Below are 72,089 nucleotides of genomic sequence, written 5' to 3' on the forward strand. Positions count from 1 at the left end.
GTGCTTCTGTCTAATAATACCAAAAATCCTTAAAATAACAGATACAGGAAACTGCTTGTGTACTTTGTATTTTCACATCCTTCTCTTTTTTTGTGGCGTCACATCCTGATACAATAAAGGTTCTGTATCTTTATGTATCTCACAGCGGCTATATCATGGCTGTAAGTGGCTGACCATCTGTGCTTTGTGTGAAGACAGATGAGATGTGATTGAGGAATGTGCAACACCGGAAAAGAGGAAAGCTTCAGGAAGGAAGTTAGGAACTCAAAACTTTAATAGTACTATGTAAAAACTTTTATTTCATGAAAAAAGAATGGTAAATACTTCTTTCCACATTTCTTGCAGTACTGTTGTTAATACATGTAACATAATAACTAACGTTTTCCGCTCTCCAGTACCGAATGTCTGAGCTTCGTTGGAGTAAAAAAAGGTTGTTATGCTCTCCCGTAGAAGCTTCTAGATAGTCACTCTGATGCATAAGACATAAAAATGGGTACAAAGAGCTATTTAATACACAAAGTTTAATATAATGCATTGCACCTGTAACTAGGCCTTCCTAATAGATGAGTGGGATATTGCTCCAAACACATACACTGGTAATACAAACTGAAAAATTTCCCCAATGACAGAAAGCAGAATTTATATACAGTTTAGATACCAAAGAGTTCAATTTCTGTGTACCACCAAGAACAATGTGACAGGAAATAAAATGCATGCAACCCCCCTTATCTTCTTTATCCCAGAGGTTTAACAGTGCTAAGGTGTAAGAAATGAATACAACTTAATAATCCACGTAATTAAAGTAGTACAAAAAAAAAGGTTGATCTAGAAGGTACCGTTTGTTAAATGAAGTTAACTGAAATGTTGTAATCACATGCATAGTGTCCTGAGACATCAGTAGACACCTCGTCGTATTCAAGTACCTCCAACCTAGACCTTGGGTAAATAAATTAGGTGCTATGAACTGCCCTGCAGTCTCCACGTGATTGTTGTAACAGTTCTTTGAACATCAAACATATTGAAATACAGTACAATTATGTATACTACAAAATAAGAGAAATGTTCAATTTGGACTGTTTCGATGTTAAAATTGAGAGGGCCCTTTAACAGGAACAATGAACTGTTATATAGACTGTACTTGGAATTGGAATTGGCTTTGGAAATGAATTTTAGCTGGTGCTGATATCTCCAATTTGCTTTCTATTCTTTAAAAACTTTCCCAGTTCCTTAAAAAAAAAAAACGTATTTGTTTATTTCAACTGCATGTTCATTTGCATTAAACATATTTTTTTGATGTTAAAAAAATAAATCAAAAAAGAGAACATATCTTAAGCCTCTGAGAACACAGCCAACATACTCTTTAAAACATTGCAATACGTACATCTCCTTTTTTACTTACAAGAGCCTTAAAATGTGGCTTCCTTATGGTGTTTCATGCCATTTGTATGTCACACACTAAACTAAAAGCAAATAAAAACAACTGTAACTGCTTTGAGTTACTTAATCACTTACTGGATCAGTCAGTATGAGAATTCAACCAATACAGTCTGTAGAATTCACTGAAGGCTTGATCATCTAACCAACTCTGTTAGACAGATCCTCAAAATCGTCTTTAATGTGTCATTGAAGTAAAAACAACTCTCTTCCCCATTGTGTTAAGGCATAAAGGTTAGTATGCTATGAAAATGAGTAAGCTTTAACCAAAAAAACATCTTATTGTAACAAAAAAAGACGAATATACCTGTACATGTGAACCACAATCTACTGTAATCTGGACATTAACATGTTATCCTGGGATACTCAGTAGTTGATCTTGAATGTTTTAAAATGGTAATGTTTTTGCTGTCCAGCAACAAACCTCTTACCTCTTCAGTGAACACCAGCTTCAATAAATACTATACGTTTTGGTCAAAGTAGAGATTTTGGAAGCAAGAGCACTGCGTAGCGGGTTTCCTATTGTTCTCATGGTTTATTGTCGGGGCAGGGCGGAGGGCGGGACGGAGGGGGCCCGGGGGGGGCACGAGCCGGAGGGGGTCCAGGAGGCGGCCGGTTGAGCGAGGTTCCCCGGGAGGGCAGGGTGCTCTCTGGAGGGGGCGTACTGGGTTTGATCAGGGGCCGGTAGTCTTGGGCTGGGGGTGGACTGTGTGAGCGAGGGGGGGCCCGGGCTGCTTCTTCTTTCACCCTGGTGAAGTTGATACACCGGCCCTGTGAGGAAGGGAGGACACAGAGGTCAGATGCGTGACATGACCAGTATGCTTGACTCAGTCAGGCAGGGCACGAAATGAATGTGACCAATGAAAACAAATTGGCATTTCTTTTAGCAATTGCGTCCAACAATATCAAACATGTTACAGTGACATTTTAATTTTGTTATGCCCAAATAAAACAGCTTCTGATTTTTGGTGTTTAAATGTAAAACTAATCCCAAACAGTTTAGTGTTTGTAACTGTACTAGGGTAATTTATGAATATTAGATATTGTTTATGCTTGAAGCTGGAAGCTGTGCAAGTACAGTGTGCGGCTGTGAGAGCTTTTTTTATGATACGAAACAACTGCACTGGAAATTCTTATCAGCAGTATGTCATCTATGGCACAAGACGGATGCTGTCTACATGTTATCCTCAAATCAGCCGACTCTAGCCTAGTCAGAAATGCCCAGGAGATTAACCCACGAGGCATTAACCCTTCAGACACCCAGACATATCGCCTGTCACCACAATTCAGTCTATTTCAACCATGGAGGAATTTAATCAATTTCCTATTTTTTTTTTAACAATATGAATTATTAAAATATATTTTTTTTTATTGAAGATAAAATAGAAGGGCTTCAAGTGCAACATAAGTGGAAGCTCCTATTACCTGCACTATTAATGAATGTATTTCATTCAGTGCTCCATTGTGTTATGAAATAATACTTTGTAAATAAGCAGCTTTACAAATTCTGTTTAGAAAAAAATACAATGCACTTCAGTGGGAATACGTCCAAAAACATCATCATAAAATCCCTATTTAATACACAGAGAGTTGGGATAATTTCCTCTCGTATAACGATTTATTACTGTGCTCAAGTATGGTGAGGTCATTAAATCAACACGATTTGGTATAAAACAGGGCACACAATAAAAAAGAACATTTCACAATTTCATTACATTTATATGCAAAAGGTTAGCATTCCAAACTTTCTTTTCAAAGCGGTCTGATACTTTGATGTGCTAATGGAATTATTTCCAGGACGCGGTGTTTACGTGAAATTCATTCAAACAACAAAGCAAGAAAATGCCAATGAAGGAGGAATACAACCGAACTAGGGAAACATTAACCAGATAGCGGTAACAAGTTATTACAGACTTTAAAACCAATTTGATTTACTACCGTCACAAATGTGTCTTCACTCGTTTCTTAATGTGTTGACTACAACAAAAAGCACAGCAGCACAAAATGTATATCTAGCCCATTCTTGGTATACAATCAAGTAAGAATCCCTAAATCCATTTGAATTACTTTCACTTCAGTTAAAACGAGAGGGGCCGTCAGTGTGTTGCCAGTTTCTGCCACGCTGTTTGATTACTTGTCAGACAAACAGATGGAGAGTTTAAAGGCCACGAGCCATATTGTGACAGGAAAGACTCCCTTCTTTGTTTGCTATGCTTATAGGTCTGGATCAAGGGTAAAAAAAAAAAAAAAAAGGAATGGCCTAATTCTGTAGATGCAATGAACAGCTTTCTCTCCCCTGAAGAGAATGTGCTCAAAAAGTACACTCCGGATGAAGGGATAAAGACATCTCCCAGTGTCAGCCATCATTTAAAATGTAAAACCGTTTCGTAGTATGGATCTGTGAGAGTCGACAACAAGACCCAGTAGCAAAACGAATTCGCTGTCTGAGGATACACAGCTCAGCTTCATGGTATGAGAAATTACATGCAGAGCTGTCAGGTTGGGTACATCTCTCTCCTTCGACAACATTCGCTTAACAAACATCACAGACTGCACAACTGCATCTGTCACCTTCCCACTAGTAACCGATTATTGAATTGGCCACACTCATATCGGTATGAGCGCTTGCTCTGAAATGGGCACCAATTCGAGGGCAGCAGGTTTAAATGGATGGTCGCGAACTCTGGCCCACTAAGGTGAGGTGCTTCTTAAATTCCTGCCCCCTCCCAAATGCAACAACCCAAACCAACTAATTAAGAATGACAGACATAATTACTGTAATGCACTACCACTGGCATAATGTTCCCCTGCAGTGTGGCATGCATTAAATCTTTAAAGCAAGGTGTCAGAGTTGGATCACTGAAGCCATTGCTAATGCTCTGACCCTCAGCAGCTGCCTCTTTCCCAGTTCCAAGTCAGAAGCCCAGCCCAGCGATGGGGATTAGTCGGGCTGCCTCTAAACTCATCGCTCGCTGTGCTCACATACTCAATCCCTCTCCGCCGGCCTTGGCAGAAGCTTGTTGCCTGTCCGAGACAATTGAGTATGGTTAAAGCACCATATGGAAAGAGTTTTTTTTTTTTTTTTTTTTCTTCTTCTATCTCCACCCACATCTGCACAGTATTCATGAGGCACCATTCTCACTCCTGCCATATGTTCACTCTTGTGCAGGGCTGTTGTTGTGCTGCTCGCCAAATTGTTCTTTTCGCAGCATACGACCGCTTAGACGGCCGGGTCTGCCCTCACCCTGACTCCGCCAAATCAATCACAACTCCCCTCGTCTCCCTCACAATGGGCCCTCACAATAAAATTCTGGCCTCTGGTTGTAAATGGCTCCATGTCACTTTAGGGGGGCTCTCTGTTTAATAAAGTATTAAATCAGACCACCAAGTATCTGCTTTCTGGTCCGTCCCACTAGCCAAACCTAAAAAAAGCCACATAGGAAATCAATGAAAACAATTGAAGAAACATTCCATTCACCCCGGCTTGTAAATTATGCAGGAAAAAAAAAATCCCCTTGGTAACTGTAATCTGTCTCTTGGAAACCAAGACCTCCATCCCATTATATTACTGGCATAAAACAAGGCAAAAAAACAAAAAACTGCAATAACAAAACCTCTTGAAAATGCATTTGGGTATTCATTGTTTTCTTTAACTTTTGTAGTCCTACTATAGACCCGATACAGATCCCCAGAAGTTAAAAGCATTGACCAGGACTTTTTCTACCTCCTTGTAAGAGTGACACACAAAAGACAGACAAAGACAAGCTTCAAATGGGCCTCTTACGTAGCGAACAATTATAGCAACAACTGGGTAATGAAACAACCCTGTCAGAGTGCCATCACAAGGTGTTTGATGTGGCCTCTTGGTTAGGAGTTTGACCCAAAGCATTTCTTCAGTATATATCACCTCACGCAGAACAAACAAATTGTAAATGCGGTCTATTTAACACAGCAACACTCAACACGGCATTTAAGGTTTTCAAAACTCACGTCAACAACCTTACCGAGAGAAGAAAACCATACATAAACCTATGGAAACTTTACTATCCATTTCATAAGAAAATATAAGTGGAAATACTTTACTGCCGTTCTTAAATTATTCCCACAAAACTATCCCTTATAGGACTGTACTTTGTTACTCCAAAGATGGAACTAAAATGTGATGGGTAGCTTTGAAAAAAGTGGCAGAAAGAGGAAAAAGACATGAGAACAACTGTGAACGGTCAAGACTAATCCTTCCCTAACCAGACCTGAGTGCATCCGATTTCAATTCCACATTCAGTCTCTCCATATCAAACGATACTGCAAAAAGTGGTCACACAAAAGGCTGGTAAAAAAAACTCTGAAAGGTTGGAAAGTACCTACAATAATGTGGAAGTGCTATGGAGAAGGTTAAGGCATATTATGCTTGTTTACAAACAGGAGATAAAAGAAAGCTACATCATCCTTCCTTTATTTACAGTTAAACAATACCCTCAGGAAGGTCACTGAGGTGAAGGTTTATTTCTGAACCTGAAAATGACCCTAAACACACAGCCAGACACATTTAAATCAGAAGAAAGAGAGAAAATAAGAAACAGCATATTTCACCGAAGCTGCTGAAATATTATTGTAACTAATCATGTCTTACAGGGTTCACTGGCACTCCCTTTTACCATATATCATATGTGTCAACACTAAACAAAGCACGTGTGGGGACGAGACCTGTGGAGGGATGTTTTCTAGCAGTACCAGTTGTGCATTTCCTCCCTGGTGAACCAGGCCTCGAGCAAAGGAAGGAGGCTTTATGGGCCGCATTCACATGTCACAATATGCCATCTGAGGATAGAGCTGGGACTTTGTCTGCCGTGTTGTTTCTCACACCACACAGAAATCCATTACATCGTGCTACAGGTGGGCAGTGAAAACAGCAATTTGTAGAGCAATTTAGAACATAAAAATGGGCAGCTGTTTTTATTTCCCACATACCTTGCAATTTGACGGAGGACTTCAAAGTGAATATATATTACTTTGTAACATTGCAAAAAAACTATTCTGTATTAAATATGTTAATTCTGGTCATCGTGTGTAATGGAAATTAAGTTCTCTTCTCTTTTTTTTTTTAATATAACGCTGGGCATTCAAGCCAAACATTAGTGAATGGTGCTATTCAGTGTCTCGCAGATGTGTTACCATGACTAACTCCTTGGTAATAAAATAATGCAGTCCAGCCGACTGGATTATCTGTACAATTGATGTGGTAGGCCATGGTGTTGCACAGAAAATGTGAGGACAGGCAGAAGCTTTACACCAAAATATATGGTCGCTGACTTTTCAGTGCATAATGCTTTGACTTATAAACCCATGATGACAATTAATTACTAACGCAGCATAACATTTTCATATTGAGGAAGCCGTTGGACAAGAAAGGTATAAAATGGAAGTTTACACTGTCATCTACTTACACCAAATGTTCTTGTGAAATAAAACACTACAAGAATATGAAACTAAATGTAAAGTAGTTCATTGGAAATGATCCATTGAATCATGTAACCATGAACATGTGTGGTTTATTAAAGTTTTCCAAGGTTGGTAATAAAAAAAAACATTAAAAAATCTATGTGAAGATAACCTTAATTGGCTAGAATTGTCAAAAGATGCCAAATATTTGGTCTTTTGCAACTTCCATGTTTAAATATATATATTTACTAAGCAATTAATTTAAATTGTTCATGCACATCCTTAAAGTGTATCTGGCAACATGTTCATTTACTTCTTTAAAAGGTTGGATGCTACTATTACACAAAGAATGCTTATAAAAGTTTATTTGATATCATTTTTATTTTGCTTTGGAAATGATGCATGATTTTAACTACGTGTTTAAACTAGAGATCTATAATCACAGCAGGCTGACTCTTCTACTGAGAGACCCAAAGCAACATTAGACAGTCCCCTAGTTTTTTCTGCAGATCTTTTTGCTATGGAAAAGCTTGGTAATAGTCTTTAAACAGACAACTCGCATTTTTAATTGAAAATACCAGTGCACCAATTCAAAGTAGTTTAATTACCGAATGAGTAAAAAGACCAGTTTTGATTTAGAGCTACTTTGTGGGCTACTTCATTTCAGTGCCAACACGCCTTCTGTTACTTCAACCTCTTCAGTCGCTCAGAACAGTTCTAGTTAAGTTTAAGTGTTTTTTCCCCCAAGAAGAAATCTTTTTCAGCTGTTATTGAATTCTATACAGCAAGGGTTTCCACGGCCATCATGTGTTTTAATAGGGATGGCTGTGTTCATTCATTCTATCTATTGAAACTTCACTAAGCGCTAAGTCCTTTTTCATGTACTTACTTGATCCCCAGGTTGAGGTCTCATGAGCGATACTTGATCATAGCCTCTCCGAAACAGCGCCCACAGTGCATCAAGTTTGCCCTGAAAAATATATAAAACGCACAAGCAAATGTAAAATATGTGAGGATTCATTTGAAATATAGCTGCAAAGGAAAAGTCCAACTGTCCCTTCCAATGTAGAAGAGAGATCCCATTATTACCTGGATGGGTGTGTACCACTTCCTCTGCTGGGTCTGCCTCCTGGGTTTCCTGGGTTTTGGTTCATAAGGTTCAAACTCTTGCTCGGGCATTTTTATGACAGCGTTCTTGGGTTTTTCTAGTTTTGCTCCCTCTTCTGTTGAGCCCTTGCCACCCCAGCGTACCTGTCAAAACCACAGAAACATCAAAACTGGCTTTAACCTGCCTTTGGATCTAGCTTTCTGTGGAAAAGATTAAAATGATACCAAAAATCCAGAAGCTGTTTCAAAGACATTCCTAAATGCTCGAGCTGCAGTCACTGAAAATAAAAGGCTCTCAAAGTTGTATATATGTTATGACCAGCAACAAATATCAAAAACACACAAGAAAACTGAGCATTGTGTTCTATTGTGACTTGATATTTCTCTAAACTTGTTCTCTATGAAACTAGAGCACTGTGAATATTTGATCTAAGGCCACTGTACTTTGGTTATCAGAACGTAAAGCTCACCTCCATTCTTTTTATGCCTCCAACTCCTCGACCTCCATAGTATGATGCATCAACAGTGGGCCACTTTTTTTTGGGCATCCCATCCTCATCATCTGACTCCTGAGCAGAGACAAAAAAGCATCTCAGCATTCACAAAAAAATCAGATCAAGGAGTAGCTCTGGGCTTTGAGTTCATTTTGTTAACGGGATGTTTACAGGGGTAGTCGTCAAGCTTTCAAACTTGTGACAAAATGGTCACAAATTGGTGAGTCCTTGTGATTTACAAAGGCTTAAAACTTAATTACGTGCTGGGAATTGTTGAAAAGGCAACATTTTGAAAGGAACATCAAAGTTTATATATGTGTGAGTAATTTGAGAGCGAACACAAATGTCTCTCCTTCTACAGCCAATCTTAAAGAGTGGCTATCGCGCTTCCTGAAGGATAACGATAAAAAGCAAACAAAACATAAAAATGCGAAGTACATGAAGAGGTGAATGCACTAATAAACGGCTGTGTTGTCTGTAACGGCTGTAATTGAAATTCAAATTGGAAGAGTCCTCGGCTACTCATTCAAGCCTTAGTCTGAGAAGATTTTGGCCTGAGTCTTTTATTTCAAAACCCAGATGTACTCTGGAAAAAGAATATAACAAAGATCTGTTTTATCAGACACTGTGGCTACTAGCCTTTACCCTCTGGGAATGAAGCGAACACAAGAAGTCTATTATAGCTACCAGCTCCTTTCAAAACCTGCTGCATTCAACAAACAGGCTATCTTGATATTCAGATCTCTCAGTGGAAGAATGTGTGCAGCAATGAATACGTAGTTCTCCCTGTCAGCTCTCTTTAGACAGCTTGTATATTGTTCTTGGATATTTGACGTTCTTCTTCTTAACGAAAATAGCCAAATTATACTACAACAACAAAGATCCACTGATTTAAACACACAATGACTATTGATTTTGCAGTATCAGTTTGTTACCAATATTTTGACCAAATGAGGGAAAAAATTATTGGATTTTAATTGGATTAGTTTTATGCTCTGGTAAAAAAAAGAACTCTAGGGGGATATGTTTGAAGATTGTTAAAGATTTTTTGTGTATTTATACTTTGATGCTGTAATTAAGACCAGATGAGATCAGAGAGGAGAAAGACTTACAGGCTCTGGCGGAGGGGGGGGAGGAGGCTCTTTGATCACCTAAAACATAAGTTAAAGAAAGAAGTTAAACAATACGTAGCTGTAGCTAGAAACTTGGATTCATTAAGCTACTGAAATACGTCAATTGTTTCGTTTTCCATAATAACAGACATGACCATTTATATACAACACATTTACATTGTATAAGCAATACACCAGCAGATGAACATATCTATGAATCAGTTCTGATTCTCTTGTCCTACACACCAGTTGGGGTTCTTCAAAACACAGCTTAGTAAAGCCGCAGAACGGTTCAAATGACAGACGCAAGTAGGCTATAGCTGGTGAAGATAATTTGCCCTTGATTTCTTGAGATTACCGCAGGCCGATCTCTTTGGGTGAACTGCAACTCTTCAGAGAAATTACCTCAGAGACATTGGGCCAGAGAGACAAAGCAAAAGCACACAACAGAGCAGCAACTTACCACCGTGCAACACAGAGGCCAGAACCACCACATGAGTAGAAGAGCCAGTAACAAGAACAGGACCAACAGAGTGATTAGAAGAATGGTTCCATCAAACTGCGGAACGGAAAAATAAAAACTCGGCATCAACACAGGAACACGAGAGACGCAACAGTGCGTTACAGTACGGAGGGAGGGAATACAATTTAAAAACAAAACTAAAAGGAAATGTGAAAAGTATGTAATTTATGAAGTGGAATTGGTTCGTGTATTTCGGTACAGCATTATTTATGACCACAGGTGAAGTCAGAAGTTAAAGAGATGAAGAGTGAAGGATCTGACGAGACCCCAATGGGTGACACCACAGAGAAGTCATGAAGGAACTTACTCTCGGAGAACAGAAACCCCCCTAAGGAAGCTGAGTGCAGAGAAACCCTAGAGAGGAGGAGGAGGAGGAGGAGTTGGAGGAGGAGGAGGAGGAGGAGGAGGAGAAGGTGGTACAAGAAAAGGAAAGTAGAAAAAAAGGGCAAGACATTTTTCAGACTGAAAGTATAAAAATGTTAAGAATATATGCTCTATTCAGCTGCTAAAGATTTTGTGGCATGGTCAATTGAAATGTATATAGTTTGTTGAACTGCTGAATAATGAAAATGCTGCATCAATATATACTATATATTTCAAAGACATACATCTTTAAAAATAACAAAACACAAAAGAGAGAAATGCATGTGTCTTACTTACACATTCGGTGGTAGTGATGTGAACTGAGCTGGTAATGAATGTTAGCCCGTGATTCATGCTGACTTGCAGATAGACAACTCTGAAACACACAATTTGTGATCCTCATTATTGCGGTTGTTGTTGCTGTTGTTGGCATGTTTCAAGACTGAGCCTGCAGCTCATTTAAGTGTACGGTTGCCATTCATGGACAAAATTGTCACATTAATTTTAAGCCATCAAACAGAACGCAAATTGTTTTTCTAGATTCGTGAGCAGGGCCATACCTGGCACAATGAACTCTAGTAATTTGCTCTGTGTGGTACCATAAAATACCTATGCAATGCTTATATGGAAAAAAATGCTTTTATGATAAGATCCTTAAACCACTATACCTTTATTTTTCTGACTAGAATTAGATTAAGACTTCCAGTGTAAACAAATGGAATGTAGAGAGGGTTATAAAAAGAATATTACTGGATCATTTAGTCTTATCTCGGTCACTGAAAACATAAAATGCTCATCGGGAATTTGATCAGTAGGTTAACTTCACTGGCACGCTGCAAGGCCAGCAAGCAGCTGCAGACACAAGTCTATTGCACGAAAAGAATTATGATCACGGGGAGTGATAGGAATATCTGAACAAGTGCTAAGTGCTTTGGCGCTTGAATCAGCAGATAAATTAATCCAACAGTGCTACTGGTGTTGCTGTAAGAGCACAGAAAGAGTCAGACGGGGCCACGGTTTACTGAGACGCTAGAATTAAAGTGTACATTATAAAAGACTTTTAAGGTATTGGAAAAATACAAATAATAAAGTACACCAATATTCAGTATCACTTGACCAGAGATGTTGTGTGATTGATGTTTGTTAGAACAAACAATCTACATCATTCAATAAAATAAAGCCAAATATTTTTGATATAAGTTGACCCAAGATGTTTTGAGAGTGGCGTGTCATACAGTAGACACGAGAGATGTGCTCTGGGCTCTCTTCTTTGAGTAATGCAGTGTGAAGAACAATCAGTCGTGGGTGACAGGGGAAATGGTGGGGGAAGGGTGGGGAGGCAGTGTTTTTTCTGTTCTACTACTTGAGCTCTATCACTCTGACACCATTTTCAGTTTGTGCATTGAGATGCATCCTGATAGTCCACTACTAGGTACATGCTTCCATTTAAAACCTATTTGTGTAAATCAAGTAGCCTCCAGTTGAAGTCATCTTTGCTCGTATAATATACATTGTGCAGAATACAGCAGGCGATCCTTAAATGTATAGCAAGGTTATTTTCATGCTGCTATTTTGAGGACTGAGTCAAACTATTATGATCAATTGTGGCACCCAGTATACTGCTTACAGCTGTTAAGAATTTGACTTTTTAAATGATTGCTTTTTAATTCTATTCATAACCCAGTGGGAAAAATATATAGTGAGGGCGGAAATAAATGAATAAGTTCATAAGCATGTTCATTGTCACCCTTTGATGGATGAGGCAGCCAAGACCCTCGCACGGACTATAACTCTTGTGCGAGTGGAGCAGGCATTGTGGCAGGCTGAATTACAACCCCCCGAGCACGGCAGAACATAGTTAAATAACTCCGACTTAAATCACCACTTTACATGTTGAAGATGTAAACAAATAGGAATCAAAGGCTTTATTTGCTCGATGCTTCTAAGAAAGGGGACAACAGTTTGTAATGGTATGCCAACATGCCACGGGTCATGGAGAGTGGCCTTCTGGGAAGCCCATTTCTGCTGGAGTATCCAGGCTCAGATGAGGCAGGAGAATACTTTCATCAGATAGGGAGAGGGATAGCTGTTGTCACACATCTGCTATAGGGGGCCTCTGAGAGCAATACGCACTGCAGTAAGACGCAACTGTTGAATGTACCCACTGAGAATCTTAAGTTAAAGCCTTCTTGTGTCTTCCCATGCTGAGATTTGTTTACTCCTTCTGGTCACGCTGTGCTCGAAGGGGCTGGGGTTCAGTAATAGTAAGAGGTATAGTGACAAAGCAATCTAATTTTCCATCAATCAGTCAATCACTGTGTTTTCTGAGAGCACATTCTGGAAGCTCTCAGTCATGTTGTGTTTGTATAATAGCACTCACGACAACTAACTTTTCCCAAGACAAAGCACCCAGCGCAGGAAACCGGGGATGTCATGTATTGTGCACCGCCTTAAGTCCGTCCAACACTGCTGTCCCTAAAACCTGCCCTTCCATTCGCTAAAGCCTGGTTGACTTTGGATATTATACATTTCAGAAGAAGCTGTCTGTCACTTTGAGAGATTTGAGAGAAGAGATTTTTGTACATAGTGCTACCCAAACACTTTCAAAACTAAGTGCCCATTTCTACTAAATCTACAGTCAATGTTTACACACAAACTATCAATTACTATTTTTTTATGGACACTAGAGCATTCCTCCCACTGCTACACTGTATACAGTCATGTTAGTAAGAATTATGCTTTTTTCTTCCACTTTGGGATGTTCAAATCCTGTAATATATAATAACACTCTGGAGATGATATGTCAGAAAATAATCCCAGTGAAACCGTCACCAGCACACTAGCTAAAGCCCGTATGCATAATTATACAATGAGGCTTCACATCGCTCTCTGTGGCTTTTCAATTCTCACTCATATGAAGAGGTTGTCTTCTGGTTCTTCGTGTTTGTCAGTTTGGACTACAAGCTCAATTTGTTTTACAATAGACTTTGAAAATGCTCTGTCCCTTTGGCCTTTACAGTTGATTTCTTTTTACTCATACCCTCACTGGTTTTGCAACTCGTTCACTCAGTTATAATAGGTTGTGCTTTGCCTAAGGCCCCATTACATCCCAAATGGTCCATAATTATTGCTATTACACTTCAATAGAGAATAAATGTTGGGACTTTTCCAGATAGTGTTACTAGGAGAGAACCTGGAGGACAGGGGGTAGCCATGTTTGAACAATATGAGAAACAAATGTCTTTCAAAGAGATGTAAGGTACGATAGTTGTATATGAGCCTCCGTAGTTATATTCATTTCATGCAAGTGATGGAATACAATGCCTTCTGATCAGTAAAAAGAGCTGGTGTCTTTTTATTTTTTAATTTAACAAATGTTGGTTTGGGTATTTTAAATTTATCAAAATCAGCATAATACTAAATTTGATTAGATTTATCATTGGACACAAATGAGAACAACCATATATAGATAGTGTAGATAAACTACACATTGAACTTGCAGAAATGGTGATTTGGTCAATCAAGAGAAAGGAAGGCACATTGTGCTACAAAATCCTATGTAAGTTCTATAATAAGGACAAAATGCAAAAACTTCCTTAAGGCTTCTAAAGCCAACATAAGTTATAATTAATGTATAAGGCACTGTAAGAACTGAAGAGCCACTGGGTTTTGACTGTATTCAGAGCTGAAAGCAAAAAAACACCATTGACTGTCTTCAGGCGTCTGGTCATTCTCTCTTTCAAAATCGGAGCCTACGTCTGTCGGTCTCTTGCTTGAGGTGGGACTACAGCAGCATAGATCTACAGCCCGCAGCAGAGACAAGCACTCATGGATAAGTTCTCAAATAAGTCAATACAATATTGGCCTTCCTCCTAGAATGGCTAATTAAATTCTCATATTCTGCTTCCTTAAGTCACAGCCAATTGTCTTAGCTTGTTAGAACAAGGATTTGTGATTGATAAAAAGATTGTTACATGACATTGGCAAAAGTGTATGAAGGATTTCCACCAAAGTGCATCCTGTCTTAATACTACATTAACACACTTTTAGATTATAAACATTAATAATAAAAAACAATGAAATTGAACATTTTTTACTTTTAGAAAAGGCAACTGAGATTTAACACCACAATAAAGCAGGAGGTATATACAATACTCAAAGCATAGCTTCATGTCTTTACTAAAACTGGCTTTCAGACAACACATACAATTAGAAGCTGCAGAAACAAACCACCGGGCCACTGCACAAACATACAGCATCGTACAATTATAACATCTTCATTCACAAATGGTGTTTTGTGGTATTTATCTACTACACCATTTCTAACCATGACAGAATGTACCAATTGTATTGGATGAATTAGATGTTTTACTGCCACAGAGAACAAAAGCTGTGAGAATAATGCAAGGATCCCAGATTTTTGGTAAAGTAGATTTCTTTGAAAATTAAAAGGGACTTACTTTCCAACTTCATCTATTACTGGTGCCGGACACAGTAAGTATGTGTCTTTAATATCTGCTGGTTTCTCATCTAGAAAAGAAGAAAAAATATGGAATTTCTCATATATATATTCTTTAAAATGTTTGTCTCCCAGAAGAAAATGCATGGATACTTGCTGTTTTTTAGGTATAAAATAAGTACATATTAATTGTAATTACAGTACTTGCATAAGAAAAAAAAATACTATATTTGTCTTTATATGATATTTAATACATTTACTGTGCAGACTCCACAATTTTTTGAAAGATCATATTAAACAGCTTTAATGATGTATAATTCTTAAAAGTTATCCACATACTTAAGTCTTCAAAAATGAAATGTAATTTGCATATATGCTATTTTTGTTCTGTTCAATATGATCAAGAAACAAATAAATAAAAATTCCAACAATAAAACAGTGTAGATCATACACAGATTAACAAATGACTTACTTATGGTAACAGTGTCGTTGATTTTAAAACTGCACAAGACGTGGTCAATATTCCGGGCGTGTGAAAACCCATTCCCTTTCACCACTACTTGAAAAGACTCTGGAATTACATAAAACACAATCTCATTTTAAAACTTCTTCAAACAACAGACATAATTCTAAAACCTCAAAAAATCAAGCCTCAATATCTCAATGTTTTAGTTTTTTTCCATTTGAAAATTAGATTCATATTAGTGATTTAAAACCAGACTTTTGAAAAGCAATCTAAGGTATTGGAATTCATTAACTGTAAATAACTTTAGCAAATAAATGTGTCACATCATTCCAAATATACAATTTATATTATAATAATAAAACTTCACGTATGCAATGATATATGCTTGTCTGCATGTTATTCTCAGATATTAACAGTCATTGCACAGGTTTAAAAATGCCAAGCACTGTGAAATCACCAAGTGTATAGCCAGGGGGATTTTAGCATCTTATTCTATTTGCTCCATCCTTAACCTTTCACGAACACTCAATTCATTACCAGTAAAAATAGAAATGAAAAAGCAAAATATGGTTCACTGATGCTTATAATAAAAGTGATGCTGTTCACAAATATCTTATACTCCTGTAGCCAAAGGAGGTTTTCTTACTGCAGAACTGGGATCTCTGACCTTTCTCTTCCCAAAGGCAGAGTGCTGCGTAGTGCAGGCCGATAAACAGCATATGTTACAGATGTTAGAAAAAGAAAAAAAAAGACGACAACTTAAAAACCTGTCTAAAAACTGAAGTCTTGCATGGAAAACACTGAGATTGAAGGTGTGCTCACTGCTGAATCCCAAAGTTTTCTTCTGGTACATGGGTAGAGTTTTTCAGAGCATGTTTCAAGACTAGTCACGGTTGTACTATAATAAATAAGGGTGAACAGTCTAACATATAAATATTTTTAATGACAGCGTGAAGTTCACTGGATAAAAACGCTGCACGCGCACTATGCCATCAGGAGATTTCTTCAGTTTGCAAAGGTCACAGAAATAATGTTTCTCACTTCACACAAAAAATCTGTTCTCAGTATCTGTACGAATAAATACATACAATCACACATTTTATAAAACAAAACATCAAGATGTATTTTATTACTGCATTGTACAATTTCATGTATATGTATAAAATAAAAATATAATGTATATATAAATTAAATGATATAATATATTTTAAAAAATTACAAAAATATATATAAAATAAATTAGTTCTATTCCTACATTTTCCTCATAACCGACAATATAATTTTAAATTTGCATGTAATTTAAATGTATATATAATGTTGTATATTTAGATCAATTTAATTGTATTTTTATTTGGAATGTAGCTCAGCTTTGACAGGGGCTCAATATTCAATATATAATATGCCTGTCTATCAGAAAGAAACCTAGACATGTTTAGAGAGCGGCCGTTGGAATGGCAGTGGCTCAAAGCATTCCCGTCTCCGTGCCCCGACACCGCACACCCCGACACACGGAGACTCCTCCCCAAGCCAGCACACAGCCCAGCCCCCAATTAACCTGTCACTCGCACAGACACTAATCCACCTTCATCATTACACGTTCCGTAAACCTAAATGGTTCACTTGTCCATAGGCCTGCTCTCTCTCTCCCGCTCTTGTAAACGCTGCAGCGCATTACATTAATGTGACGGCCGTGTGTTGAAATGGCTAATTCTGTTTAATTTTGGGCCCTGGCTGTGACCGCGTCCTTTTCTTCCTTAGTTACTGTCAGATTATACATTGTCGATTTTGACAAGATAGCGCGGGGAAAAAGGTCAGCTCTGAGATAACCGGGCAGCGCTGGCAGCGAGATGGTGGGATGAAGCTGGTGCGCGCTGGCTGTGCTGTCGGCTTCGCTTCTCTGGCTCTGATGAGGAGCTGACTGTTTGCATCCACACCTGGGAGTTGACGTGGCCGGTAGGATGCCACATCCAGCAAAACCTTTCAATCACATCTGTGTACCGTGAGCGTAATCAAAGCAATGATGCTGTCAAGTTATATAGCAGCCACCTTCAACTCCAAACTGATGGCCTGTTTACAGGCTGCATGTCCTGGTCACTTTACATCAGCATGATTGTAGAGATAGAAGCACGCCCGGCCACATCACACGGAGACGGGCGCTTTTAAAGGGAAGCAGGCGAGACTCTACCAGATCCTCTCATCACATTCCGTCAAAAAATCTCATCCCTACAATGAGTGAATTTTACCATGAATTTTGAGCAGATCAAATTAAAAAATTGAAGAATTAATGGTCATCTAAAAATGCAGAAAAACAAACAGTTCATTTATTATTGCCTACAATATATGTTCCCAGATAAAATAATTTTGTGTAAAATTTTTGTTTTCTATCATGATAAATTATGTCATACATTTAACACTGATACATTCTCTTCTAACTTCAGATACATACATTTGTATTATTTATGAATGTTAAATAAAAATATCCTATTTAGAGTGGCTTAAAAAATAAAACTACCTCAAGAAAAGATTATTATCCAGCTTCATACTAATATTACCAAAATAATTAGTTTAGATCTCTGCACTTTAGACATAAGCCATTTGTCCACTTGCAATACATTATTTAGGAAGTTAAATGCATAATTTATTATTTAAGTGTACCAATCCTTTGATAAATATGGACGCTGATCCTCTCTCTCTCTAAATATATAAGTTTACACACATACATGTATGGATAAACACATACACACAATCCCCCAAATTAAACAATCGTTCTGTATTCTGTATCGAATGGGGTTTTTCATTCTCAGTTTGGTTAAGTGTGAAATCTCTTTGTTTTTTAATTGGCTGCTCTGCAGTCAAGTGCTGCTACAGTGAGCTTCTCTCATACGCTCATGGCAGACGAATGTGGCTTGACATGACCTTATTAGCGTGCGCTACACGAGTGCACTCAGTGCCTGGGCTCGACAGCGAGCGAGCACAATGCGCTCTCGTTTTCCATACACGATCGATTTTAATTTCAGTTTAAATGCAGGGAGAGCATTCTTCTTCTCACAACACGTCCTGAAATGAACTTGCCCAAACTCAATCAGAGCTGGACCACACCTTTGTCATGCACGGTTCACAGCGCCGCTTACAAGCTACAACACAGCTCTGTCTGGGGTCTTACCTCCAGCACACACACTGGACGGCTCAGCTGCTAAGATTTCAATGCAGGATTTCCTCAGGATCTGAAACAGACAGGGAAAGCAGTTTTTTATAACATGGAGAGCAAACTGAACACAATTCATGTATTTACTTACTCACTTAAAGCATAAAACAAGTTTATTTATTTACCGAATCAATCATCCCCCTCAGAGCCTGGAATCCTCCTATCACTGGAAATACGTGATCTATAGTGTCAGCGATAGTGGCCAGCTTAAAAAAGACAAAATCATGGACTGGATTATTGAGTTACAAGCTAAATAAAAAGCTCCTGTTTTAAACATGGCTACGAAATTCACAGTTAAATACACTAATCGAAAAACACATGATTAAATGTTATTACAAAATGATGACTACAATTGTGCATACTCAAAGTTCAAAATGTCGGAAAGCAGCTTTTTTTGTGAGAAATATGTAATGGATAAATCTCAATCAAGTCCAAACAGGAAAATAATCACATATAAAAGATCTAAAGCAGCAAGCCTTTTTAACAAGAGGAGTTATGTATAAATATCCCCAGGCGAGGGATAACCAAGAATGTTTACCATTCATTATTTGAACATGTCTTTATGTAATGTTTTCCCACTGTTGATCTGTCTGAAAGAAATATTGTGAAAGTGGTATCATGGTATTTCTTATTTACTTATTTTGAGTCAATGGGTTTCATTTACCTGTGTCTCGTTGAAGTCCTTCACTCCTACACAGTAAACGATCGCACCAAAAGATCGAGCCCTTTCAGACTATTGGGTCAAAAAACAAATAAAATGTTTATGCAGCATTTATAACATGTTCAGCACAAGCCCAACTGGGTTGCCAATACACTTAACAAATTTGTCCCTGTTTTTGAATGTACCTCTTGCTGTGCTTCATAGAATTGTTGTTCATTGAGTTCTCCGTCCGTCAATGCAATGATGACACTCGCCGTCCCTTTAAAACAGAAACCAAACACTTCGACTCAATACTCCCTGAAAAGACAATACTCTCCAAGATACAGGAAATAATTAAAATGGACTCTTACCATAGTTTTCATGATATATTTGTTCATTTGCCTGCAATTGTAAAATGAGGTAAATGTTATTGCGACATGTTATTGAAACCAAACTCATATGAGAATAACAGAAATATATTAAAAAGTGAAAGCTATACCCTTTCCAATCCTAAATGCATGCATGTGTCTCCTCCAGGTATCTCCCTTCTGAGAGCATTAAGGCCTGTCCTTATTTCATCCCTTAAAAAAAAAGAAGAATGTCAATTTTATTTAGCAGCATCAAACTGAACATCAAATAACTTAATAACCTGATTACTTCCAGTGTCCTCATTTTACACTCAATAAACACAAATAAGTGGATGGCATTTCAAGATTTTTAATTTGAGGAAATTAATGTGATAGAATAGAAAGTATAAAAACTTGAATTCAAATGATAATATTGGAGCACATACGTCATGGAAGAAAAATCATACATTTGAATATTGATTCTCCGAGTCTGTAAATCTTAGATGTACTAAGATCGATTTCCTTTTTAATACACAGATGTTTCAAATATTTATGAACTACATTCGCCTTTGACGTAAGAAAGCAAAATCAGATTTTTAAAACTGGTAAAGATTCTCCGTCACAAATCAGTATTAATAGGACAAGTTCACCTGTTTTCAGTCAGCTTCATGATTGTTGTACCACGAGTGGAGAACACAATGAAGGACATTCTTAGCATCGGGCTGTAAGACAGTGCAGATCAATTATTTATGAAATTCAGTTTAAAAAGTCATATATTTCAATCAATCATTCAATCCATTTTAATTTAGTATAGTGCCCTTCGCAGGGTAGCCACAGAGTGCTTTACAGCTTGAACATAAACAAACAAATAAACAAAACAAAGACATACAGAACTATTAAAAAAAAATAATAATAATTAATTAAACCATTAGAGAAAAACAAAACCTCATATAGGATGGCAGAATGTTAGGAGTAAATAAATATATGGGGGTCCACAGCTTAAGGCCTAGGCCTAATGGCTGCCTCCCCTCCAGGAAGTATAATTATATGATGATCCGAAGACCAGACCTTTTAGACTAATTGACCTCTTGCAGGGGAAATTGATTTTCATAGAACACGTCAGATTTAAAATGTCATATTAGTGTATCCATTTATTTTCCTTTTTACTGCCTTGAATTAAAAAAATAAGGAACATACATTTCTAGAATATATTAAAAATAAGTTTGTTCCATATGGGGAGATACAATCTACCATGGCCAAGCAACACAATTTCAGAGTCTAATCACATGTTTATAAACCTTACCTTATGAATTTCTCTGCCAGATGTTCAACAAAGGAGTAGATCTCTATCCAGTGATTTTTTACACTTCCAGATCTGACAAAAAAACAAGAACAAAAATCTTTTCAATGTCAGTTTATAACTCAAGTTAACTGTTTTGTTTTCCATTACATTTCAGTATAATCTCGTAAGAATGTACAAATTACAGTTACATTTTTTTCCTGCTAAGTACAATTGAAACAAAATCAAATAAGGGATATAGACCTATAATTTCATAATTGTTGTTGTTTGTGCCTTTTGAATTGAATCCTGGAATTGCTTTAATTCACTTGGCTCAGTCAATTTTAGACCCACTAGGGCTCAAAACAAGGGCAAATAGCATCTACATCAGACAAATTTCTTTCTCCACTGTAAAACTTCCTACTTCATTAGAAAAGGGAAGATTAAACGGTAACTGCTGGAAATAAATGGCTACTAAGATTCTTACACCCAAAACATGGATCTATAAAGGGAAGAAATCAGAAAATCTGACAGTCTAATGCAGGGATTCCCAAATCAGTCATAGAGTACCTCCTGCCCTGCTGGTTTTGGTCCCAACTGAGCTCGTAAATACTTAATTGAACCATATACTGCATTGTTACTTCAATGAAGGATTCAATTAAGCAATTAAGAGCTCAGTTGGAACAAAAAACAGCAGGGCATGGGGATAATACAGGACCGATTTGGGACTTCCTGGCCTAATTTAATAACTGGCTAATATAAAATATAGAGAAATGAAGACAGGGACTGCACTGCACACATTCCCAAGCATGCCATCTCAAGAAGCCTTGGAGCATATCAGCCAACAAAGGAGACAAAAGGGAAATAATCTGAGTTATCTATTATTGTGGGAAATCTTTAAACTCCTGAGTAATTTAAGTGGATGGAGATCACAGGAGATTTCCTATGTGGTCCCCTGGGGTTCTCATCCCTTGAGGTTAGACTTATCTAACTTGGACACTTATCCTTTAACACTGATGGGTCACTTGTAGGATTTGTTTGAAGAACAACTGAAACAATATATTGCAAACAATGAACAGCATTATACAATGTAAGTGGTCCAAACTTTGAAAAGTATCATGACTAACTGACCCCCCAGACTGATGAACGTTTTGTTTGCAAACCATGAATTATGCCCAGAGAGGTTTTGCTTACCAAACCATTATAGCCTAGATTGTTTTAAATCCTTCTTTTAGTAGGTCCAATTTATATGTATCCAGTGGATTTGAGGAGAATTCGAGTCTTATTAGATTCATTTGCCAACGTCACTCCCCATTTTTATTACTTTTCCAAGCGAGAATGATAGCATATTTTGCAACAAACCCATACTGACAACTATTCTGAATGGGTTTCATATAAAAAGACCAAATCAAATGGTATTTTACTGCATTATGGCCTGTGTTTTATACACACTTTAAACTTATTTAGTGTCATCATCTGTTTTCCTGCTTTTGGTGTAAAAATTTGTGTTTGAAGGCGTTTTGTAATGGCTGCCTAGCTTGCAGTTTCTTCACCTGTCTAAACAGAATACAGAGAGGATGTGGGAAATCTTTTAGTGTGACTCCAGATGAAAGCAACATTAAGCCAGTTAGGGCATTCTTGTGGCCTTCTGTATTTGATCTAATTTTCATAGCCTGTGTTTAAGTTAAATTTCCCTGGGTTCAGTTTTCCCTTTAAAAAAAAAAAAAAAAAAAAAAGGTCTTACATCTGAGAACACGATGACCTTCGCTCAAGCATACAGCACAAATAACATGCACTATAAAAAAGTGATTGTGATTCTGATATTACATTACCACACCATTTAAGTAATATCTGATATCCTACTCACTGTAAGACTGCTTCTGCTTAAACAGTAAGCAAGGGAAACTAATCCGGTTGAAGACCATTATGGTCAGAACAGTAGGATGTATTGCCGAAATCTAAAATCATTAGTAAGTACAACTAAATATAGCTATCAAACTATGAATGAACTCAAAGCTTCTCTAGTCATTCTTTATGGTCTGTAAGGACATATGCTTCTATCTTTTGTCCTTAGTGCTTAACACCTACAGAAAAATATTAAAGTCATGTTAATTCTTCATTCTGAAGTCTTAACAACAGTATGTTCTTTAATTCTGTAAAAGACAAAGATGCTTTAAAATAATTAATATGTCTCTGAGCCATAAAATAGCTTGATATTTGTGGCTGAGCCAGGGTCATTCAATGGTATTTTTCACGCCCATAAAAATCTGTTTGCAGCTCTGCACTATTTAATCCATAAAGCAGCCAAAAGCTTACTGACGCTTACATTTTGAGAAAACTCCTCAGGCTTTTATTAAACTTTATATATTAAAGGGTAAAGTGTGCTAGTAACACAGTTATCCAGAGAATGAATATTTAAAGAGACATCCTTCAGTAAATGTATGTTTTGTAAATGAACATAAATTAACATTTTAATTATGTACCATACCATTAGTTTTGCTTTAGTTTTATTATTAATTTGTATTCTTGTAAAAATTGAAGTGAATTCAAGTTCAACTACTTCTGCTTTATAAGGTTCAATGTAATATTATAAAATGGGGAAGAAATACTCCTCTCAAACATGTTCATAAGATGTCTTTGGTCAGACAACACGTCTAGTAACAGCAGCTGCTCAAATTCTGCTTACAAACCAGCCAGGCCATGACTTACTTTTTGGAATTTATGCGACTTTTATGTGGGGATTTTTTGAAGAATGCAACATCCTGGAGACCATAATGTATACTGTAATGCTGGCACATATTTGTTTAAACTTCTTGAGCACTAGGCAACCATTAATCAAAACAAAACTGCTTTATTAAAACCTTTGTGCTTCCAGAAAAACAGAACATGCAAAAAAAGGGTATGATACATTGAAAATACAGTTACACATGGCTATACATATTAAACAGATTATCAGTATTTGTGATTTTCAACATAATCCAAACTGTTAATAAACACATACTCCAAATACTGTGCCAAGTACTCCCTGTCATGCTATTGGAAACCTGTGCCAAAGAAGGCTGTTGAATTATTCCAATCAGTCTCAAACTGTGCCTTTCTGATTAGCATTAATGCACACTGGGGGCTAAACTGAGACCACTAATCTACTTTCACTTTGGTCTTGCTCTCGGCTTGGACCCAGGTCTCCAGATTTTTTTAGAGAATCACCACTTTACTTAATCCCACCCGCTAATAATCAATTCCAAAAAATGTCACTTAAAGGGCAGGTTTCCATTAATCAGAGATTTCTTGTTTATATTAATTGGAAAAGTGCCATTAAGAATTGGTTTTGAAATTTGCAATTTGGTGGACGGGTCAATGTTTTGATTTAATCTGGGCCGCAGTCTTTTCGGACGGTTTCAACATGTTTATCACATTTTAAACAATTGAAAAGATTAGTAAAATCCTCCCACACACAGGAAGTACGCAATGTAATGTGTGCGTTTATTTCATTTGAGAAAGGTAAACAAAGCCGTAATAATGGAATGGTTGCATGGCAGAAAAAGCTCCTAAGACATTGAATGTTTTAACGCCAATAAAAAAATGTATTACATTACAGACCAAAGGCCAATATTGGAACTACTGCTCAGCAGCAAGAACATAAACCAGAGCATTTTCTCAATAGTTTGCAGGTTTGGCATGTTTGATTTATTTATAGTTTGTAGCCGTAATGTATGCTATCCAAACGTTCCCGACCTTAAAAATGTGACAAAATGCCCATCTGAAGCCAATGTAAATATCAAATTTATAGAGTGTATATAGCTAAAAAGTCATAAAGGATGATACATTTGCAAGAATTAAATAATTTCTCATTTAAAATTCAGTGAAAAGTTAAGGTAACTAAAAATAAATAGAAAACAGGAAGTTAAACTATCTGGAGACTGAAGGGTCATTGGAATAGCAGTATTCTGCACATACAGCAGAACCTCTTATTGCCTGAACACGCTTATACATTTAACAGACTGGTCCTGAATCATTTAGATGGAGAATAATTCTGGTCTCAAGACAGACTAATGAAGGGTAGACATATGGGTGAGGCCACCTAAAACTGCACCTTAGTTTTATTTCAGTTTACCTGTGCAAAATGTTCAATATTTCATTATTGTTTTAGTACATATTTAGCCCTGGTGGGATCTGAGTTCTTGGTGTACCAATTATAATGTTTTGGCTGACAGTTTTCCATGTTTAAGTATTTTACAACTGTACAGAAAAAGTAGTGGAGAATACTAAATTTACTAGAACTTTTGTGTCGGACATTTGGTTCCAGTAAAGCACTCCCAAGTCATTCTATGGCGATCCCAAATGAGTTAAAAAAAAGCCCTAGGTTTATTAGCCTCTGTAAAGCAGCAGGTGAAGATCTAGTTGCCTGATTCAGCTGTACAGTTTTTTCTCCAAATTCCTTAAGGAGTGGTTATGCATGGTGTGACTTATTGTTTAAAGGTGCAGTCCCCCATAAGAGTTTTTTTAATCGCTTCTCAAGTGTATGATGTGTACTATTGTAATGTTGTTTTGTGAAAACAGAAACCTAAAACAACACCTTTCAGAAAGATGTTGAGCAAGAGTTGTATTATCTTCTGAGCAACAAAATAATGAATTAAAAATAGCATGCTGCTGAAGGAATAGCCATAAGCTGTCTGCATTGTAGTATGGAAGAGTAAAATCATATCATTCTCTCATCTATTCCAGTATTAATACAGCTTTCTGCATGATAAAGAAGAATGCATCTGTATCACAAAGTGAAACATAGATGTGTTTTATTGGTGCCAGGCTGTATATGCCTTTAGGATGCTTCAGCCTTGAATGACGCAGACTAAAGTGAACAATTTTGATTAAGAAAAAACAACACTAACGTTAGGTTAAACAGGCTAGTTTCTTCCTTACGTGGTCCACTGAATTCCCATCAGCCATTGTGAGCCTAAAGCAGAAATTAACCTCTCTGTTAATTCAGAACAAAACCCCTTTAACAAACCCTGTCACATTGCATAGCGGTGGGTCTACTGAAGCTCCAATCTATTGCAATATAACTCAACACAGAAAGACTAATGTCTGTAATTCTAGGGGAAAGACAAATTAGACTGCGCTAAAATAACGGCAATACTTTGTATTTTCAAAAGGCACTTGTGGGTAAACACAAACATCATCTCCATGTGCATACATTTATCTTTGCAGACAGCAATCTGTTCTTATATGTCAGCGCATAAAGTCAAATTAATATTTGCTCTAGTGGATAGTTTGCTAAGAGGGATTCAGAAGAACCGTTTGATCACTGTTGAAGGCTGCTGAATAACTTCGTAACCTGGATCCTTCACTATCCATTTTCAGAGCTGTACGTTTAAAAAATGGCTACCTTACATCCTAAATGTGTCACATCTCAAAGGAGGTACTGGCTCCAGTCAGAATAGGAGAGAAACTGCCACAGCACCAGTTGCTAGAGGCTTGACAAAGCATCTTGAGTGTGATTCTCAGCAACTACAATCAAAAAATGATCAACTGCCACTCTTAAAAATAATCCCTTTAACTAACCTTCAATCAAACCTGACAGGACCTACCAATACCAATGTTCATGCTAGGGGGTGCAGTTTGAGGATTGATCTGATACTGCTACAAAACACTGATCTCAAGAGTACAAGACTGCATGGATTTCATCAAACCGCCGACAAATGGACACTATACCTTCTGGTCAAAATCTAGGCACGTGGTCTGCCCGGTCCGGACTGATTACCTCCGAGCCTCATACATTTACAGTCATCGTAATTGTACCAGGTACAGAAGAGAAATAGGTAACCTTATAAAGGAGATTCAACACATCAATGCTCCCTCTTGCCTACAGCACTGCATGTCTGAACTCACTACATTATTAAAATGTTAATTTTGTTCCCCAAAAGCTAGTAAAATATCTGAAATGTCAGAATATCTCTGCATTCCCCTCGAGGGAAGAAAAAGTAAAGGAGTGGTTTCTCTCTGCTGAGTGCCAGGAAAGATAAAGGCTCTGATTTTAGATTCACAGTGAAATCCATCCATCCATTTTCGAAACCGCTTATCCTGGTGAGGGTAGCGGGGCAGTGAAATACAGTTACTTGTAAATATTATTAAGGATGTTTAGCTCTGTTGAATGTCCTTTATCTCTCAGAACCCATTCTTTAAAATGGTACTTGCGTAAACAGACAATTATGTTAAGATCTAAATCACAGACACACACTCTGCAAGCTTTAATTTAGAAACAGACCAAAAATAATATAATTGCATTTCTTCAAGCAAATATCATTAGGGACTCATGACTTGGCAAAACGGCTCTTGTGAGTTTCACAAAAAGTTTTTAAATATGGGTGGAGTGGAGTCTGTCATGCACTTGGCTTCTCCTCATTGTGTCCCATTCCTCTCCAAAGGGAATACATTACAGTGTTATATAAAATAAATATTAAGCAGAATTATTATTTGTATAACTTGGTGGAAGTAGTTTGCAAAACCACTGGGTTCATTCCCCAGTTCTACCCATGGGAAGTGTAATAACCAATTTTTTGTCAAACACTCATACAAAGCCAAACACTTTGTTCTAAGATAAATGCTTCAGCTCATGTAGCATATATTGCCTGAACATGCGTTTGAACTGGCATACCTCAATCATACCTCAAGCATAACAAATGTGTTAGACCCAGAACTGGTTCTTTAACACAGGGGATTTGAACACTTTTTGACAGCTGGAGTGATGTCACTGTAACATCCTCATTATACAGTATGAGCCTGCTTACTTCCTATGTTTTTCCCAAAATACAGAAAATAGAGAATACAGAAAATCCCAAAAATAGTACCAGGAAGTGGTGAATCAATATTGGGGAGATTCCAAAGGATTCGAATTCAAATTCAAATCAAGTTTCCTCCAAAAATGTGAATTATTAACATAATCAAAAACAGGGCTAGGAGAAATTATATATATTATAGATAAACATTTATTTTGTTACATAATAATGCATTATAAATTAAAAAGTAAGGTTTATCTTTAATATATAGTAAAACAAATATTATCAAACAAACTATTTTTAAGGATCGTCACAGAGAAACCACTTGCTTAAAAGCTAAACTAGTGTTTAATCTTTAAATACAGAATTCACAGAAATTCTGTCATTCCCTAACAAAATACAGTCCAGCAGTTGAATAAACACACAAACATTTTCAACTTTCTATGTAGTCCAATCCAGATGGTCCCAGAATGCTTGTCTTGAATGCTCTATGCAGAGAGCGAAGGCCTTGACCAAATCAAAACATGAACATATTTACAAACCCACAGATCGTGTACCCTATTGTACCGTATTTGCTATGTAATAGAAACTGGCCTCGGATAATAAATTAAATCACGATGGGTGCAAGTTTGTAGTTTGTGATTCGTGGGAAAGTCAAAGTTGTGATTTGGTCTCGGCCTAGAATATAGTAACCAATCTGACTGCATGCATGTCCAGTTGAGTGGGGATTTTCCATTTAAACAGAAGATATTATTATGAATAAGGAAAATAAATCTAACCTATCATAAAATATATACACAGCAATTCAATAGAATTCATTGGAATTAGTGCATAGATTTTTTTGCTAAGATAAATACCTATGCAAAAGCTAGAGCAATAAGAGAGAGGTTTAAAAAAGGAAATTCACCTCAAGCTAAAACAAATAAAACCAGCTTGTTAAATAGTACAGGCCTCACAACTTAAGGAAGGTTACTAATGAGCATCCGGTTGTTCACAGCTTATAGATTCAGGAATTTTAAATCAAGCCGTTTCTAGAAACATCATTTACACATGACTTAGGTTCATGTTTTACCTTGAGTCCTGAAAATATATAGTGATTAACAAATGATGAGAGTGTCAAAAAAGAGGATTCTAGAAATCGGTAGATACTGAAAAAGCTGTTTGTGTGTGTTTTGTGTTTATGTTTTGTATGTAGCTGATTGAAATAAGTATTCTATTATATGGTACAAAACCAGTACTATAAATGCATTTGAATCAAATAAAGACTATATACCTAAATAATCTTACTGTGTGGTCAGTATTTATATACTACATGTTTAAAATATTTCCTTTCCTGTATGCTTATTATTATTATTATTATTATTATTATTATTATTATTATTATTGTTATTATTGTATTTTACACTCATAAACTGTTCTATTAGTTATGGGAACTATTGTGCCTACAGTGATAACAGTATTACTAGGAGGCCTGTGGATTATGTAACTCTTCTGCCACTTTGTGCTCAGCATACATATTTTTAACATTTCTGTATTAGCCACAAAACCACAATATGTATGTACATCACTAAGGCCTACATGGAACCTGAAATAAAAAAAAGAAGAGCTGTCCACATAATTATATTAAAGAACAGGCCATAAATCCAAATGTATATATCTTAATGTAAAATGTGATGCCATTGCATTTAAAGTTATTTTGTCTAGACTTTATGTAATTACCCTTTCAAGGTACTGACAACTGTGTGAAAGGAAGCGCTTCCCTCTCAAACGCTGTAACATGTATTCCCATCAAATCTCTAAGGGAAAAAAGACTGACCACAAAGGAACAAAGTTTAGATGTTTAAATTGCTTGGTCAGCTAACTATTCCCCCCCACCCCCCTTCAGCGCACAAGCGCACTACTCATGCACTAGTCATCCCAAAACAGCAATCAAGCTCGCAACAACAGAGAAACACCTCAGACGCCTATCCCGATTTCATATCTGCAGCTAAATCTGCAAATCTTTCAAAACATAAACCAAACGAATTTGTTTACGAAATAAAACTGCAGACGCTCCCTGTGAAAAAGTCATCCTAAACCCCCCAGACAAGTCCTTCCTCGGCGCTGAATCTGGGCAGCTCGCCTGTGAGCGCAACCATAGAGTCAGTCAGACAGCTGGAACAGCTGGAGCGGCGCTGCATCCGCGCTGTAACCCAATCCTGCGCCCTGCTCCGTGGGGGATGTGCTGTTTTCCTTTGCTCAAAAGCAGACTGCAAAAAACGTCACAGATCCCCCCAGAAACAATGAAGCACCCCCCTTCAAAATGTATTCACCAATAACAACTTTATGAATTGTATTTAGTGTGAATGCTGTCGAATGCCATTTTCTATATAATGATGTTCACATTAATTGTATGTCACTTTAAATATGTTAACTAATCAAGAAACTGTTACGTTATTGCAAGTGTCTTTGTTCTAAGTCTTGCATTTGTCCTATTAGCAGCCCAACTAAACTTTCTTCCCTTCAGTGTATAACAGAGAATAGATTCAAGGCTTTACTCGCGATGAAGTGAAAGCCCACATCCGTGCGCCCATCGCCGTCTCCAGACAACAGACCCGTTGCACGGCGATGTGCAGTGGAGAGGAAATAAAACGCTACAAATATGACAGTCACTTACTTATCAAGGACAAAGTACAAGTCGAAGGCACCCTGACAAGACCTCTCTTCTTCTTCCTGCTCTTCCTCGGGCTCCGCTCGCACCGGGGGAGACGTGCAAAGCAAAAAGCACAGCAACGCCAGGGCAAGAGACACGTTCATCAAAAAGCTCGCCATCTTTTTCCAGACAGTTAGATCCCCCCCCCACAAAAAGCACAGCAGATGAATTCAATGCGTTTCACATTATCTCCCAAGTCTTGAGAAGGTTTTCTCCCAGCTGGGTGCGCCGGGATTGTCACGGTGCTGCTCGGTGACGGTGCTTTCTTTGCATCTGCTAAACATACAGCCTGGCTTTCTCTACACTGCAGCCCTGAGCCAAGCGATGCAACACAGGACCATGCCAATACTGGCGAAGAGGAAACTACTTCCCTTTTCCGGGGGGAAAAACGAAAACGGTGAACTTCACAGTATAGCTAAGAATGAAGAAGACGCTTTTTTTGCAAATTAAAGTCTGGGAAAAGTCTCAGAATAGGAAAGTAGCAATTAAAGCTTTGTCCGAATACCGGTAGTTAATCCACATAAAGTATGCATGCCATTGCAAAGTATAAGTGAACAGCCCCCTTCTGAAGAACTGGAATAAATCCCTTTGTATGACTTATGAAAGTTGTGCATACAAAGCAAAACAACTTTACAGGAATACAAAACCGCAAGATCAACAAGCATGACGTCATTTTACTGAACGTCATTTTGTACAGAGGGTTGTTGAATTGCGCTCATGATGATGAATACTGGATTTGAACCCAGTGTAGCTACTATAGCTCCCAATTTAGCTATTTATTTATTTATTGAATGTTTAAACAGTTTAGCCTATTGCCCCCCTTTCACCAGTTATTATATCAAATAAACCTAATCTCAGAATCCATGTTTGAAATATTATAGACTTATGGGACCGACCAAGGATAGATACTCCTTAATTGGGCAAAACGACCTTTTTAACATGAGAAACAGTTATCGCAGTTGTTTCATGTTACTACTGTGCATGATGATCAAAGCAAAACAGCTGCATATGGCATATTTTTTTGCGCTCCAGGATAATGTACAATAAGATGTAATTTGGCAACCTGAACTTGTCCCATGCTGAAAGGCGTCTTGTACCACGGCGCCCACAAAAAGGGAAACAAAATCTACACATGCATTATAACTGTCTGATTTACGATTAGGGACATAAGGCCTTAGGCTACATTAAGACAAAAAAAAAATGACAAGGAAAATTAGAACCTAAATATATAGATTAAATAATTCTCTAATTAACTCTAATTAACTCTAGGAACAGACAAACAAACAGGTAGTCTATTCATTAATGCGATTTGAAATATGTGAGTAATTAATACTTCATAAACATGTTATTAATATATATTATTTATTTATTTATTTATTTTGCTTTGGCACAGACACCTTCCTAAGGTTTATTGATATGCTGGACTGTAATTGTACTTGAAAAACATCTTATTGTTGTCTATTTTGGAAAGAATACAAACAATTATACCTTTAGGCTAAATTTAATACGAAAAATATCAACAGCTGTATTTTGTATTTTTATAGCAATTGTTGCTTTCAGATATTGACATCTCACGCTGATGATGATGATGATAATTAATCATCATCATCATAATCCACGGTGTTATTTAACCACAGTATTGCATAGTTTTTTTTATTTTATTTTATTTCGGTCCTTCTCTCACACTGAATAACATTGATGTGGCACCACTCATGTTTTGGGTGCCATTCACACCTCTTTATCGCTCCATGTACTGCATATTTTAACCAATATATTTAATTGATATAATTAAAAGTTAAAGTAATTACATATTTAGAGGCTTCTGTATGTTATGTCCTTGGTTCAGTTGATCAATTGTATTGTCTTAACATTTACTCAGCCATGATTTCTTAAGCAGTAATAGAGAATCTTGAATGATTACAATTAGGAAAACAGATGAATATACCAACCAAAAGCTATCAAGAATGTGTTCAGTACCAAAGAAGATGATTTTAATGTTAATTTTCTTATTCGACGTTGGATCACCTTTTGGCTCCAGAGAACATCAAATTTACCATAATTATTATAATAGCATACCACTTAAATAGTACTATGAAGCAGATTATTATTATTATTATTATTATTATTATTATTATTATTATTATTATTATTATTATTAATAATAATAATAATAATAATAATAATAATAATAATAATAATAATAATAATAATAATAAATTGATGTTTTCCTTTGAATAGTGAACAATGGGTGTATCTGCAACAGGATTTTCAAATATTTTACCCAAGTAGTATCACAGTAAATATAGCATAAAGAACAAAAAAACATAATGTGCTTCATGTATGACAGAAGCTTCTTTAACAAGCTAATTTTCATAAAAGCAGAACAATGTGCTCAGTTGGCTCAGTAGAAATATGACATCTGAATTGATTGAAACGATCAACCATCACACATCAATTATATGCATTTCCTGAAAGATCATTTTTCAGGGAAACATTCAATATTAACAGATCAGCAACCTGTCAGGTACACTAGAAGAAAGCTTAATTTAATGGTATTTTATATGTTTTACAGAGGCTGTATTTAAATATATTGGCTTCCTTTAGTCATTTACACTGATATCCAGTTGACTCCCGAAGCAATGCTGACATGGCGCATCCTCTTCCATGAATAATTAAATCCAACTGGGTGGAAATACTAATTGACTTCTACTAAATACTACTACTTCTTCTACCACTACTACTACTACTGAAACATATACAGATGTTTCTACTTTTTCACATTGCTATTAGAAATATTACGGTAAGACCGGATGTATCGCTTACTTTCCTAAAAAATGAAGGGGGATTGTCCTGTGGAGATACAAGAAAACTAAAAGTAATATATTTATTTCTATTATTTCTGTGTGTATGTTTGTCTGTCTGTCTGTCTCTATGCCTTTTCTGTATTCTAGAACTTTGTATCAATTATAATGTATATGGGTATTTTATGTTTGTGTGAATTATTTTTGACTGTAAAGACGGGTAACAGTGTATAAGTGTTACCCAGTTCTGCAACAGTGGATTATAAGGCTATAAGGCTATGTACAGTTGCAAGAGCATGTACAGTTAGTGAAATAGTTTACTATGACATACATTTCTACATAAACGGTGTAGAATATAACCACGTATGTATGTACGCATGTATTTGATTGTTTATCTGTTTATTTGTGTATTTGAGTAACAGCTGGTTGGAATCGAAAGTAAAGTACAATTGAGCATTATTAAAAGACATGATCTTTTTGCCACTGGCCGAATACATTATTCATGTAAAAATGGCTCATCTGATAAACATTTAGTAGATTATTTCGCCTCAGATGTTTCAGTTAATTTTCGTTTGGAATAATTAAACAAATAACCACATGGCGACCTTCACCGTGCCTTAGTACATGCGACGTGATTAGTGACAGACTGATTGTTTTTCTCAAATTATTTTTATTTTGAAAGGTTTGAATACATACCTCATTGATAGCCCACTAATATACGTTTCGATGTCTTCAGATATTTTATTTTTGTATTTTTACACATAGAATATATTCCTTTATCTTCTTTATCCTTCCTAAACAGATGTCACTTGTTATTTTAACCAAACGAATAGCCTACATGTCATGCTTGTGTACAAAACCACAGCCCGTCATTTGTGCCAAAAGTTTGCAGTATAATAATAATAATAATACAAAAATAAAGTAAGTAAATAAATAAACACATTTATTATCTATTCTTCTTCTTCTTCTTCTTCTTCTTCTTCTTCTTCTTCTTCTTCTTCTTAATAATAATAATAATAATAATAATAATAATAATAATAATAATAACCAACTTTACAGCATTACATAGACATTACTTCAAACAGTAATAATTTATAGGCTAAGAAGACAGCACTACTAAGTACAAATCGTATACTTTCGTATATTGCCAGCTGATTTACAATAAAGCCTTGTGTAAAGTCAAACCTCAAAAAACACATGATTAGAGCCTACAGAATTGCGAAAGAGGACACTGGCTGAGAATTAACGGCACTGGGCTTTATTATCGTCTGGCACTGGAAAGGCACGGATTTAAAATGATGTATTCGAAGACTTAAATAAATACAACATGTTTATCTTCATTTTTATTTTTAATTACTGCAAATCTTTACAAATTCAGGCTTTATTGTGGCATATCAGACAGCCAGGACCAAATCAAAACTTTCGCCGCAATACATGACCCAACCCCTCCCCTCCTAGAATACATACATACATACATACATACATATATACATACATGTCAATGTAACTTACAATTTACTTATTGGTCAAACAAATATTTGTCTGGGTCCAATAGGCACCTAACTTCCTACCGTATTTCCTCAATCCAAATACAGAAGATACGTATTAAGACAAAAATAATCTAAGAAAAAAATCTAAATCTATATACACAGATTAGATTAACTTCAATTGCACTGTATCGCTCTCTTCTAGACCCATGATTTTTTTTTTAGTTCAACACTATACATGATGATCTTAATGATATCAGGATCTGTTCAGTGATCTTTGATTTGATCATTTTAATGGGTTCTTTAATTCAAAGTCTATTACTCTATTTACCATGCATACTAATGGTCTCCGACAGGCAGAGTAACATGCAGAATATTTGTCTGTACTGATGTACCATTTAAATTAATTACAACATGTCATTCAATTCAGTAGCCAGATCCCTCAGATCTAAAAGACATTAATGATACGGTCCTCTCTACTCTTGTCCATCTAAAGGAATAGGCGGTCAAGCGACGAGTAACCCATGTCTGGAACGACATCTTTCTAAAATAATGCTGAACCTAAAACTGCACTTGTTTTCATAGAGACAAGATTTCTGGTTTATCATTGATAAATTAAAATAATTGTATAATTGTATAAATGTGTATAATTGTATATTATTTATAACATTTATTTTAAATTAAATATATATATATATATATATAGTTAGTCTGCATTTATATATACACACACACATATTTCCTAATAGTCTTCCTCAATATGAGACCAGATCATCGTAATCAATGTTGTTAATTCAGTATGAAAAAAACAAGTAATAACAAAATAAAAATGCATTCAATGAAAAGTAATAGGCCTATAATTAAGCACCATCACAAAAACGTACAGATCTTAAGGCTCCCTTTAGAATACGAAACTGAAAAAAAATATAATATGCTATCATTTAACATAATCAAAAGCATGGTGTCAAAGCTTTCAATTAATCAATTATTCTCTTAAAAAAGGCAAGGCTTCCCTTCTTGTCTAATTAGGCCGGCTGTAAAGGCAGAAAAGCACCAATCAAAATGCCACCTGGGGGCTGAAGGCAACGGGAGAGCGCGTCTATGGGCCACAGCGCTGCAGTGCGCTGCCTCCACAGTGCAGAAGAGTGCGACTGAGAGGAGAGTGGCAGTCAGTGCAGACCTGCATCACCCTCACCCTCACCCTCTCCCTCACCCTCTCCCTCACCCTCACAGCACAGCACAGGGCATTGCAACTGCAAAGGGGAGCGCTGTCTTTATGTCTGGAGTACCACACATCCCACTGGTGAGTGTGCAACATGTTTGATATATTTTGACTTGGTTGATAGTCCTAAATAGATGTGTATCATACATTTTAGGTTTATTGTGAGCTTTTCTATTACACATCTCCGGGCGTCAATAAGGAAAGTTGAATGCACATTTCCTTTCATTTGGGTGTACGTTTACAAAGGCGTTTGCACATCTATGTTGATACATGTTTGTTGTTGCTGCTGTTTTTTTTGGCCTTATTAACAAACATTGGTTGTATTTTCTGCAATGGATGCTTTGCACCTGCTACATAACTGTGTGCCAAACGCTCGTTGTTTAACTGCCACGACTGTATTGACTGCATGCCTTGAAATGAAGGATGAGATTTAATGTAACTTACATAACTACAAAGTAAACGTGTGTGTATATATATTCGCATATAGAAATAGTCTAGTACACGAAAACACTTAGCTGTGTATAACAACTGATATTAAGTGTATATATATATATATAATCGTTGTAATAATCAAACAATTTGCTGTTCTTGATTACCCACTATAAAACGTTGATAAACGCTGTGTTTGAAAGACAGTTTGAATGCCAGATGGACAGACAATGGGAGAAATCAAACTGAAATCTCTAAAACAAAAGGATGTCAGCTGAAATCAAGAAACTGAATTGACTATAATGTATGTATGTATGTATGTATGTGTGTGTGTATATGTATATATATATATAATGCATGTAATTATTAAACAAATATTTAATGACAATTTGAAATGCACAATTGATTAAGGTATTAAGCTTAGGACAGTTTTTTAAAGTCTGAAACATCTTCAAGCTCAGTCTTACAGAAATCAATCAGATTGATCTATTAAGCGGTCTGCTTTAGGATTGTAAGATAAATAAATAGATAAATAAGCAGTAAATAGGATATTAAGAAAATAAACATGGAATAGTCTAACATTGGCTATATAATCACATATTATTAAAATAACTAAGAAACCGCTTCAGTAGCCATCTTTGGTTTATTTATTGTTGCTGTTAATAATAACAATATTAATAATAATTGTTCATTAACGTCTTCTACTTTCGAAGCCAGGGATTGAGATCCAGCAATGCAATTGTCGCGACGGAAATTGATTATTTTTCGATCCCTAAATATTCATCTTTAAAAATGTTTCCTAAATGTACAGGTATTTGTGAGCCTGCAGGTAGGCTGTATATTTTGTGAAAGGATGGCAGCAGGGTGGATGTTGTTGAGTTTCCACAGGTGTCCCAGCAGGCTAGGAAACGTAACCTAGCAACTGAAAGACGGGTTTGTGAGCAGCCCGCAGCGCCGTGATTACCCGTCTCGTCCCGTCCGCAGGGTCAGCATGCAGCTCAGCTTTTCGCCTCGGTCTCTTTGGGCAGCCGACAGCAAATGTGTACATCACAGCGCCTCGGACCTGCTCGCCAGCGTGCATGTGACCAGAGACATCCCCGGAGGAGCGTGCTTCGGACCCTGCGTCCTGCACAACACTTTCTACGACACCATCGCCTTCATTGCGTTGAAATCCTTGGACAGAAGAAGCAAGTCTTACGTTTTCCGGGTATGATGTTTTTGTTGTGGATGATTTTTGTATAGTTGTGTTGTACAGATTGTGTGATTGATTCTGTAGCCCTTTCCAGAGATGTCAAAATGAGAATCTTGGAAGTCACATTCGGTGTTATTAAATCCTAAATTATGGTCGGGTTCAAATATAATGCATACAGACGTCATAACTGAACACCTTAGGTAACGAATATACTGGTTACCTATTATATAAATTGATAAATTGATTTTTCTTTAAAATTAGAATTTAATTGTATATTTATTTACATAAAGGTCTGGGTAGCCTACATTATGATGATTACTGAAGTGCAAATGATAAAACTAAGATTTTGTTGGCTATATATATATATATATATATATATATATATATATATATATAAGTATTGTTTATTTTGGCGTTTATTAACTTACTGTTATTCTTGTATATGTCTAATCATCACCATCAGCCTATTTCAATGCAATGCTGGATGAAGGCCTCCCCAAGATGTTTTTGTTTTCTTCATTCTACAGTTTCTCTTTTCCATGTCACACCTGCAAAGTGTATGATTTCATCTTCCCATCTTCAATGCTGTCATCTTCTAGGTCTTTTTTCCTCTCTTGGGATCCATGCAATAGCTTTCTTTGTCCATCTTTGATCTGTTCATTGCCATTTTAACATTCACTCTTTCAGGTGTCGCATAGATTGGCTTGTTCTCGGATCCATTAATTTCTTCTTATTCCTAGCATACATCTTTCCTTCATGTGTGTGTGCGTGTGCATGTATGTATGTGTGTATATATATATAATATATTAGGTCTCTGCCACCACCTTTGGCCTAATTGCGCCTGTATCCACAGGTGGATGCTGAGGCAATGAAGAACTCTCCAAACGCGCTGTCCTGGCTCAGGCTGGTGCAAGCGGCCAGCAACCAGCAGGAACAGAATATGGAGGCATATTTAAAAAACGCTCAGCTGTATTTTCGGTGCACACGTCCCATAAGAAAAGACGAGGAACTACTTGTGTGGTACAACGAAGAACTGTCTCACCTCTTAGGATTTAGTGAGATCAAAACCCGGACTATGGCAGATGGTATGTCTTCTGTGGGTTACAATTATTGGTGTATTTACAAGGTTAGACTAGATTACACATTTTACAGCATTAAATAAGTAAAGGTAAAGCCTACAGTAAAAACACTCCAGGCCTAATGCCTTTGGTGGTTCAGCTGTTTTGAATTACTTTACTGCAGCTATTGGAACAAGAGGAACACTTAAACTTAAGTACTTAAAAAACATATAACTAATTTTTCCATTCCGATGTGTCCAAAATGTGTATATTGTGTCACTATCAATGTATTTGTACATCAAATTCTGTAACATATTTGGAGGCACACATTAAAAAATTTATAATTTCAAGGGGTTTTTGATAAATGCACATAGAAGAGCTATTGGCACAATCTACTCAATGTATGCCTATGTGTTAATCTAATCATATTTTTTTAGATAATTAATGCATTCTTTATTTCTTCAGGATTTAAGTGCATCAAATGTGACCAGGTCTTTAAGAATGAGCATCCCTATCTGGCCCATTGCCGGTTCCTCTGTGTGCAGGGGAAACATGACCTGCACGGCCGTGATTTCCAGCCACAAAAGGCAATTGAAATAAAGGGGATGCGGCGAGTCACCGACTTCCACAACATTGCCAGAGATCTGGAGCATAAAAAACCCACTGTAAACGAAGACGCCAACACTTCATCTCACCGAAAAAGAAAAAACGATGACGCGGAGTGTCCAAGAGCTAGGAAAACAGTGTTACTGGAGAAAACCAATATTTCCAATGACAACAACATCATTTTTATGAACAGAGACGGCCAAGGTGTTGTCCCAGAACTGGCAGCTTCAGTTGTGAAACTCGGGGACAAGTATCTGTTTAAGCGAGACATCTCGGAGAGAAAACATAGCGCATTTACCGAGGTGAGGAGGGCCAAGGAAAGACTGAAACACGAAAAGGCAAATGACACCTCTGACGACCGGGGTCTTAACCAGACTGGACACGGTCATTTAGAAACGGACTCGGTTATACATTCAACTGGAAGTGCTTTCTCCTTTGTTTTGCCCAAGGCCGGCAGGGAAGAACAAAAAAGTGCTTTCTGTAAACCCAGTAAAAGGACAGTAAATATTGCATCCACGCACCCATCCCATGCATTAAGTTCCACTGAGCGCTTGGGGGATGTGTTAGACACCATTACTAGGAACACTATTTCGGGATATCGCAGTCTGTTGGGATCCAAATTATTAACCGCCGATGTGGCAAACTCGCAGACTTTACAGACAATGCTGGGCAGGAACGGTTCTTTCCCATATGCCTCCGAGCCCTGGCCCAGGCACGTGGGAGGACAGTTACAAACCTCCTCGTCCCTTACTCTGCTTCCGCCGTCATTCACTTCCTTTGGAGTCGCGGTCCAGAACTGGTGCGCCAAGTGCAACCTGTCCTTCCGGATGACATCGGACCTGGTCTTCCACATGCGCTCCCACCATAAAAAGGAATTTGCCGCCGAATCGCAGGTTCAGAGGAGAAGAGAGGAAAAACTGACCTGCCCGATATGTCATGAGTACTTCAGAGAGCGCCATCACCTCTCCAGACACATGACATCTCATAATTAACCCAGAGACTCCTCTTGCAGAACTGTACGGAATAACTTTTAGTCACGTTTTGAACACTGTATAAGAATGCAACGTAAAAGGTACACAAAAGGAGACCCTTAAATCACCCAAGACACTCTTAAGAATGTGGGCTATTTCTAAGACATTATTTTATAATGTAAATATAATCCCTGCGTTGGACCAGGACACAACTTGAATACATGTATTAAAGTGATATCTCTCTATCTATAGAATTCTTAATTTGTGGTTTTGTTTTTGAACACACAAAATGTGAAATACATCAATGGCTTGTGTGTACTTCTTTTCATTGGCTGTACAAACCCGAAAGCAAGCCCCCGTTGTTAAAGATACATAAATAAATGCAACAAGAAATTTATTGCTCAGGCCTGCAACCCCTATCAGCTTGTTCCAAGACTGTCCAATAGATGGCTGTAGAGATACATGCAATGTTTTATTTATTGATTATTAAAAATTGAATTTAAATACAGCAAGGAAATTAAGGAAACCTTTTGAATTCAAGTCATAACATTAAGATTTATTAAATCTTTTAAATTAATTTTTGCCATTTTTATAAGTAAAATAATTATAAATAAAACCTGTATTTAATTATGTTCATTCAAATGCATTATACTTTCTTAACAGTCACCCTTATGGGCTCGTTTGTATTAATAGTCATTGCTATGGCATTTCAGTTGGATTATACAGTATCTAGAATTTCACCTGCTGTGAAACAGAAGGGAGTGTAAAGTTGAACAGTGTTTGGTTTGCTCACCCACTTGACCTGATGGTAAATTTTTGAAGATGTTACATTCCTCTTTTATGATGGGTTTGATAGATATGCATGTATTTTGCTGGTCTAACACCTTGATTGCTTAATAAGATAAGATAAGATTAGATAAAACTTTCAAGTAACACCCCAGGACTGTCCTCTCCCACACATTCTTTTCATATCCTAATTGGACTCCCTCTGCAGTTCAATTTCAATATATTACAGTGCCATCATTTATAGTATAAATACAAGATGCAATTTATCTTTTTCAAAAACGAAATATTTTCTAATTTACAAATGGCTTAACAATTTTATCATGAATGAAGATGAATGATTAAAGAACTGTCACTATCTCTCTAAAGTACTTTATTCTCTTAGTTTCAATGGAGCTAAGGGGACTGAATTCACAGCTATGTGGCCAACTTCACCCTCTAAACAGAATGAGGTGTCATTTTCTAGTAACATTACCAGACCTTTTTAAAAGGAATGTATTTATTTTGTTAGTAATGCCAACACCAACTAAACGCATGTTTTCACTGGAATGGGCTTTTTTGTGTGAAACAGAAATACATAAGCATATCATCTTGAAAGTGTGGTTTGAAATATCAGTGGTAGTCTCCTTTCCTAGCTGCTAGTCAGATCCTCTTATCACCAGATGCAGCTAATCAGCTAAAGTGCTAAGTCTAGATGGGGTGATTTTTGTGGGGTGATGGTACTCATACCAGGCTGATTACATCTCACTAATCCGTGAAAATGCACAGGCCAGCTTGACACTTGGACACGAATTGCAGGGGGCCAAATGCATATCCTGTAGAATTCCAGTCCATTCACTTGTGCAACTAAAGCTATCAGATATTTCTGAATATAGTAGATTGTGTATTTCAAGATCATTAGACACTGTATTCAATTAAAATACATCGGTCAATGCTGAGGGAGCACATCTTGGAGGGAAATGGAACAAGTACATCTTCCATACATCTAGACATGTATAGAAAAAGGCTATTAGGTATTTCGCCTTAAGATACATTTTGTGTGAAGTAAAGAATGCACTGCCATCTATTGGGTCAGAACAGAACTACAAAACATCAAAGTCAAGGGTCTTGTCAATAAAAAAACGGTTGGTGAGAACATTGCCCTTAGGAAATGAGTTAGAAGTTTCCTGGATGTGTTCAAAGTGACATATGGAATGTATCATAGTACTGAACATGGGAAAATATTGAAACGAAGGATTAAATAACAATATCCAGAAACCTTAGTTTTTAATTTATTTTTAGTCCCACTGAGATACGTCACATTTAAATAAGCCTTTATTTTCAGAATTTGGCAAATAACAAAGTCATGATCTTAGTAATCTAGATACACACAGACTTTTCTTGAGAAACCATTCTGTCCAGACAAAAATAAAATAATAAAAATGGAGTTGTTAAAAATACATATTAATATTATACATGCTATATTGTATTTAAAAGGGTAGTGAGCTGATAAGATGTGGAAGTAGACACTATCCACAATCTCTTTGCTGTATACACCACCAACATAGGCAGCCCTCCAATTACCAAACCTAAGGCGATGCACCATGACTTTAACCTAATCATTACTTTATTAATGGGGAGCTGTAATTATAGTCTGCTGCAAAGTGATGTTAAAAGGAGGTATTGCTTTGATTATATCAGTGCTGCTTCAAAGAACCGCTGTTTTTTAGGCAATTATTACACTTGTAAGGCACAATTTCCTTGTAATTACAGAGCAACATCAAACTGCAATGCATTTGGATTGGCAACAAAAACAATTCTAGTGCCCGAAGTTGTACAATAGAAAAATATCTGAGTGCAACAGTTTTGTGTGAATAAAAATAATTGAAAAACATATGTACTTACCTCCTAGTGTGGCCCATAAGAGTGGGACCGCTCAGACAGTGCAGGTCTGCCAGGTGCCCAGGAATCAGTAATTATATAATAGTAATCAGTAATAGTAAGTTGACCATATTCAGCATATAAAGTCAATGCAAACTCTGCTTCAAATTGCTTGCATTGCATATTTGACAAACTGTACAAAAAAACCTTACATTTCTCTTCAAAAAAAAGCATTTTTTCCCCATACAAATATATTGATGTGGTACATATCTCTATGAATGTATATTATTCACACAATTTTCAAATTAAATCAGCTAGGATGGTATGTGGAGTGAAGCAATGTGCAAGTCCAGATTTAAGGAGTGAAACAAGTGGGATTTGAGAAGTTAACACTTTTTACAATGTTCCTTAAAGGAAGGTTAGCTTTGATTGAAGTCTGGGTTTCAAAATCCCAACAGCAATATAGTTTTGTATTTATTAATGGTTAAAGTTATGTAATCACTATACATTAGTGGCAGTTCTGCAGCTTTGACAAATAACTTACAATCTTCGATAACAATCCATTAAGAAACATTTTAAAAAGTCATTAAGGGATCAGCGATAATATAAAACACAATTTGTTAATTGTATGTAGATATCAGTATCACAGTTCAGAATTACAAACAAATTATATCATTCTGAATATCATATTTTATTCCTGTATAAACTGCAGATGTAGTTGTTCAAAAATCTTTACTCTAAAAAGCATCCAAAGAAATAATGAAAATCCCAAATAAATTAATAAATATATTGTGTTTCATGGGCTGCTATGATAGAGTTTCAGATTGCTAGTGGGCCAGTCCTTATAGTTATACAGTAGTTATATAATAAATCCTCTCAGACCACATTCTGACAGAGCTGGCATCCCTAGTGGTTCATTCATTTATTTCTGTTTGAATTCTTAATTTGGGGAAAACAAACCTAGGCAGCAAGGACAAAGAGTGAGGTGCAAATGACATATCAAATCATATTAAACTAGGGTGAAATGAAATACAGATGGTAAACTATTCTACCTTAACAATGTGTAAACCACTTAAGACACTTTCATGTTTAAAGATTAATTTTATTTTGTTACAACACATCTGGAAATAATACAGCACAAAGTTGTCATCCTACAAATACTAGATGTCTGTGTTGGTCTTCCTACAAACACTGGAAAATATCCATGAATGTTTGTGCAAATGTTGTATGCATATATGATAGAAAAATATGTAGAATTAAACCACATAACAATCACAATAAATATTGGCTGTGATTATTCACACATGCAGCTGCAAGAGTATACACTGTCAGAGCCATTTGTTACATTTAAAATTATTCACTAATGAGTAATATGTGTTTATTAAACCCTGACACTATGCATAAAATGTGTGCTGCTGCACTTCATTTGTAGCAAATTGTGCACATTATTTAAATGTTACATTTGTCAATGCATCAAATTATGACATACTGATATTCAACTCTTAACAAAAGGCGTCTTCCAGGCTCTAATAGTCACAGACAGTCTGATACTGTAAATTGTAAATAGTTGTCTGAAATTTTTTGCACAAGCTTAATCTAAAAACACCAATACAATTACACTAAAGTCCAATCATGTTAAAAATATGTTTTAAGGTGGACTAAGAACTTACATGAATGTAATAAAAGATACAGTACATGCACCCCAGTTTCACTTTATATTGCACAAAAGGCTCACATACAATTGTAAAGGGTTTGGTTCTTCTTGATTTTCATATCCTGCTTCTATGACCTAATCTGTGGTATTGTGTAGATCCCACTCCCTAGGTGGCCTCACCACATATACAGTGATTCATCTTTTACCATGCAAGTGATTATTTAGTAACTCTTTGGCTTTGTCTAGAGCTTTGTCTGTGGCCACCTCTATATGAGGAATAACTCCAGCGCCCTCCCAGGAGGGGCCCAGGGAGTTGTCTGAGTGGACGACGGGCATGGTCAAGTACAGGTTGGTTTCGTCCACTTGGTATGTCTGTGGTGGGTGACAACCACCACTGGTAACTTGCCCAATAATCATAGCTCTTCCAAGCTTCTTCATGATGTAGACAAACTCCTCGGCTGCCCCCGCTGTCATGCCACTTGTCAGTATGATCAAACTCTTCTTGGAACCATATCTTTCCCCTAAAATAAAATAATTAAAGTCATTTATATTTTATTCCAAATCATATTATTTTTAGATCTGTATTTTAGGAATGTGTAGCTACTAAGACCACTGTCAATGTTTTTAAAAAAGATACAGTTTCCCTCCACTGATGTTTCAATAATTTATTCTTGGCTATTATTAAAATAATATTCCATTAAAAGTGTGGAGGAGCTCAGACTTTTATTTGAGTACAGCAGTATTCCAATAAAATGAATTCCTTCAGAAAATTATACTATCATAGATTCTACGTCTTTTAAAATATGAAATGATTTTTCTGTTTCCACAAATGTTTTCATGTCCTATGTCACGTCTGCGATATATATTGTGTTCTGTGGTGCAATTCTAAATATTTTTTTCCATCCATAAGACAAACATATGCCGTTAATGAGAAACATCAGTAAAATGTTTAAAGTCACTTATGCTCTGGTTTTCAGTGCCTAAGTGAGTGCCAGAGGATTTCTGGAATTACACTCCATCAGGCGGTGAGGGTTAGAGCAACACTGACAGAAAGTATTTTACTGACGTGTTTCAGTAGCTACATTAGTGATAGTTCCTGTAACTGATAAATAAAACTAATAAAACTCTAATAAATGCAAAATGTACTTCACTCTGTATTACATAGGGATCTACTGGAGTTTTGTCAAAGCATTTGGGTCTGTGGTTAAAAAAAGGCAAAATATTTTGTATATGTTTAAAACAATTGTAATTAAATAAAAAATGTGGCTTGTACAATGAATATCTAAAAGACTTCCATGCATTCAACTACACTATGAAAGAGCGATATTGTATTACTCATAATCTTAACAAATAAATTCCAATACCAGTTAATGCAGGCAAGGTCCTGATATCGCTTGTTGAATCAGAAGTTCTGTCATAGATTTTGTCCAGAAGAATATTTTGATTTTTGTCAAAGAAATAGGAGCAGATTCCTGCAATTGCTGAAGTGGGTCCTCCAATGTTATATCTGCAATGACATTTGAGAAGTTACATAGAGTGGGAAGGAAACTACTGACTGCAAACACAAATATGCAAATAAAGCCAAAACTTTCAAACCCTTTCTAGCAAATGCATTCCTCTCTGCTTATCTCTACTACTGATTCACCAAATATACAGCTCATGATTACATTTTTATGCCATACACAATGTGCAAATACATTTCAACATTACTAAATGTTTAAGGACATTGAGAAGAGATTATAGTAGATCTTAAGAATATTTTCTTTAACAAGAGTTGCATATTAAGAATATCTTAGTGTTTCAGAAGGATGGAGCAAAGCGTCTTACCTAAGATCAATAATCAGAGCATCTGTGTCCACTATTTTCTTCCACACATGTTCCACGAGTAACTCAGACACCTGAGAGATGAGATCAAACTCCCCAAACATGTCAAATCGAAGGTACCCAATGTTGTTCTCAAATACATCCGTATGGAAAGAGAATTTGATCAAATCTTCAAAAATCTCAGGCGATGGCAACTTAAAAATAAAAAAAGAAAGTGTTATATGAGGTATACACACCAATATACAAATTAAGCAGAGAGGTTTTTTTTGGATCATGGTTCATTCTGAGATCTAAACAGGCATATAAGAAACAAATAAGAAACATATATTTTAAAGAAATCCTTTATCTCATCAAAATAAAGTGAAATCCTACCTGTAGAGGTGCTGCTCCGGGGATTTTGCCTTTGGCGTGCTCTGGTATGTGAATAGCCTTTAAGTGTCTGTCCCCGGATAGTTCTTGCAAGTCAGCGGTGAGTTTTTCGGCGAGCTGAACCTCAGAATTCATCATGTTATAGTCACCCTTCTTATTGAGGGCGAGCAGTTTTGCTGCGACATCTGCACCAGTCTGGGGAAAGGCATAATTGTCAGCAACCAGCTTTCCGGCTGTCTGGACCATAGAGGAGATTTTGGATCTGAGATTAATGATATGGAGGGCGACATTCATTGCATCATTAGCTTGAACTGCAACATGTGGCTCAACACCAGAAACGCTCCAGACTTTTCCTGTCACTGCACTCAGGACAACTTGATTGGGAATTGAGACGTATAAATTGCTATTCCCAATCCGGTAGGTACCTATTGACAAAGTGCCTCCCACGGTTGGTTCTCCGATAACTGTGGCTCTATTGAGGTCTTTCAATGCTCTTGTAAAAGCTTCTCCAGCTGAACCTGTCATGTGGCTTGTGAGAATGAAAAGGCTTTTCTTGGAGCCATATCTTTGTCCCAAAACCAACGGCAGAGTCATTATCTCGGTCATGGTGGTGGTGGATCGGTCAAACACTGTGTAAAGGTGACGAAGAGGTTCTTCATCAAAAAAGTAGGTGCACAAAATTGGAACAGCTGTTGAATAGCCCCCAGAGTTGTACCTCATATCAATGATTAAAGTGTCAGTGTTAATTAGTTTGTTCCAGACTAGGTTGACAAGTTGAGGTCCAATAGCCCTAATTATATCTGCATCTGCCATCAAGTCAAATCTTAGGTAGCCTACATTTCCTGGCAGGACTTCAATTTTGAACAGAGCATCTATAATATACCCAAGTTCTTCATCAGTTGGGATTTTGGAATCCTGATCTTCCAATGTTTCAGGTTCAATATCACTGTAGAAGACGTGCAGGCGATGGTCACCTGATGTCTCCTGTAGGTCTGAAGTCAGCTGGGAGTCCAGGGACTCAAAGTCCACCACAGATCGATATATGCCTTGTGTCAATTTTGTATCCAGGACTTTTTTTACTTTTGTAGCAACTTCAGGGATGGCATAATGAGCTTCCAACAATTCCCCTGCCTGGACCACCAACTCCTGAACCTCTGGATGAAATGCTATGATTTCGTGTGCTTTTTCCATTGCTTCATCAGCCAATACTATCGCATCTGGGACAACGCCTCCACCTAGCCAGCATTCCCCATTATTATCAATAAAATTTATGACTGGAACAGTGATGACGATATCCGTGCCTTCTATTTGAAATGATCTGGAGTGAAGCAATGTGCCTGACGTAATTTCGCCGATGACTGTGGCTCGGTTCAGGGACTGCATCAGGTACGCAAACTCCTCTCCTGCAGTTGCGGTGTAGTGACTTGTCAGCACATATACGCCTCGCTTTGCCCCATATGGTTGCCCAATTAGTTGTGGCAGTGTGTAATAATCAGTAGTGGAGTTGGTGATTCTGTTGTAAATTGTGAAGAAATGAACTGCTGGAGTTGGGTCTTGAAAGTAAGACAAAAGAATGGGTACAGCAGCTGATGGGCCCCCTGTGTTGTATCGTATATCTATTATGAGGTTCTCTGTGTCTTTGATGGGGTCCCATACTTTTTTGACAATCTTTTCTCCCAGTTTTTGTAACATTGAAGCGTCACCAAACTCGTCAAACCTAAGGTACCCTGTATTCCCAGGCAGAATGGTGACTTTGAAAACAGTGTCCACTATAGCCTGAAGGAAATCTGGATTGTCTGGTAGTTTGTCCACAGCAGGAGAGCTGTCGATGGTGACAGGAGGTTCCGTCATGACTTTGATGATTAAACGGGGGTCTTCAGACACAGACTGGATCTCATGGTTTAGTTTGGTAGCTATGTCTTCTTCTGAAATGACAAAGGAGAAATCAATTAATGAAATGTGGTGAAGCAGAGCCGGAACCCTATCTGTAAAGGAGTAGTAGCTTTTAATGATGTCAGAGATAGACCGGACTGCTTTAGGAACGGCATTTCTCGCGGCCAGAATTGATCTGGCTTTCTCAAGAGCATCCTCCGAATTTACAGTTACACATGGAAATACGCCGTTTACTTCCCAGCTTTGTCCTGTAATGGGGTTAATAGACCTTGAAACGGGCACGGTGATATAAAAATCAGAATCTCCTATCTTCATCTTTTCGATATTCAGAGATCCACCAGCTGACCTTTCCCCTACAGTGATAGCTCTGTTCATGTGCTTTAAAGTGTAGGCTACGTCTTCTGCAACACCCTTGGTCTCCTTGCTTGTTAGAATGATGACGTCTTTGTCTTTGCCATACCTCTGTCCTAAAACAGAAGACAGTGTCCACATCTCCTTTGTTGTATTAGAAGGACGATCATACACGGTGTCAATGTGAATGAGTGGTTCAGCTTTGGTGAAGTAGGACACAATGAAAGGAATGCCAGATATATGTCCTGTTGAGCTGTAGCGCAGATCCAGAATTAATGAAGAAGTCTGTATAACATGGTTCCAGACACTGTCTACAAGAACTGGGCCCACTTTATCAATCATTTCCTTTCCGATAATATGGTCAATTCTTAAGTAGCCGATATTGTTCTCCAGGACTTCATACTTGACTGAATTCTTGATGATGTGTATCAGCTGCTCAGGTGGAAGAGGTGGAAAGACAATCGGTGTTGAAGGTGAAGCATTGGGCTCATAGGAAACAACAAGCCGTGGATCGCTGAGCGCCCCTTGTACACCAGCTGTCAACAGAGATGCAAGTGTTTTTGGATCGGATATCTGAAGAATTTCACCGCTGCTTATTGCTCGCTCTATTTCCTCTTGCATTCCAATTAGGTTCTCCGGAAAGCAGTAGTTGTTGAGGAGAACTTTAGCCATGTCCAGCACCAAGGTAGGTTGAAATGATGAGGTGTCAGCAAAAGCATTGCTGAAGAGTACAAGCGTGGCCACAAAAAAGAGAGTTCTTGCCCCTTTCATTTTGCCTTTGGTGTGTCCAACCAGTCTCGAACTTCAGCTCCCTTCAGGTTTGTTTTATTCTGCAAATGACTCCTCTGGTAAATGAGTCTGCACTTCCACAGCAGGGTTTCTGACAGTACCCAAGTAAGAGGCTTTTGATTTCAATAAACCTTTAATCGCATTATCTGGAGTATATCAGGAAGACAATAACAAATGAATAATAAAGGCACACTGCATACTATCCCCGTTATAGATATAAACTACAACTTGTGTTTTATACAGATTACAATTGTTTCTAGTTTGTATTATTACATTTATCTTGTGTATAAATGTCATCATGTTCATTGAATTATCAGGATTTAAAAATTCTTCAGTCACCAACGATGTTTCAAGACACAATGCGAGTGGTGCAAGTTTCACAAAATGTATATTTGTTTAAAATAGTTTCATTACATTTAACTAGGATGAAAACAACACAGATCGGCTACCATAGTTACAGCAGGTCCTGGACCAAAATATTTTTAGATGGAGAGAAAGGTGGGTGTTTAATGCATTGTGTGAATATTTACAGTGAAATATATATATATATATATATATATATTTCACTGTAAATATATTTGTGTATCTAATCCTGACATGTATGATTTAAAATAAGTTAATAGGTTGTGTGAAGGATGTCTCTTATTCTATAAGACATGTAATTCTATGCAGTTTGTGCAGTCAGCACCACTCAGCTTCACAGTCCAAACCAAACTCTTATACAATAAGAGACACCTCATATGACCTTTTCACTAAATATTTATGGGCCTTTGATTTTTATAAAGACCTTAACCTTATATTTACATTTCTTTCTTAAATAAGCAGTAGTGCACACAATTATATGCAATTATATGTAAATATGCTTTGTATTTGTTGTGTATAATATGAATACTAACTAAAATAAAATTACAGTAGTCAGGTTGCAAATCTTACCTTGCTTCATTAACTCTTTCGTGCCCAATTGATTATTTGTATTTTATTTAAAAAGTCAGACTTCATAACTCTATAAAATTGAAACATTTAATAAATCTGCTGCTATGGGTGATATAACAGGCTCGAACCAACATAACTGCAATACTTGGAAGAATTAGGTCAAGATTTTGGAGGTCAAGTCCGGACTGTTGTGATTACAGTTATGCAGTTTCTGTCAATTAGGCGAAGTGAATCCCATTGGTTTTGATAAGGAAAGACATCACTAAAAGTGTGATATGAAGTCACTGTGGTGTTAGAATGCATGTTTATTTTTAAACTTATTTTAAAAATTACACTACTATGATTATAGAGCAAATTCTGCTGATAGAACAGAGAACATTTTGTAAAAATCTACAGATAGTTTAAGATTATTACGCAACTATGTCTTCCTTGTACTAATCTGTACAATATACAGTTAATCATGCTTAACTTTTAATACCATCTGAGTTACATAAGCCCATGTCTGGCCATTGCTTGCAACCAATCGGAAACCAAGTTTCTGAATCTAAGAATGGATTGTGTTATAAGTAATTAGTGTAAAGCAGGCAACAGTTCTTTTATAATGAGGAGGCAGTAATGTGTGCGTGGGTGTGTCGTGGAGTGGGGTGGGTGACTATATTCATGGCAACATTTGTTTTACACAGTAAATAGTGAGGTACAAATGTTAACACTTTATCACTTTTCTAAGTGTTAATTCCAACACTAAATCTTGACAATTTTCACATTTTTTCACAACATCTGCCTCTTGTGTAATCCATATTCATGAAACACAGTTCAATAGCCATTTGACATTATTGTAGCTCATCATTAATCTGAATGCAAATTTCACCTCTGCCACTGTTCTGGTGGACAAACGATGTGTTAGTTGAAGTTTACAGGCTTCAAAAACGTGTAAAAGCACACATTTTCAATACACAGTACCTGATTGTGATATTGTTTTGACGTTATTTAAACGTTACATCCTTTTTGCTGTGTACTTGTAAAATAAACCCTACAGAGGCTGTGAAAGGGAATATACAGTAACATGAGCCCTGTAGTCAGAGTTCAAGAGTAAAAGTTTTTGCAGACCTGCAGAGTGCGCTCTAGACACACTGTACAAAGCCTCAGTTACTTTTCCTTGTGCTAGAGGGCACTTCAAATGGAAACTTATGCTCCAGACTTCCCAAGTGGTAGCAAGATCCATTTCAAGAAACATGAATATGTTAGCTAATCCCAAGTGAAATAAAACCTTTAAATCTAGAACTTAAGTCTTACATAGCATAGCATACTAATTAATTCCATGGTCAGTAATGACTTAATAAAGCATTTTCCATGGTTTATCTCAGAGGTTGGGAGCTCTCTATATCCAAGTTTTGATGCTTAGTTAATGGAAGTGTTATATATTCACCCCACACTTCCCCAGATCAGCTCCAGAGATCCCTGTCTCTTGAATTCTAGTTACTTTTCCATCTGGTTTTAAGCTCTGCTTTGCTTTGTTACTTCCAGTTAATTAGTCATTATCACATACACCTGTTCTCAATAGCCCATGCCCTTTTGGGCTGTGTATTTAAACTCCTTTGTTCCACAATTTCAATTTGAACTCTTGCCTACAATCTTGTGACAATTATGAGCCTTGTTTTTTTTTTAACCTCTCTGTGTACTGTAGTTGACTAATCTTGGGTTCCCTGTACTGACCTGTTTGCCTGATCGTTGACCATCTGCCTGTTTGTAAGCTACGACTCTTGTGTACCTTTGCCATTTCCTATACTTTACTATCTGCTTTATATTGGGTCTTAGACCTTTGGACTTCAAAGGGCTTCTGTCTAGGACCTTGACTGTTACAGGAAGGCAATTGCCACAAAGGCTTTTATTATTATTATTATTATTATTATTATTATTATTATTATTATTATTATTATTATTACCACTTTTAGTTTCACAATGTTGTACCAAACTTATTTTTAATACAACTTCACATGAACAATCATTAATGCTCCCCTTAGTGGAAGTACACTTTTACAATATTTAAAAAATCATGATAGATCTAGGGTTCATTTATATATAAACATGTTGGGTACTATATGTGCTTGCCTAACAACATGAATGTAAACTTTGAAACACCTTTGCTTTCTAATCATCTCAAGAGTCAGTTCACAGGCATACTTGCAAGTTCTGTTTTTCTGTTTTGTTTTCATTCATTAATAGTTAATATGTAATCTGGAAACACAAATGTTTTCCTTGGTGCTCTTTAAGTGCTCTTCTTAATCTAATGAATTCTTGTAGTATTCTGAACATGATTTGAATATTAAAATGGTTCCCTGGAGGATAACAAACTGCTCCAAGGGATTTCCCTGTTCTGTGCTGATTGCTTCTGACATCAGGCTTGTTAATGTCTGTGGTTGCGAAGCACGCTGGTGGAAACAAAATACCACAGACCTGAGATTCCCTCTCAGTAAGACAGGAAACCAAAATGAAGGCTGTTCCTACCAGCAATGAAAATACTCCCGTTTCCTGCATATAGGAAGATGTGTTGTAAAAGAAAACTGAAAGCCGTGCCTCTTTTCAAAATGCAATATAGTCTGTGGATCTTGTTAATTAAAAGTCTGATGAGACACACCAGAAATGGCCCCTGACTTCACATGCAGCACATCATGCAGGTGTCTTTCGTGAAGCTGCTCAAATTCATTACAGGGCTGAGTGAACCCTGGAGATATAACATATTGGAGAATACTTTGAGCTTAATTTTGATGATGAACATTGTTCATAACTTCACATTATAAATGTTCTTTAATGTTTATGGTGCCCCAGGTATTTCTTACTTTCAGAACCAGACCATATTTCCTGCTTTGATGAACAATACTAGACTAGTCTAGCTAAATTACCAGCTGCTCAATATTATAAGCTTCCTGGGAGAAAAAGCAATCTAATTATAATAAATACAACTATTCTGTGTTGAATGTGTTTGCTCATTGTCAGTATCACTTTCATTCAAATGGGGCAATCTGCAGTGCTGTGGAAGATTCCCCTGTTTTCAGCAATTGTAAATTGATATTAAAAACATTAAATTTATCCCATTGAATGGTATTTGTTTTTAATAAGGCAATGATAATCATCATATAAATGATTATAGAAGGTTGCTAGAAATTCTGCACAAGATGCATTCCTATATATATTTAGAACATTGTTCTGTATGCAGTCCATTACAGATTTGATGTAATTTTTCTAGAATAAATTATCCCTTGTAATTAATGGTCAGTGGTGGGAAATGACCTTAAAAATACTTTTCCATGGTACTACACTTCAAGGAAAAGCTGATACTTTATTTGTTTTAGTAGGGAAGCTGGAAAAAAGCTGTTTATCTTTGTCTTTAGATAAGTGCTGTTTGTCTAAATAACATAAGACTTGCGGCAGTAAAAAGACATCTTATCTTTCAAGTGTAACATGGAAAAAACAGTAAGCAGTTGACTGCTTAGGGATGACAAAGGGACTCTTACACGTCAACCACTTGTTATACCACTTACATAGAGTCCATATCTGTGAAACCAGAAATGCTCACCAAATACTACTTCTTACTTTTTATATTTTTTATAGAAAAAAACAAGAACAACAAGCTGCTTGGGAACATCATACATATTACATGAACTCTTGAATAATATAAATATTTGCAGTGTGTATCAAAAAATAATTAATATTCAAAACAAGAACTGTAATTTACAAAATCACAATCAGGAATGAACTGACAATATGGGGATTCGGAGAATTCTGATTTGCAGCGATGGGAAGTTCACAGTTTCTTTTGTGATGATGAACAGGCTAAGCCGTAGTTTAGTGCTAATTAGATCTGCAGAGTGGACATACGGGAAATGAGTTACAATTTGTTTTTCTTTTCGCCTTGCTTTTTTTAACCAATTGTCCACCATACTCATGATGAGTGAAAACCTCAAAAGGGTTGTTTCTCATTACATTTTACAGTATTGATGATGCTGACATACAATTCTCATTGTTTCCAGAATGAAAATTGAACATTGAACAAATATGGAATATGAACTCGTATGAATACATGCCCAACATAAATTATTGGCAAATAGTCCTCTTTGAAAATGTATTTATAGGTGGTGTGAATATTTACATTTCTTCAGTAATGGGATACCCTACAATAACATTAACATATGCTGCTGCTGTACATGCATTACATTAAATAAAGAACCAAGACATTTATATGTTCAATTTACAGATTTACATGAAAATGTAACACTGACTTTCAGACTCACTGTCACTACCTACATCCACATTCAGCAACTTTCATTTCTTCATATAAATGCTTTACTGTAATGATGCCATTCTCATCCTGATACATGACTGTGATCGGGTCCAGTTTAGTGGGAACACAACAAGCCTTTCCAGCTTTCTTGGGGTTGCTGAGATTGACAAGAGTCTGAATAATGGCGTGCTTAGAGGGAGTCAGGTCATCAGTCAAAGGATAGTAGCACACACCTCTGCACTCAAAAGCATCGTATACTTTGGGTGCCACGATCCAGGAATCCCAACCGATGTCTTGAAAATTCACTCGAAGAGACGTCTTCCGGCAGTAGTCCTTCTTCACGTGTCTTCTTCTCCTCAGATGGACTTTAGCGGCGAGGTCATTGTAGTCACTTTTATTATCCTTCCTTGACACAACGAAGCTGTGGTCGTCTTGGGTTTGGGTGTCCTTCATATGCTCTCGGCTCTCTTTCTTGTCGCTTCCCAGGTCATCCGAAAAAACGATCAGCATGGCAGAGCTGTTGTCCTTCAGGCTCACACTGATGTCGAAACCACCCCCTTCGAAAGGCCCGCTGTCTCTGCGCTCGATGTGCACAGCGAACGTGCTTGTGGTTTGACCCGACTTCACCCAGCGCTTGATAGCATCGGTAACTTCAAAAGCTTCCCAGGAATGGTGCTTTCCCTCTACATCCTTAGCGCTGAGAAAGTGGAATATGGGTTGGTCTTGGCTGTACTCCAGGTCATATATTTTAATTGTGGCCAGGATACCATTATAGCTTCTTGCACTTTTATCAAGGAAAGTGTATAACCTGAGCTCTGCCATAGTGATCTCCTCGTGGCTGGGCATGGAGAGGTTGAACCGTAGCAGGTGCTTTGTTTCGCTACCATTTATTTCGGTGTGGGGAACATCTGCAAGAAAGGAGAGTGCAGCTTTTACACATTATTGCTGAATACTACATGTTGTCTGCTAGGGTTGTTGTGTTTCTGACAAAGGGCTAGACCAAATCAAACGTCTGACCTACCCGGGAATTGCACAATACGTAAAAAGTTGGTAATGTGCCATTTGTAGGTTGGTTAATCTTTTGATACTTGATTTGCATTTGTATACACATAAACATGAGTGAAAGACTTATAAATAAATAAAACAGCTAAAGAAAACCATATAATTTACCAGGAATGGTTGAGGAGAATAAAAAATACCTTACCATTTCTCCATATATATATATTTATATATATATATATATATATATATATATATATATATATATATATATATATATATATATATATATATATTTTTTTTTTTTTTTAATTAGATACTCAAAAGAGAATAAGAATATTGGTTGTAGTTTCAAGAATACCTACATTCTACTTGATGCTTTCCCGCTAGGTACTGAAAGAAACTAATATAAACAAAACGAGCAAAGTATTCCAAAGCAACATTTACTGGATAAAACAATCAAGTTTAGAAACAAGTATGTACTTGTACTTGTACTTCCAGTACTTCCATAATTACATCTATATCATATAAATATTAATCAAATGTTGTGGAGATTTACACATACCTTGTATATTGAAGCTTCGAATTATGTCTGACCGAGGAATTGAAGACTTATCAGTTGCATATCTGTTGTACAACTCAATCATGAACTGCGGAGGATGTATTTTGTTGTGTTCCTGTGGCAATCCTGATAAATTCAAAAGCCGCAGAAATTCATCTTTCATGTTCTCTAAGAAGCCGTTCAGGTTTAACTCCACGTCCTGCTCCTCACTTGAGTCTTGCTCGAAATTCTGGAATGCTTTTTGATTTTCCCTCATTTTAATAATGCCTTTCAGTGGTTTACACCTAGAAGATCCAATGACCACCAACAAGCTAATCCACAGTGGGATTAAGTAATTCACTGTTGCCTGCATCTCCAGATTATGATCAATAATTACCTTGGATTCTCGATCTATTTAAACTAGCCACCAGCACACCGAGTGGCAAGAATCTTTACAGCTAAAATTCTGAATAGTGAGCTTCAGTTCTGATTTCTTTGTGAGGGGCTACAGTAAACAGCAGACGCTTGTCAACCAAAATAGTTGTACAGCTATTCTTATCTCAGCCATTGATGTCTTGTTTTAGGCTTTATCTTGTGAGTTAATGAAGATTCTGTAAACATTTGACGGGCACATGTGGATAATGAGAAGGTCACTGTACACCAATACGAAGTTGTACTGAAGTACAAGGTCATTGACTAATGATTTTCTTGTCTAAACTAGTCTAAACTAGTCTAAAGACGATTATGATGCACGTTGCTCTTAATATACTTCATTAGGCCCCACTTTCCCACATAAATGATTCCACTAGAGTTAGAAGGTGTGTAATATTGTACAGCAAAATGCCTTTGTATTGTATTTTCTTTAGGGCCTGATATTTTTATAAATATTTTGTATCATCTTTAATGCATTTTGAGCCCTTTCTAATTACTACAACAGAATTCTCTGATGACTTTCTTAAACTTAGACAAAATCTGTCTTTTATACATGTTTGGTGCTCCACAGTTTACATTGCCTCCTTACCTGTAATGTTGTTAATAACATGCTGTGTAAGAATATGTAATTCCAATATCGTTACATTTAATAAATGCATACAATATCTATACACGATTTGTAGTAACTTGGAATGCAGGCAGAATGATCTTGAATTGCAAACATTCTTAAACTTTCTGTAGCATTCTGCAAGTTCATTTTATTCTAATAGTAATAATCATAGGTTATTTTCTTGTCATGCTATTAAATCCCTTTGGTCACCTGACTACCAAACAACCAAAACCAATACAATAACATTATAAAATCATACAGGAACTATACCAACCACCAAGGTGTTTTCTGCATCTGTTTTGGTTCTCATAGTGCCTAAGACTGACAGTGATTTGTTTTATGGGGTTTTAATTTACCGGAAGAAAAGTAAAATTGGCAGTCTCTCATTTATAACTCATACTTTTATCCTTTATTTTTGTAGTTTTGTTATGTATTATTTTCCTACTATAACAATTTAAACTAAAACTCTGCAACAACATGGGGGTGTTCCCTCTGTCCTGGCTGATCATGTGAAAACTGGGGTCTTATTCATGCATTTCCTTTCATCAGCCTTGCTTGGCAGTCATTTTAGCAGAGAACTTCTTGAGACCACTTTCCCGGACTAGCTTTGTCAATGGAAACACACGTCAAAAGTTTAATTTGCTTTGAACATACAGGTCAACCCTTTTAAACCCTAAATCAACTAAAATTAATATCTAAACCAGATCATAATGTTGTCTTCAAAACTGTATTTATATAAACATACAAGATAACAGACTTATTGAATAAATAATCTAATAAGAATGCACTTCAAGACACAACAATACCTTGTGTTTACCAAGAACAAACATTTCTGTGATTCAGAATGATCTGGAGAGCTAACCAATGGCTTGTACATGTGTACCAAATTATCAAGCCATACAATTCAGGACAGCAGGAATTTAATTTGCAGAGCTTTTGACTGACTTAACTTATACTCTGTAAACTTATATTATAATATTTACAACCACATTTTACTCATTTAATTATCTTTTATTATGATACTTTTGGTAGCTACTTTCTTCATAACTTAAAACAAATCCCTATACAGTACTCAAAAAACCCAGCGGCTAAAATGTAATATTAGCTACAAAAGAAAAACAAAACAAGAAAACAATGTACATAGAAAAATAGATGAACATTTTTAAAGATGAACATTCTAGAAATAAAACAGTTTAGTAAGAAAGTCAGAATTCATCCTTGTAACAAATAGAATTGTGGACATACTTTAAGTTCAAACAGAGGCGGACAATTTTAGTAATAAAAAGGTAAATAACTTTTTACAAAAATATTACAAACAATATCACAAACAAATATATATATATTTTTATTACAGTGCAGAGTAAGAGTGGATAATCTACATATTTATGGGCAGTTTCCCATTCCCTTTTGTAAAACAAAAATAAATCATAAAACTGATTGATTTATTGATACCAACCATCAAAAATAATATCTCACGGTTAATCATCACAATGAAGAGCAGGATTTCAGATCTAGTGATGTAATTAGGCTAAAAATCCTATTCTCATTCTATTATAAAATACATTGCTATATGCTAGTACACAGGCATTCACACACACACTTACGCACATACATGCATTCATACATACTTACATACATACATACATACATACATACATACATACATACATACATTTATGTTATACAGATAAAACTATGCAAAGAGAAAAATGATAAACACAGGAAGAGACATGTTTCATAAATAGTTCCAGAATATGAAAAAGTAACAGTGTTCCAGTCAATATAGTGAATAATGTAACCTAAAGCTTCAGTCCTGGATGGATACATTTGTTGTACAGTTCAAGAAACTGACAAAGTGGCCCTCCATCTGGATTGGATGTCAGAGAAAGGCCATGTTTTGGTCAGCTGGTAATAAATCAATCCCCTGCACACTCTTCTATCGACATGCGCAGGACTCCACAGACATGTTGGGGTAAATCTTTAACACCACGTTTTTATTCTCGTCCAAGAAAAGGACACTGAGAGAATTCATTTTGTCTGGGACACAGCAGGGCTCAGGGACTCCTGGAATAATACCCACTGCCTTCACAATGCTCTGAATGGTTGCATGATTAGAGGGGCGAACCACCTGCAAGAGAGAAAACACTGTAGTGACAACATATCTTTCACCCTCAGACATAGTTGTGTGTCTCTATAGGTAATTCTGCAATACACAATTCAGAATTTATGTCTGTCTTTAGTTAACTTACAAATTACTTTCTTTGTATATAAATACTAAATCCTTCAGGTATTTTGTAAGTTGCTTATAAATATAGTGATGTTCACCTGTCTATTTGTCTTTTACATTGTATTGCAATATATTATAATTATTATAAATATGGTTGAAAGTGATTTTCTGGCTGGGCAATCTTAAATAATATTGTTATTTTCTATCACAAACACTTCTATTTCATTTGTATTTCCAGATACAGAGCGAATGTGTGTGCATGATTATTCTCAGGTTCTGTAGTACCAAAAGTTGTCCTAACCTTGGGCATTGGGAATTCACAGGTGCCTGCACAGTAGTAGGCATCAAATGACTTTGGGGATAAAATCCACTCACTCCAGCCGATATCTGCAAAGTCCACTTTCAGGTATCTTCTAGAGCAGATGCGTGGCTCATTCCACTGCCTTCGCCGGGCTTTTTTCATGGTTTTCTCATCAAAGCTGAGGACCTGGGACTTGGTTATTCCATCACTGTTCTCCTGCCCTTTTCTCCTGCGGTCTTTTTTGGGCGATTTGGGCTTCAGAGCCATATACGCACTTTCCCATAGCTCGTGCTTCTTGAATGTATTGTACTCTACTTCAGGAAGTTCATTGTTCTGGATGTGGTCTGGGAAATGCGTGTCCCTCTTCACTCGGCCATCAGGAGAAGAATTCGGGGACTGGGTAGTCTCTTCATTGACAGAGAAAGGGTCATACCTTTGCAAGGACACAGCGACACTGTTGGGTTCAGATATTGACAAGTCATTAGCATACACCAGGATGTATGGAAGACTGGAAGGTGAAATGTGATCTTGGTACTTTTGGTATTTTTCACCAAAATCGAATTCAGCTGTTAGTAAGAGTTCATCTGTTGTCTTGGCTTCTTTGAGCATTTGAAATATATCCTTTGACTGCCAGGATCCTCGTCTGTTTGGAAAAATGGTGATGTTTCCCAACACTGTTCCAGAAGCAACGCTTGAAGAAGCATTTCTGAAGATGAGGTTCAGTGAAGGCAGCTGGTGAAGTTGCTGGATGCGACAAGATGGGTTTTTGAAACGTTTGCAGAACCAAAATTTCTGTCGCGGGCGCTTGTCAAAGAAGAAGTGGAATGTGGCAGCAAGAATAACTTCTGACTCCTGAAGAGAAGTCAGATTGAAGTGGTACAAAACCTTCTGCTCTGAGATTGCTGGGAGGGGAGAATAAAGAGAAAAAATTATTATTAGACAAATCAGGCAAATATATTCTTAAAGTCTTTGATTCACACAACTGGGTTATTGTTTCTTGTTTATTATTACTGAGGATGTATTAGGATTGGTATTCTTTACTCCTGATTCAATCTCAACCATATGGGAATGCTTACTTAAATATGTATGGGAAATACAAGCTTCAAAGATAAAAAATAAATAATAATTGTATTGGGAGTGTGTGTATGTATGTGTGGGGGTACAATAATATACGTTGCCTTACAGGAATGATAGCTAATAAATCATATATGGAAACATAAGTAAGCTTATTTTGTTGCTCTTAACTTAACATGATAAATGTGCATTGTGAATATCCTATACCACTACTGTTTTTACTACTTTTTAGAAGTGTAGCCAACAATACAGACCATAGACCTTTATCATTCTCCTACTGTGTTTAGCACTCTGTTCATGCTGCTTTTTTAACTGTTGAAGCATAATACTTTTTAAAACCTTACATTGAACGAATTCTCAACACTGAAAATACCATAATGATGTGTGTGTGTGTGTGTGTCTGGGGAATTGGGGGTTAGGGTCTACCAGAGTAGAACTTACTAAAGATATACCAGTCTAAAGATGGCGCTATATGATTCCAATCTGAACTGGTTACAATAAAAAGACTTGAGGTAGTCTACCACACGTTTTTCCATACCTTTGGAAACTATATATAATATATGAAATGAATATGTGCAATTTGGGTAATTTGATTATTTATATTGTGCTTTAAAAGCAATGTAATCCTTTCTTGAGTGCTCAGCATATATATATATATATATATATATATATATATATATATATATATATATATATATTCATTATTCATTATTCTTTACAGAGTACAGAAAAAGTACAAATGCATGCATTAACAATAAAAAAACAATACTGTATAAATTGGAAGAAAAAAATCTAAAACAAAAACTACTTTTTTCCCTTCTCCAAATAGCACAGGATAAGCTAATAAGTCGGTTGCATTCTGTCAAGAAGTATCAACAGATCTTTCTGATATTTCAACACATCATTAGCCTACAGCTTACCCAGGCTTGCCTTGAAGCTCCTCACGGTGTTCCCGTCTCTTGGTCGGTTGACTTCTCTGTTATACTTCTCATACAGTTTGAACATGTGAATGGCCACCATGTCCTGAGCTGAGCTGTCAGGTGCTGAACTGTCAGCCGGGTGATCCGCTGGCGGGTCCGAAGCGCCGCTCTCCTGCGCAGGTCTGGGCATCTCTTGTGCTGCAGTTGTTGCGAAGTTTGCGTATCCCAGGAAGAAAACTAGATGAGCAAGTAAGACGAATTGAACTGCCATTCTGATCTGTGTAAGGATCATTATAATTGGATGAACCCCAACAAAGCCAGAAAAAGAACAGATAACGGTGACACACACGCACACACACAGATATTAATGCATAAAAGGTGTTTAAAGCGCAGGTGATGTGGTTGAAAGTGCAGCCGCCTCTGTGCTGTGCGGAGCAGTTGCATGCAGTGAGTTTCACGCCTTCTCCTGTGATGCCCAATGCTGTTGCACCAGTCAATGCACACACACGAGTCGCATGCACTCCCAGTATAACTCAGCCAGTTCAGACACTTGTTTCTTCTTGCCGCCAGCAGCCGAGGGGGCAGCGTTAGGCAGAGGAGATGCTGACGTCTGCGGCCACCAGCCAACGGGAGCCTTCGCTCCAGTGGAAACCACAGGAAAAGAGCCCATTAACTGGGACAGACTGGCAGCCAACAGGAACATGTGGAAAACGAGTGTGGTTTCTGCCCTGACCGAGAGTCGACAAACCCCACACCATGAGTTTCAATGCAACACCACTCGTCTTCTTCTTCAAGATATTGATATCAAATTCAACATGAAGATAATAATCATCGCCAGCAGCAGCAGCAGCAGCATCAATAACACTACTACTACTACTACTACTACTACTACTACTAACAAAAATAAGTATAATTATAGCTACAGCATCATCAGCATCATCATCATCATCATCATTATTATTATTATTATTATTAGGCTATTATTATTGTATTATTACTAGTACTACTTGAAATATATTGATAATTAAATATAAGTATATACGCAGTGATACGCAATAAAGATTATAATCAATTAATTTATTATAATTTCCATTGACTTTTTACTGCTTTAATTACATCGACCTGCAAAACAGGGTTTTAAGCTGCCCCAAGTGCTGTATGGGCAGTAATAGAAAAAAACATTGGAGGTATTATTTTAATTAATACATTAATAAGCTAGTACAACCCCCCACTTCTAGTGATGTATACTGTATATCATAGATGATGATGATGATTATTAATTATAATATAACTATCTGAAGTATTGGTAGCATCGGAAGTTGTAGCAGTATTTGTAAATATTTTTGACGGTAAGGAAAAGAAACAGCGTGGCAAAAAAGTTGGTTACTGACTTTGAAAGTATTCCTAAAGGGTGATTTTCGTTTTTTTCTTTATATTTATATATAGTTTTGGAAAATAGATCATCATACCCAAAATGTACGGTTTTAATTGAATATTTTGATAGTCTTTACAGTTAATTCAAAACTCAAGAGAAGAATATCACTTATAAATAAATACTTAGAGACGTAAACAAACGATGTAAATGTAAAAGATGTAACTTACTATTCAGGTGATGTTTTAATAGAAATACATCGATTCCTCAATGAATAAATATGTGCTATACACTTTTTTATTCATGTATGTACATGCTCACTGTTGTAAACAAATCTTTAATAATAAAGCAAGTAAGATATGTGTTGGTTACACCATACAGCTGTCACTAAAAACGATTCGACTAAACATAAAGGTCCCTGTTTTATTATGTAGATTGCATTTATGTTTCTAATTGTCTTGATCTTGATCTGATTACTCTATTGCACTGCTACATATACTTGAGTATATTATCCAAGCTCTTGATTTGAATGCTCTCATTTGAGAAAAGCACACACCCCTTCATTTATTATAAGTTCAAGTTTGCAAACAATAATTACAAAAACATGACGGTGTTCCTTCGAAGTGTGAAAACAAAAGTAAGCAAATACTGGTTTAAGGTAGTACAAAACGGTCCTCTTGAGAATTAGTTCTGGGATGTATTGTGGGGTCCTTTGATTTTATTCATGGCATTATGTACATGACCTCAACTGGGGAATGTTCTAACCTCTTCTTTTTTTTGTTTCATGTCTGCAGTACTCCAGTACAATGCTGGTCCTGTGAAAGTAGGCAGCTTCAGCAGGAGGTAGTAACAAGCTGGGCAGTTTGGGCCAGTATACCATTAAATGCCTCTGAACCTACTGGAAACTTCTATTCACTTCACACTTGTATGTGTCTTAAATCTGCCTTAAAACTTCGAGGAACCTTGCCACTCTGACATTGTTACTAGCGAATTAAAGAATAAATCAAGGAATAGCGAGTGTCTCTTGCTGTATTTTATTGTAGAACAGCAGGCATGCAAAGCCATTAAGCTGTATTACTTTGACTCTTTTGATGGAAAAAGTATGTGGTGAAGGAATTCAAATTAGCTCTGGGTCACATCATTCCTTCGTCCTGAATATAACTAATCAATGGCATCTCTAAGGCACCTTGAAAAAGGAGCTGTGCAATTCCTGCTCATGCTGAATATTATTGGTAGTGTGGATGTTTTGTTCATTAAAGCTCTTGCCAAGAAATGATCTTAATAAATAGCATACGTCACAGCTGTGAGGATGGTCTCTGTGGGGTTTGCGCTTTCTCTGTGTTTGTCCCAGATTGTAAACCAGATTATTATTTGCATTTCCACACTGCTGCACTATCCGAATGTATAGCTGGTTACAAAATATAACTCTGACAACATTTAGAAAGGGAAAAAAAAGATACAGAACTTATTGGTCTAATATGATGCAGTGCAGGAGTTCTGACAACCTCAATAGACATGTAGACATATTTGCCTAGACTTGCCTGACTAAGGGAATGTGAGATTGGGGTTGTCCTCCTCCCAAACTTCAGTTTAAACCTTCATGCAGGTTAAAGTTAATATATCTACTGTACATAAACCAACAGTTGAAATGGTTTTGAGCTTTATTGGGAATAATAACCCAGTGAAACCATGTTAAGATAGTTTGCTACAATCTGCTCTTTTATTGCTTCTTCTTAAAATCACGTAATTGTTGGACTGCACATTAAATACATAAGCAACGTTTGGTTGAAAACCTATTTCAGAGTCCTTATTTTCCATATGAAAGCAGGAGTGTTAACCCTGTTGTGTTGGCTTATTACCAGTCCCCTCCCTCCCCGTTTACTCTCCAAAAGTCCTAATTTCTTTGCGCTGTTAATCACTGCAAGACAGTCATGAAAATATTGTCTGAACTAAAATGGCATTTCTGTGTGTTACCCCCTTCATTTGAATGTTGTTGTAAATAATAACAAATGTCTTGTTGTTCTGACAAATGTTCATGGCTATTTCCATTGGTTCAAAGCATATTTTTATACCTGGGTCACATTGAAACTGTATTATTGTACAGATCCCAAAATGCACATTTACCAGTTTTCCATTTTATGCTCACACTTGTTTCTCCATTTTGTTCTGCCTTAATTCAGCCATTAAAGCAAACATTAATATGAATTATCTATTTAATAGGAGACCTAGTCAAATCCATTACAATGATAAATGGCATGGAACCTATTTAAAAATGAAAAATGAGTTTTAAACAACATTTTTCAAGACTCCTCCTCAAAATGATGGATGGGGTCTTCAATATTAAACACACTCAATCATAAGACAAACCTACAAATTGAGTTGTAACTTCAGTTAATGATTGTGACAGGGCAATTTCTGAGAACAATGGGACAATCCTAACCTCCTTTTTGAATAGAAATTATATTTTTAAAAGCAAAGCTGCACACAGCTAACTATAATAATAATATAATATCAATAATAATGATAAATAAATAATAAATAATATGTAAATTACTTATTATTACACAAATACTTGACAATCTCCACTTTTATTTGGTATTGATCAGAAGAAAAGACATGCCAGTACATGAAATACAGTGAAGACATTTTATCTGCATAAATGTTAAAACAGCTATGGGGTCTTAGCCAACAACTAAGACACTGTACTTCATTTCAAAGACATTCTCAATGATTGACCCATTTAGAAAAACACTTTTTGTGCTTTTCTTGGTTGCTGCCCAAATGCCATAGTAACAGTCATTTTATTGTTATGGCAAAATAACTAATTATAAACCACTTTTGAGTGTTATTGAAACAATTTTGGAGGAATGAAGAAACACTGTAGATTTAATGAGGTGGATTGTACCAGATAAAAATGGACACAATGTGAATACAAAAACAATCAAATAAAATAATAGACTTTTGACAAAACCCCATAAGGAAGCACTTTAAACGTGTGTGTGGGAGAGGACGTACGTATTTCCTTAAATGTACCCATGTAAAAATAGATAAAGTATAAAGGATCCTTTGAATAAATGTTTTGTGCCAGGTAGCATGCATTCATATGCTTTATAAACTAGAATGGTGAGGAGAAAAAAAATCTGAAAGTGAAAACTATTCTATGTGAGGGTTTACGGTACTAACCCCCAAGGAGATATAATAAAGTTGTAAAGCATTCAACTTTTAGAGGAAAACCCATAAAACACTGAGTGTTTAGGAGATTTTGAGTAAAAAAAACACACACAAACAGAAACCTGCACAAGTACACACAATCTTGGTTTTTCTATCTCAAATATTTTTCACAGAAAATAAATAAATGTATTCATGGGGAAAGAATGCAAGCTGTTAATTCTGTCTTTTGAGATGAAATAGTTCTTAAGTGTTAATTTGTTTTCAAGCATTATAATTGTTACTGAGCTTATTATTCCAATCTTCGGTCTAATAAAGGTATGGTGAATTTGGCTTTGAAACTAGAACAGAAGCGATCTAGAATTGTTATTGTCTCCAAAACAATCGGAGAACATGCCAGTACATTATTGGCTGTTCCTTTATTTATCATTGACCTAACCCATTTCTTTAGGCGTTATGATGATTTGAGCAAAGCACAGTCCTACAGTGTTTCATTCTGCCCACATGTTCATCAATCACTTTCTGGGCTTCCTAACAGCAAGGCCATGTGCTCTTCCGTCCACCCAACAGAATAGTTAAAGCACAAGTTTCTTGCACCAAAGGAGTGGTAGTGGTTTGCTGATTTTAATTTTATTTAATTTTTACATTTGAGTAAAGCTGTACAAATGGAATATTAATACACTGGAAGGTGGAATTTACATACCTTTCAAACCTTCAAACCATCACCAGACAAGCATAACAAAAATCTCTCAGATAATAAAGACACAAGAGATTATATACTGTACAATTCATTCCCTTATAGCTGAATGAGGAGATTATTATTCAGTCTCTGGCTTCTGAAGCTGATAGACTGAAATACACACACAAGGCAGCTCAGAATTTGATACATAATACATTTAATCTTATGCATATAGAGTATTATAAAACCCTGTAGAATATTAAGTGATCTGTCAGGGACTCAATAATGGTACTGATTTAATAAAACATTAGATATATATTATATAACCCTTATGAATTTACAACTGGTCGTAATTCATATCAAAATGGGAGTTTAACATTTCAAGACAATTATCAATGAGTAATCTTGCTCATTTAGGAAATAATCATTCTGATAACTCTAAGTACAAATAACAACAACAGTAATAATCATCATCTTCGTCATCTATTGGAATTGCTTCGCCACAGTATTTCTCCCAAGCGCAAATCAAATAGTTTCTTTGTCCTTGCCTTGAAAAGAAAGCTGTACATGAAAAAGTTTATGAAAGCCTTCATGTTTGTGGCACAGCACTGTTTAATCTTATAAATCAATTGAGATGGTAGGGAATGTGGAAAAAATCTTTTGCACACATTTTACACAATGGTGTATCTAAAGGATTAGTTTCTAGTTTTGTGTTTCTTGGGTAACACTGTGTTTTTCTACTGTTTTTTTCTTGTTTTGCTGTAGAATGAAATGGAAATTGGTACTGTACATCTCAGATTGGTTTTTCTGGCCAAGCATATCGTTTTCCTTGGCTTCATAAATCATGCAGCAGAATATGGGTAGCTCGTCTAAAAAGTATGCTTTCAGGATGTATAATGACATGCTATATTTTACTTAGCGTTACAAATATAAACATTGCTCGTTTCTTTTTTAAATTTTAAATCCACTGGAAGCATTGCTTTGAGGGTTTCCCTTTACCTACAGATTCCCCTCCGCACGTTTTCTTTTTTTTCTTCAGACAAATGAAAAGAACATACCACACTGTGAACACTTACATATAAGGCAAAGCTTTCTGGATTTCACAAAGCAAGGTTTATTTAAAAATACAAAAAAGTCGAAAAATGTAAAACACTTGAAAGTTGAAGTAATATGCCAGTTCATAGTTCTGGGTTTGTGCCTGCGGTAGATTATATAATACAGTTTTATTCTTGTGCAGGGATTCCTCTGTCTTTCTGTTGTGTTGTAAAACACTCCCACATCGGGGAGATTGCTCAGACCTTGTGCCTTGGGTTTATTACTAACATGACTCTACTTTTGACAACTGTGACTAGTATGGTTTCAGAATAAGGGCAGCTTTGATCTTTGGTACTCTGTCATTCAAAATTAGTTTCCCCTCAAGATCTGGCCTTTCATCTGGTGCAGGCTCCCCACTCAGGATACAGAGTTTTACAATTGATGCTCTGTGCCTTGCGAACATCTCTATTTAAGTCAGTCGCTTTTTCACCGATGGCATGGACTGGGTTTGTACAGAAATGTGTATCAGAAAAGGCTACAAGAGCATCAAAATAAGAAGCTGTTGTTTTTTTCACTTGTTGCCACATGGCAGGTATAAGCATTACCACCATTTGGTCTTTATGATTTTTGATTGATTTGTTTTACCTTTGTTTCCTTGATAAGTCACTCATCAAAGCAAAGAAGAAGTTACTTTGAGCAGAGCTTGACACCTGTTGGATTTAATTTCTGAAGGCCCGTCTTCTAACTGTATTCTGTTTAAATATATCTGTAATATCTATGTTTTATGCATTATACACCTTAATCAAGAATGTACAATGGCACACTGAAAAACAATTTCTATACAATGTAAATAAAAACATCCTTTGAATATTTATATTGGAAGATTTATTATTTAATTTTTTTACCAATTAAAGTTGGGGCTGCCTGGCCTGTTGGTTAAGACAGTTCCCTGGGAGCAACAGTTGGATAGAGTTGTGACAGTTTGACAGGTCATAGGAGGTGTCTGACATCCCTACCGTGCCCCTCAGAACAGGTCCTGACCTTGCTACATTGATAGAAAGATAGTATGTCATTGTGATGACACTGATCGCAGTCAGGAAAGGTATGCAACTTCTCTTCGACTGATTTTCCTCTCAGTACAGGCAGAAGCCAAGGAGCTAGACTTTTCCCACAGCTTCACAATGTTTCTAGTTTAATGTAACAATTGAATCTGATGACGTAGAACATGAAACCATAATTAGGAACTATATACACACTAGTTATTAAAATGTAGTATTCCTAAAGCACTCTTGCCCATTTTGGCTTTTTGGACATCTGGTTCTCAACTGATGATATTAACTGACCCAAATATAGACTTACTGATGACCTCGTCTAGCTTGGTGCCATTGACTTCAAACACCATGGGAAGAGCGCATTTGTTCAAAAACGCATATGTTTCTTGAATTTCATTTTCATACCTGCTGTGATGCTAGTTTAATCTTTTTTTCAACTCATGATTGTAACTCTTCTGGGGTTGAAGGAAAGAAAAGCTTATGTGTGTTTAATTATGTTTGCTTTGAAATAATGAACAACAAGGATATAAAGTCACATGGTCCCTATGTGTGGTGTACATTTTTCTCGATCTCATATGATAGCACTCTATGAAAGCAAAATACTCAGACTTGTAGGTTTTCCAGCTTCTTGGAACTTGCATCTCTTTTGGTTTCATTCATATCACTGCTCAGATAGTATATGGCAATTGCTATGGGGTTTTCTTATTGCCAAGAATTATATCATCAGTCTTCAACTGGTAACTTTAGCTCGGCCTTTTGACTTCCAATCTGAGAAACACATCTATGCTAGTTCTCAAGGAGGCTATTATGGCATTTGTCAAACCTCAGCACAATTCCTGCATGGAAATTATATCTTTATTGTCATGATAAGCACCATGAGTCTCCAATGCCTTACTTTAAGAATGTGCGGTGGGCTCAGAACAGTATCCAGTGAAGCTTTTTCAACATACATCTTGTGAATTAGAAAAGGATAAGGAGGTTTGAGGTTCAGTTTATGGGCCAACTTGTAGTTAGACTTGAATTAAACTACAGAGAAAAAAAGGCACATTCCTGGAAAATGATAATCTAGTGCCATCCAAACTCCTTACAACTCTGGGTGGATAATATAACAGTAATTTACACTGGTTTGCAGCCTAAAGCTCTTTATCTCGGTATGAAAACCTTTCCGAGGTTGTAGATGTTGTCTATTGTAGAGAACACTGCATCCATAGAAAGGTCACCAGCTGAACAATGGCGGTGAATTTATGTGTTCTCCTCCCATTGATGACTCAGTGTTTACCTTTTGTTCCATATTGATGGTTAAGGGTCCATTCAGAGTCCGCCTTTGGCAAAGAAATTGAGATTATGGTAGTTTTAACAACTAACACCATTAAAAACTATAATGTAGACTGTAGTTCAGTTTGTAATGAAATTCAGAACTTAATTAAACAAATGACAAAGAAGGAGACAAAATAAATACATTAAAACAAAATCTAAACAGTCTGACAAGTGTTCACAAGGAATAAATTGATCACTATACTTACAGTATTACAGACAAATAAATGTACACTCCAGCCAGCATTGTACTGCAACTGACTGCTCTATGAATTCATAAGAAAAAAACAAGGAATATGAACACAGATGATCAATATACAATAATTCCCTGTGAAGTAAAAAAAAAGAATAATTCCATGTGCCTTAAAAAATAATCTGAATTTGATTTAACTCATTTTGCATTCCTTGAGAGAGAGAAAGAGAGAGAACTTTAGCAGTAATTTATTGTCAGATCTGATAGCACACTGAGCTTCTCTTTAATTGATCTCACTCACTCGCTATATTGACATTAAACGTCTAGACATATTCAACACTTTTCTTTACCTGTACGTATTTTGAATAAAGTCTTTTGAATTCCCAGCCAATAAAAACAAAAGCAGACTGCCAGGTTGCAGAGGAAAAGGGGGTAATTCTGCCTTAGGGTATTTAAATTCATTGACTTAGTAAAATACAGTCTGCAGCAGGAAGAATGAGTCTGGACAGTAGATAAATCTGATTATTACTATCAGGGGATATACTACACTGAAGGTTAGGTTACAAAAGTCAATTTTCTTGTATTTATTGTTCTGTAAAAAAAGAAAAAAAAAAAGGTGAGGGTTTTAAAATCATGCTGCAATGACTGCACCATTGTCTTAGACTCCAATGTAGTGCCGCTCTCATTGTTGAAATGAATCCTTTTTCAAATCCTTGCCTTAAACCTGTGCTGAGAAAAATAAACTTAAACTAAATACAGTAGTTATTTTATTTCATTCCTGGAAATCTAACATGATGGTGACTGAAATATATTTATTTATATTTCAAAGGTAGTAGCAAAAGAGACATTGCTATTAAATCTGAGTTTCTGTAGTTCTGGCAAAGTTTTCATTGAGGAAATCTGTGAATTATCATCTAATGAATATAAGGTGACATGGCTTTTGCACAGCTAGTTCATATTTGATGGGATAAATTATCAGGCAGCACAACCGTCTATAACTTCAAAGGTTATTTTTTGTATGCATTAATCGAATATATACTGAAGTGTAGATATACATTCATTTAATTACTGGAAAAAAAGGTTACTCAGAGTTAAATCTTTGTCCAGAGTTTATTATAGCTGGAATGCATATCTCAATGAACCACAGAATAAAACGTTCATAAGGATAGTACTGTAATGTACTGTAGTGGCATTCCAGCATGTTCCCTGGATTGAAGAGTGAAAATCAAACCACTGACTTTTATAAAGACAATATTAGTTTAAGAATATCAGCTGAAAACAACATTTGGCAGCTTCAGATATGTTCCATGAAAACAGGCCCATTTTCAATAAAGT

At 36.5% G+C, this 72,089-nt stretch overlaps 5 protein-coding genes across 5 annotated transcripts; 1 reads left to right on the top strand and 4 right to left on the bottom strand.

Annotated features, from left to right (window-relative positions):
- Positions 1 to 279: 279 nt before the first annotated feature.
- On the bottom strand, positions 280 to 30,736 carry antxr1d (ANTXR cell adhesion molecule 1d). The gene is made up of 18 exons (XM_066693148.1): positions 30,301 to 30,736; positions 20,893 to 20,964; positions 20,240 to 20,311; positions 19,742 to 19,823; positions 19,614 to 19,644; positions 19,449 to 19,522; positions 19,267 to 19,335; positions 18,728 to 18,808; positions 18,561 to 18,621; positions 15,404 to 15,502; positions 14,933 to 15,002; positions 10,770 to 10,848; positions 10,050 to 10,145; positions 9,587 to 9,625; positions 8,451 to 8,549; positions 7,963 to 8,124; positions 7,763 to 7,843; positions 280 to 2,205 (listed from the first exon to the last, which is right to left on the bottom strand). Exons 1-18 carry the CDS (start codon positions 30,453 to 30,455, stop codon positions 1,963 to 1,965), a joined length of 1,665 nt encoding a protein of 554 aa, XP_066549245.1. The 5' UTR covers positions 30,456 to 30,736; the 3' UTR covers positions 280 to 1,962.
- Positions 30,737 to 35,627: 4,891 nt separating this feature from the next.
- Positions 35,628 to 41,225, top strand: znf488 (zinc finger protein 488). Its single transcript, XM_066693292.1, has 4 exons — positions 35,628 to 35,927; positions 37,260 to 37,482; positions 38,321 to 38,552; positions 38,991 to 41,225. Exons 2-4 carry the CDS (start codon positions 37,267 to 37,269, stop codon positions 40,121 to 40,123), a joined length of 1,581 nt encoding a protein of 526 aa, XP_066549389.1. The 5' UTR covers positions 35,628 to 35,927; positions 37,260 to 37,266; the 3' UTR covers positions 40,124 to 41,225.
- Positions 41,226 to 43,826: 2,601 nt separating this feature from the next.
- Positions 43,827 to 49,695, bottom strand: LOC136715891 (retinol-binding protein 3). Its single transcript, XM_066693291.1, has 4 exons — positions 46,596 to 49,695; positions 46,227 to 46,417; positions 45,764 to 45,906; positions 43,827 to 44,920 (listed from the first exon to the last, which is right to left on the bottom strand). The coding sequence occupies exons 1-4, from the start codon at positions 49,605 to 49,607 to the stop codon at positions 44,595 to 44,597; spliced, it is 3,672 nt and encodes a 1,223-aa protein (XP_066549388.1). The 5' UTR covers positions 49,608 to 49,695; the 3' UTR covers positions 43,827 to 44,594.
- A 4,501-nt stretch (positions 49,696 to 54,196) lies between these two features.
- gdf2 (growth differentiation factor 2) lies at positions 54,197 to 56,840 on the bottom strand. Its single transcript, XM_066693143.1, has 2 exons — positions 56,402 to 56,840; positions 54,197 to 55,745 (listed from the first exon to the last, which is right to left on the bottom strand). The coding sequence occupies exons 1-2, from the start codon at positions 56,748 to 56,750 to the stop codon at positions 54,853 to 54,855; spliced, it is 1,242 nt and encodes a 413-aa protein (XP_066549240.1). The 5' UTR covers positions 56,751 to 56,840; the 3' UTR covers positions 54,197 to 54,852.
- A 1,905-nt stretch (positions 56,841 to 58,745) lies between these two features.
- On the bottom strand, positions 58,746 to 62,722 carry gdf10a (growth differentiation factor 10a). Its single transcript, XM_066693502.1, has 3 exons — positions 61,942 to 62,722; positions 59,948 to 60,849; positions 58,746 to 59,547 (listed from the first exon to the last, which is right to left on the bottom strand). Exons 1-3 carry the CDS (start codon positions 62,231 to 62,233, stop codon positions 59,356 to 59,358), a joined length of 1,386 nt encoding a protein of 461 aa, XP_066549599.1. The 5' UTR covers positions 62,234 to 62,722; the 3' UTR covers positions 58,746 to 59,355.
- Positions 62,723 to 72,089: the final 9,367 nt, after the last annotated feature.

This window comes from Amia ocellicauda, chromosome 20 (genome assembly GCF_036373705.1).
Source record: "Amia ocellicauda isolate fAmiCal2 chromosome 20, fAmiCal2.hap1, whole genome shotgun sequence".
Lineage (NCBI taxonomy): Eukaryota > Metazoa > Chordata > Actinopteri > Amiiformes > Amiidae > Amia > Amia ocellicauda.

Bases quoted from the DNA above. Each gene is read 5' to 3' on its own strand.
- znf488 (XM_066693292.1), top strand. From the start codon at position 37,267: ATGCAGCTCAGCTTTTCGCCTCGGTCTCTTTGGGCAGCCGACAGCAAA. The intron at 37,483-38,320 runs GTATGATGTTTT...CTGTATCCACAG, and splicing joins GCAAGTCTTACGTTTTCCGG to GTGGATGCTGAGGCAATGAA. The intron at 38,553-38,990 runs GTATGTCTTCTG...TTATTTCTTCAG, and splicing joins AACCCGGACTATGGCAGATG to GATTTAAGTGCATCAAATGT.
- gdf10a (XM_066693502.1), bottom strand. From the start codon at position 62,233: ATGATCCTTACACAGATCAGAATGGCAGTTCAATTCGTCTTACTTGCT. The intron at 60,850-61,941 runs GTAAGCTGTAGG...CTCCCCTCCCAG, and splicing joins GAGCTTCAAGGCAAGCCTGG to CAATCTCAGAGCAGAAGGTT. The intron at 59,548-59,947 runs GTTAGGACAACT...TCTCTCTTGCAG, and splicing joins GTGAATTCCCAATGCCCAAG to GTGGTTCGCCCCTCTAATCA.
- gdf2 (XM_066693143.1), bottom strand. From the start codon at position 56,750: ATGCAGGCAACAGTGAATTACTTAATCCCACTGTGGATTAGCTTGTTG. The intron at 55,746-56,401 runs GTATGTGTAAAT...CCTTTCTTGCAG, and splicing joins TCGAAGCTTCAATATACAAG to ATGTTCCCCACACCGAAATA.
- LOC136715891 (XM_066693291.1), bottom strand. From the start codon at position 49,607: ATGAAAGGGGCAAGAACTCTCTTTTTTGTGGCCACGCTTGTACTCTTC. The intron at 45,907-46,226 runs GTAAGACGCTTT...ATGTCATTGCAG, and splicing joins GCTCTGATTATTGATCTTAG to ATATAACATTGGAGGACCCA. The intron at 44,921-45,763 runs GTATTGGAATTT...ATTTTATTTTAG, and splicing joins GACCTTGCCTGCATTAACTG to GGGAAAGATATGGTTCCAAG.
- antxr1d (XM_066693148.1), bottom strand. From the start codon at position 30,455: ATGGCGAGCTTTTTGATGAACGTGTCTCTTGCCCTGGCGTTGCTGTGC. The intron at 19,824-20,239 runs GTGAACTTGTCC...TTTTTTTTTAAG, and splicing joins ATGAAGCTGACTGAAAACAG to GGATGAAATAAGGACAGGCC. The intron at 18,809-19,266 runs GTAAATGAAACC...GTCTTTTTTAAG, and splicing joins AGGACTTCAACGAGACACAG to CTGGCCACTATCGCTGACAC.